The 72,089-nt window shown below is 38.7% G+C and overlaps 1 protein-coding gene across 3 annotated transcripts; it reads left to right on the forward strand.

Moving 5' to 3' along the window:
• The first annotated feature begins 17,651 nt into the window (after positions 1 to 17,651).
• On the forward strand, positions 17,652 to 53,236 carry LOC141548898 (E3 ubiquitin-protein ligase RNF166-like). Of its 3 annotated transcripts, none has more exons than XM_074278172.1 (3): positions 17,652 to 19,495; positions 49,574 to 49,659; positions 51,014 to 53,236. In XM_074278172.1, exons 2-3 carry the CDS (start codon positions 49,596 to 49,598, stop codon positions 51,862 to 51,864), a joined length of 915 nt encoding a protein of 304 aa, XP_074134273.1. In that variant the 5' UTR covers positions 17,652 to 19,495; positions 49,574 to 49,595; the 3' UTR covers positions 51,865 to 53,236. The 3 variants fall into 3 exon arrangements, with proteins under 3 accessions (XP_074134273.1, XP_074134274.1, XP_074134275.1); XM_074278173.1 differs by lacking the exon at positions 17,652 to 19,495 and adding an exon at positions 19,568 to 19,795; XM_074278174.1 differs by lacking the exon at positions 17,652 to 19,495 and adding an exon at positions 19,568 to 19,769.
• The last annotated feature ends 18,853 nt before the right edge of the window (positions 53,237 to 72,089 follow it).

The raw sequence follows: 72,089 nt of genomic DNA on the forward strand, positions 1-72,089 counted from the left end.
AAGCTTGGAGAATGGTTGGGTAAACTATGGTATATGAATGTTATGGAATATTATTGTTCTATAAGAAATGACCAACAAGAGAAATACAGAGAGGCTTGGAGAGACTTACATCAACTGATGCTGAGTGAAACGAGCAGAACCAGAAGATCATTATACACTTCAACAATGATACTGTACGAGGATGTATGCTGATGGAAGTGGATTTCTTCAACATAGAGAAGAACTAATCCAATTCCAATTGATTAATGATGGACAGAACCAGCTACATCCAGAAAAGGAACACTGGGAAATGAATGTAAACTGTTATTTTTACCTTCTGAATCCAATTCTTCCTGTGCAACAAAAAATTCGGTTCTACACACATATATTGTATCTAGAATATACTGTAATATATTTAACATATATAAGACTGCTTGCCATCTGGGGGAGGGGGTTGGGGGAGGAAGGGAAAAAATCTGAATAGAAGTAAGTGCAAGGGATAATGTTGTAAAAAATTACCCATGCATATGTACTGTCAAAAAATGTTATAATTATAAAATAAAATAAAAAATTTAAAAAAAAATTTAGTTTTCTTCTTTCATTTCATCAAATTAATTGGTGGTTTATCTATTGCAAATTAAAAATATAATCAGCTCATAATTTCATTTAATAATTCAATTTTTTCTTCCAAATTTATGAATTTCTACTTTAATTTCAGAATTTCAATGTGCTAATTTTTTTAATCTTTCTTTTTTTAAATTATGTGCCCAATTCATTGATCTGTTCTTTTTTCTCTTTTATTGCTGTTTTAAGAGATTTAACTATTCTTCTTAAGTATAACTGACTGTATTCCACAAATTTTGGTATGTTGTCTTGTTGTTATTATCTTTAGTGAAATTATTGTTTCTATGAGTTGTCTTTTGACCTATTCATTCTTTTTTTTTAAATGATTTTATTTTATTATTTTTTCATTAAAGTAAATACAAAATATGAAAAAATAGAAAAAGAAATACAAAAAAGAAAAATTAAAACAAAACAAAACAAAATATTGTCATGTGACCAGCAGAACATCAGGGAGGATTCAAAGTATATAACAATGAATTTCCACTTCAAGAAAGAATATATACAGAACAGAAGTGAATGCAAGGGGTAATGTTGTAAAAAATTACCATGCATATGTACTGCCAAAAAAACAGTTATAATTATAAAAATAAAATTAAAAAAAGAAAGAATATATAATGATAGAAGAGATTATCTTCATACCCATCCACAGGCTTACACACATACATATATGTATATACATACACAGCTACATACATACACACATATGCATTCATATATATGTAAATATGCATCTAAAACAACATTAATATGGCTGACAATTTAGATTTCTCTCTGGATTTAATCGTTATATTTTATTTTGTCTAAGATCAGTTCTTTTTTTTCCTAATAAATTTCTACTCCTTGTTCTTGTAATATTTGTGTATGTTTTATTTCCTATCCTTTCTAATTCTTCTACTTTAATTATTCCCCTTAATTTGGCTTTTACTTGCCTTAAGCTATTACTTAATCTCCCCCCACCCATGGATCCCTTCTTTATCTTCTCCCATCTTTTCCTTCCCTCTATTCCATTCCCATTAATCTACACACCTTTTCCCACAGCCATAAATTTTAAATAAATAAAAATGTATTTTCTACATAGGATCTCTTTGAGGTGGTGAATGGTGGATTTTTTCTATTTCTACTTTCCCCTCATGTTACATCATCCAGTATAATTTTCTTTAATTATTTCTTGCATTATTGTGTCAAGGTTCTTTTTTTGGTCACAACTTTCAGGTAGTCCAATTATTCTTATATTTTCTCTTCTTAATCTGTTCTCCAGATCTGGCATTTTTCTTAAAAGATGCTTCACATTCTGTTTTTTTTTTATTTTTTATATTCTGTTTTGTTATTTCTTTGTCTTTTATAACTTCACCGACTTCCCCTTGCCCAATTCTAATTTTCAAAGAATTATTTTCTTTTTTAAGTCTTTTCTAGTTGGTTAATTTTTTTCATAATCTTGTTTTTCTTGGATAGTTTTTTTTAGTTTTAGCTTTTCCTCAGTCTTTCTCATTTGATTTTTTTATCTTTATTTTTTTAATAAATAATAGCCTTTTTACTTTCAAAATACATGCAAAGACATCCCTCAACATCCACCCTTGCAAAACCCCATGTCCCCAATTTTTCTCCCTCCATTCTCCCCACCGAATCCCCCAGGCAGCAAGCAATCCAATATATGCCAAACATGTGCAGTTCCTCCACACATATTTCTACATTTATCATGATGCACAAAAAAAAAAAAAAAAGAAAAAAAAAATCAAAAAGGGGGAGGGGAAAATAAAGCAAGCAAACAACAGCAAAAATGTTGTGATCCACATTCAGTCTCCACAACCCTCTTTCTGAGTGCAGATGGCTCTCTCCATCACTAGTCCATTGGAATTGACCTGAATCACTGCATTCTTGAAGAAAACCATGTCCATCAGACTTAATCATCGAATAGTTTTGTTGTTGCTGTGTACAATGATCTCCTGGTTCTACTCATTTCACTCGGCATCAGTTCATATAAGTCTCTCCAGGTCTTTCTGACATCACCCTACTGGTCATTTCTTACAGAACAATAATATTCCATAATATTCATATACTACAATTTATTCAGCCCTTCTCCAATTGATGGGCATCCACTCAGTTTCCAGTTTCTGGCCACTACAAAGAGGGCTGCCACAAACATTCTTGCACATACATGGAACCCCTTCCCTCCTTTAAGATCTCTCTGGGATATAAGCCCAGTAGTAACACTGCCGGATCAAATGGTATTCAGTTTGGTAGCCCATTAGGCATAGTTCTATATTGCTGTCCAGAATGATTGAATCAGTTTACAACTCCACCAATAATGTATTAGTGTCCCAGCTTTCCCATATCACCTCCAACTTTCGTCATTATCTTTTCCTGTCATCTTAGTCAAGAACTTCTAAAGAAGTTCTAAAGAAGCTTTTTAAAAAATTTTCACTGTTCTTTTCTGAAGATGAACCCCAGTATTCTCTATTCTCCTAGTAAGTTTCTATGACTGGATTCTTTCTTCTTTGGTAATTGAAAAAAATAATGAGAATGATTACTGTATGCACCTTGGTGCCTTTAGTTTCACTTCAGCTCTTCCCTCTGACCTGGAATCCCATACCAAAAACTTCCCCTCCTTGTAAGTGCTTGCAGTTAGCAGTTTCCCCACTGCTTCTGCACTCCCCATGTGTGCTGGTTCCTTCTCATCCAAGGCTAAGTCTCTGCTGATAGACCTGGAATTCCTAATCAGCCAAGGTTCCCTCAGTCTTCCCAGATTCAGATCCCCAACTTTCCATGCTGTCTAGGATGTGAAAGTTTCTGTGGTTTGGGCTGATGCTCCAGCAAAACTTAGCTAATTTCAGGGCTCCCTGTTTGCTGCTTCTGTGGAGCTAGCCTGGATGTGTTTACACTTCATACAGGTCAAATATCTTTCCTGGGTCTTTCTTTAGATATTCCCCAATCATCCCAGGAGGGCCCCTGTTTTGCCCCAATTCTTTATTTTTCACTGGTCCATGTTCTTTGTGAGGTGCAAATTTGTTCTGTTTATGGGAGAAATCTGGAAAACTTGAAATTTTCTGACCTACTCCACCATCTTCCCAGAATCCTCTCCTAACCTATTCATTCTTTAGAGTTAATTATTTAATTTTCAGTTATTAATCAACTAATTTTTCATCTATTTTCCCAAGTCCCTTTATTTATCATCATTTTAAAAAAATATGGTCTGGTGTATTTAATATTTTGCTATCTGCATTTGCTTGTAAGGTTTTATGCCCTAATACATGATTAATTTTTAATAGCTTTTTCTTTTATGCTGAGGCAATTGGGGTTAAGTGACTTGCCCAAGGATCACACAGCTAGGAAGTGTTAAGTGTCTGAGATCACATTTGAACACAGGTCCTTCTGATTTCAGGGCTAGTACTCTATCTACTGTGGCCACCTAGCTGCCCTTAGCTTTTTTTTTTTTCAAAATACATAGAAGGATAGTTTTCAACATTCACTGTTGCAAAACCTCATATTCCATATTTTTCTTCCTCCCCTAGAGAGCAAGTAATCCAATACAAATTAAACATGTGCAATTCTTCTAAATATATTTCCACATTTATCATTCGGCACAAGAAAACTAAGATTAAAAAGGGGGAAAATGGGAGAAAAAAAACAAGCAAGAAAACGACAAAAACAACAACAAAATATGAAAATACAATGTTGTGATCCACATTTAATTCCCATAGTCTTTTCTCTGTATTCAGATGGCTTTCTTTAATACGATTAATTTTTGTGATGTTGCCATGCACATTTGAGAAAATCATATACTCCTTTCTATTCCCATTCAGTTTTCTCCACATCTTACATATCCAATATTTCTAAAATTTTATTTATCTCCTTAATGTCTTTTTCATTTATTTTTAGATATATCTTGTTCTGAGAAAGGTAAATTTAGTTTCCCCCCTGATATAGTTTTATTATCTCTTTTTCCCAATAATACATTTTTTTCCTTTCAGAATTTATATTCTCTCTTATTTGGAGTACATATATTTAGTATAGTATTACTTCAGTGTCTATGATACCTTTTAGCAAAATGTAGTTTCCTTCCTTATCTCTTTTAATTAGGTCTATTTTTCCTTTTGCTTTATCTGAGATAGATTGCTACCCCTGCCATTTTAATTTCATTTGAAAAGAATATATTCTGCTCCAATTCTTTATGTTAACTTGGTGAGTGTGTTTCTGCTTCAATTGTGTCTTTTGTAAAAACACAATGTGGGATTCTGATTTCTGATACAGTCTGTTAGGTAGCACAGTGGATAGAGTGCAGGGATTGCAGTCAGGAAGACCTAAGTTCAAATCTGGCATCAGATGCTTACATTTTTATAGATGGATTTTTATAACCAACTAATCGACTCTGTGCATATATACACATATGCATACATATGTTCATGTATATACATATATTTTTTCTTTTTCCTCTCTTTTCCGGTTCAGATGACAGCGTTAAGCATTGGCCACTCCCTCATTCATTTTTTGCTTCATTATTAAAACTTTCTTACATGTCTCTTTTACGTGACATAATTTCTCCTATGAAGAAATCATCCCTCTTTTCCTTTCAATTAGAATTTCTCTTTTTCAGTCTTCCAAATTTCTTTTGAGATCCTCCCAACATAATAGATTACAATGCCAGCTGACTAAGCCTAAATGCCCTAATAATAAATTTCTTGTATCCTCTTTCCATATAGGAATGTAAACAGTTTAAGTTCCTCATATTTTCTCACTCATGTTTGCCTTTTTATGATTCTCTCGAGTCTTGTGTTTGAATGTCAAATTTATATTCTCTAGCCTTTTTATCAGAAACACCTGGAGGTTCTCTATTTCGTTAAGTATTTTTTTCTCCTGTAGGATTATATTAGTTTTGCTCAATTCATGGATGTAACCCTAACTTCTTTGCTTTCCAAAATATCATATTCCAAGCCCTCTGCTCTTTTATAATGAAAGATGCTAAATCTTATGTCATATTGCCTGTGAGTCCAGGACATTTGAATTGTTTCTTTCTGCCTGCTTGGGTAATTTCTCTTTGACTTAGGAACTCTGAAACTTGGCTATAATATTCCTTGAAGTTTTCATTTCAGGAACTCTTTCAAGAGGTGATTTGTAGATTTTTTTCAATTCTATTTTGCCCTCTGGTTCTATCATAACTGCGTAGTTTTATTTTTAAATTTCTAATTTTGCATATCCTTTGACCTAACAATATACTACTTGGCAATGTTTGGGACAAAAAGCCCTATCCAAATTGACTACTCAGAGATCACTCATAGAAAGCAGAATTATTTATTAGAATCTCGAGGAGCGGACCCCATCCTGGTCTGTGAACCAAATTTCACAGCAGAATAGGGCCAGAGCCTTGAAAATGCTTACAGCTTTTAGACATTTCAGACAAAGAACCTCCAAAGTCCCGCCCTCTGTATGTTGTGATTGGTCACATAAGTCTACTGTTCCCCCAGTTGATCAGTGGAATTCAGTAGACAAGGTGATATGCCGCTTCTTTGGCCACTTTGGACAATGGAATGTAGTCCAGGCCTTATCTAAAATCATGTGACTCCAGAGAAGCTGAAACTGAGGCCCATAGGCTTGAGTCTCGGATCAATATGTGCTGGAAGTTCTTCACCTTTTCCCATACAGCATAAAAACCAAAAAGAAATTTTTTCAAAAAGGAAAAAGACCTATAGGTACAAAAATGTAACAGTTCTCTTCTCCAGGGCAAAAAGAATTGGAAATTGAGAAGCTGCCCATCAACTTGGGAATGGCTGAATAAATTGTGGTAAGTGATTGTCGTGGAATCTTATTGTTCTATGGGAACTGATGAGCAAGATACTCTTAGAAAGCTCTCCATGAACTCAAGCAATACTATATACAAAGTAATAGCAACGTTCTGGGCTGACCAGCTATAAATAAGTTTGCTATTCTCAGGAGTACAATGACCCATGACTCCTCTGAAGGGCTTATGATGAAAAGTCCTATCCATACCCGGAGAAAAAACTGATTGTGTCTAAATACAGATTGAAGCATTCTTTCTTTCTTTCTTTCTTTCTTTCTTTCTTTCTTTCTTTCTTTCTTTCTTTCTTTCTTTCTTTCTTTCTTTCTTTCTTTCTTTCTTTCTTTCTTTCTTTCTCTCTCTCTCTCTCTCTCTCTCTCTCTCTCTCTCTCTCTCTCTCTCTCTCTCTCTTCTCTCTCTCTCTCTCTCAACATTATTGTTCTTGAGGGCTTATTTTTTTATTAGGGAGGGAAATCAATGTTTTCTTTCACAACATGACTTTTATGGAAATATTTTACATAACTTCACATGTGGTTTCTTAATTGGGAGTGGGGATAGGGGACAGAACAAGGAACTCAGGAGTTTTAAAAACAAATATAAAAAATGTTTTGAATGTAATTGGGGAAAAATATTAAATAAATGTATCTAATAATTACAAAATTATGTCTCTTCAATCTATTTTCAAGAAAGAGGTGAATAGAGAAGGCTAAAACTTCCAAGATAAATTTTGCTTACTTTTCTGTTCTTTTGAAAGAAAGTTCATATGGGAAGTGCTAGTGTCCCATGCATGTCCTTTGTGAGCTAAGAAACTTCTAAATATCTCAACTACTGTTTTTCCTTCATTGTAGCTACTCTCTGTCAGATGTAGTTCAGGGAATATCTATAGGCAATTTTATTTCTCCCTTATTCTTTTCAGTTCCAAATTCTCTCCATCCCTTCACTTCTCTCCCATAAAGTCAAGCGACAGAGGCTAGATTTGGACCTAGCTCTTTTGACTTGCTTTGGCTGCTGGGAACTCTAGGAAGTTTTAAAACGCATCTGTGGTCTTAAGAACCAAGTTGGCTCAGCAAAGTGATCCTTGGAGGGGTGAGAAGACGATGATATGAACATACAGCATACACACACACACACACACACACACACACACATACACACACACACACCCAACAAAAAAACTATATAGAGTTAGTCTTAGTTGTACATAGGTTTAGGATGGAGGGATAAAAGACAGTCAAGGGTCCAGCATGACTCTTCCGTTGCAAGACTGAGGGACTGACAGGATCGTATTGGCCTCTATGGCAATAGTGAGGAAAGTTTAGGGGGAAGGTTATGAATTCCATTTTAGACATATCAGGTTTAAGATGTCTGCTAGATATTTAGTTCAAGATGTCTGAAGGGCAGATAAAAATGTGACACTACGGGGCAGCAGAAAGGTGAAGGCAGAAACGCTAGACCTGAAAATCATCAGCCTAGGAACGGTCGGTAAATCCAAGGGAACTGTTGAAATCATCAAGGACAGTGTATAGAGGGAGAAGTGAAAGGAAGCCCAGGACGGAACTCTGAGGGCTACCTGTAGTCAGAGGCAATGAGCTGGAAGAGGTTTCTGCAAAAGGAAAGAGTGGTGACATAGGTAGCAAGAGAACCCGGAGACGGGCGGCCCCAAAACCTAGAGAGCAGAGAGTCTCAAAGAGGAGAGGGGGATCAACAGTGTTAAAAACCTCAAAGAGGTGGAAAATGAGGCTTGAGGGAAAAAATGTATATGACAACTAAGAGAGCATTAGTAACTTTGGAGAGAGCTCTTAGCTTGCAATAAGCCTCTGGTACTTCAAGTGAGGAAAAGCAGTGAAGATAGCAGTTGCTTGCAAAGTGATACAAAAAGCATGCTCATTTCTATCTTTTGGGTAAAAAGACATTTTTAAAAGAAAGAATGGGACAGCTAAGTAGTGAGTGCAGTGGATAGGGAGCTGGACCTAGAGTCAAGAAGACCTTTTCTTCAAGAGGCCAGATCTGGCCTCAGACACTTACTAGCCATGTGACCCTGGGCAAGTCACTTCACCCTGTTTGCCTCAGTTTCCTCATCTGTAAAATGATCTAGAGAACAAAGTGGCAGATCTGCCAAGAAAACTCCAAATGGGGTCATGGAGAATTGGACACAACTGAAAAATGACTTAACAATAACAAAAAGATAGTAGGAAGAGAAAGAGTCTAATTGAAATAATAGAAGGAAAGAGAGAAGGGAAGAAAGAAGTTCTGATAAATAACAGCCATACCAAAAGGCTTTCTCTTCTATTTCTTCCTTCTGTCCCATTTTTCACTTTATTGCTTCTTTTAACATTAGGTTTTTATTTTACTTTTCTCAATTACATGTAAACAAAAAAGTTTAACATTCGATTTTTCAAATCTTGAATTCCAAATGCTTTCCTTTTTCCCTCCCCTCCATAGTCCGTTAGCTATCTCTCGGACACATTGGCCCAATGTGGATATAATGACACTTAGGATGAGCGTTAGGAAAGGTGATTGTAGAACTAGCTTCCCCAAGTCCAGCCTGGACCTCGGTAGCCAATCCTATAGCTCTGTATCTGCTACACTTTATGGAGCAGGTGGTCTGTTTCCCAAACTTCTCCATCAGTATTTCCCCCAAAACAACAGGAGATATTGTCTAGACTACAAGTCACTCAGGAAAATTCAGCTTTCCAACCAGCGAAAGTTTCTTTCCTGGTCATCTGTGACCTTATCGGTTGCATCAGCTACAAGTGCCATGATAAGTTGTGCATTGTGCCCATTTTCTAGGTAGGTAGACACTGACAAATCTGTGGAAGCTGAGGTGTCTGATATCCTCTCCAAGACTGCCCTTATACACCCCACGTAGGCCAAAGTAGCTAGGATTTGGGGGGCTTTTGGTACAGTCGGTGGCGCGGCCATCCTGTCTAGGATGCAATCCCCATTAGTGTCTAGTGTGGGGGTGGTTATGCTGTCACAGAGGTGCATGATTCCACTGGGCACTTGCCAAGATAGAGAACTCGAATGGATGTGATCTACGATGTGGGGTCTGTCACCAAATGATGGCAGACACCCAAAGTTGGGGTTCTGCCATGTGAAGAATTCACACTGGCCATTCTCTTTGGCAAAGGGCAAATTTATTTAGGGGAATAGGTTATGGACAAAATGAAGGGAGACACTAAATCCTGGGAATGGTAGATATGAAATAGAGTGGAAGAGCATATGAAAAACAAGTTCTTCAGTGGAACTCACAATTACCCAGCAGAAGGGGAGCCCCCCATGAGGTTGGGACATGTCCTAGCTGGCAGGGTAAATCCTGAAAGGGACCGAGCACCCCAAAAGCGTGAGTTACCTGTAAGGAGAAGTGGTGCTGGGAAGCCAAATGGAGTTAGGAGATATGGAGCATGGAGCACAGGGCATGGAGGAGGGGGAAAGACACCAGCAGGCAGAGTGCTGTGGAAGACTGACCCACAGGAGGACAACGGCCAGCGGAGGGTCCCTAACTAGGTTGTATAGGGAAAATTTAACATCAGCGGCATGACAGAGCGGGTCTCAGGAGTTTGACATAACTTGCATCTCCGACTGGAGGACCTCCTCAGAGAAGGGACTGTGGGGCTAAAGCGACCTCTCCCTGAGCCTCCTCCCTGCCTGCCTCAGGGATCAGTTCTTGTTTCTCTTGGTCCAAAACCACATCCAGGACCTCATCATTCCCCAATTTATTAACAAAATCTTTTGAAGAGTGGCTTGGGGTCCCTAAACAGAAGGGGGTCTATTAGGCCAAAGCTAAGTTTGAGGGGCCAAATCCTGGGACACTTGTGTCAAAAACTGGGAGTGAATTACAGGGGTCTGTGGGGTTGGAGTGTTACGGAGAGGAACTGAAGCAAAGCGTGGTGACATCACGAGGGTACAAAGTTAGTTGCCAGGGCACAGTAGCAGGGACGAGCACAGGGTCAGTTTGCCCCTTACTGGGGGCCCACTCAGACACTGGATGGTATTTTGCAGGGGTCAGTTTCCCTCCAAACAAATGGGGCCCAAAGTCCTTTGGGATTTGGGGCAGCAATCTCATGTGCTGGGAATGGAGGTGGAGCTCATTTGGAGGAGTAGGCTAGAAGCTGACTGAGGTGAGTAACCCAGTGAATTGAGCCAGGTCCCTGAAGCTGGTCCATACAGCTGTCAGCTGCTGGTCATTTGAAGGTGACCAAAGGCTAAAACAAACCTAAGGAGCTGTGGTTAGTAGCGTCGAAAAAGCAAAGGGGTCCCCGGGTGGCCAGGGACACCTGGGCCAAGGTGTTCCCAAGGACTTTGGCTTAGGGTAGAGGGATAACAGACTGAGATGGGGCTTTGTCCTAGTGTGACCAGAAGTTCTCTCCAGAACTGTCAGGAGCCCCCGGGGGAGGGGCAGGGCTAGCTTGAGAGAGCCCCAAGAGCAGGGTGCTCCTCCCTGGGAGAAGGGTTGAAAGGGAACAGAATCTTCTCCACCTTCTCTGAAGACAGAGAGTCTGCCAGAGTGAAGATAAGAATCAATTTTCAAGCCTTAGCCACATTTGGGTGACCCTGCAGAGACTGGGCAGGCCTAAGCAGAGTGGGATCTCCGAGTAGAGCTTTGGCTGTTCTTGTGCTGGCCTGGCCGTTCCTCCTGAGGAATTTTCTCTGCATCAGAATAGAAGCAGGCTTAACTGGGGGCAGAGAACCCCAGCAGAGAAAGAGCCTTAGGCTTGGCCACCATCACATGGCCTTCGGTTTGGATGCAGTAAAGGTGGGGTTTCCCATCTCCCCGCTTGGGAAGGGACTCTAATCAAAAGTCCATTGCTTTCAAACCAGAAAAAGCACCAAATACCAAGTGAAAATGCAGCTTGTGTCGAAGTCGGTAAAAGAGGGAAAACTACGATCAGTGCTTAGATCTTCAAAGCACAAGCAAACCTGAGAACAGCCCATTGCCTGGAGAACTGGGGGAGTAAGAAGGCCCAAATCACAGCGGTCTCTTTTGTGGCTGCATCAACAAACCAATTTCCTATGCCTTGGTCTGCGCATAGCAAGTAAGTTCTAAACATAAAACCATCCTTGTGTCACAGACGCACCGGACAAACAGATGTTACTCCCCATTAACTAAAATAGAATGGACTTTTTGCATGGATGTAACAAAAACTCAAGCTACATTAAAAAACTGCAATAGAATTCTCTAAAGTCACACTGCATGAGAATAGCAGCTGGAGTGTTTCCACTGGGGCTTACATCCCAAAGAGATCTTAAAGGAGGGAAAGGGACCCACATGTGCCAAATGTTTGTGGCAGCCCTCTTTGTGGTGGCCAGAAACTGGAAAGTGAGGAAATGGCCATCCATTGGAGAATGGCTGAGTAAATTATGGTACATGAAGGTTATGGAACATTACTGCTCTGTAAACAATGACCAGCAGGATGATTTCAGAGAGGCCTGGAGAGACTTCCAGGAACTGATGCTGAGTGAAGTGCATAGAACCAGGAGATCATTGTGTAGGGCAACAGGAAGCTTATATTATGATCAATTCTGATGGACACGGCTCCCTTCAACTATGAGATGACTCAGGCCAGCTCCAATTGTTTAGTGATGAAGAGAGGACCATGGGAGCTGAGTGTGGACCACAACATAGCATTTTCACTCTTTCTGTTGTTTGCTTGCATTTTGTTTTCTTTCCCAGTTTTTTTTTTTCTTCTTGGTCTGATTTTTCTTGTGCAGCAAGATAACTGTATACATATATACATATATGTATTTAACATATACTTTAACATATTTACCATGTATTGGACTACCTGCCATCTAGGGGCAGGGGTGGGGGGAAGGAGGAGAAAACTTAGAACAGAAGGTTTTGCAAGGGTCAATGTTGAAAAATTACCCCTGCATATGTTTTGTCAATAAAAAGCTTTAAAAAAAAGAGAATATCAGCTGTAAAACAAACAATTGCATCAGTAGAAAAATGTCCTTACATTTGAAAGGCTTAGAGACCTTATACAAACATATTTCGAGTAAGATATATTTCTTGTAACAGGAAGATGGCTGGGCCAAATATTCACCTATTCAATGATGGAAAGCCGTCGTTCACCAAATGACTACACATTTTCAGATAGAAAATGGGAAGGTTTCCTATTTGCCTTTGCTTATAGCTTTTAATGGCCATGGTAAGCTTCAAGCTTAAAGTTCACTTGCTCTGAATACAGAGATTTGCCAGAAGAGAAAAAGCAGGGACAGGACAAAGCATCCTTAGCTGTTTGACTTCAGGTATGAGGACCACACATGAATTCCACCTGCAGCCAGACTCAGAAAGAGGTGGGAATCATTCCAATAAAAAGGAACGGGATTTGGGGGATCAGGTCAGAAGGGGCTGACCTCCAGCAGAGCTCAAAAAGTCGCCCTTCACACTCCTTTTACCCAGAGAAACAATCTTCCGCCTTCTGACGTTCTGTGGCATTTCTCCGGGGTGGCAGGCTTTCTGACTTCTTGGTCCTCATCCATACCTGGATTCAAACTCCAGAAATAATGTGAGTTATAGTTCCTGTAAATTTTCTCGGAAATAGCCCAACCCCACGTCAGGGGCTCTAAAAGAAGGCCTCAATGAGGTATTGTCATGGCATTCTTTCTTTTCACATGCAGATGAACTTGCAGACAGGAGATTTCCTTTCCCCAGCACTGTGCAGAGAGCAGAGAACTGCAGTGTTCTGTAGATCAGAAAGCTGTAGATCACTTTGGTTAAACAAGACCATGATACCCTAAGTGAATGCTAAATGATTTGCTGAATGGGTTTTGAAATAACCATTTTCAGAGAATTTGTGGTTAACCAGAAACCTACCAAACTTCTCTTAGACGGAACTTGTATTACCAAGCAGTAGAACTTTGATACAGCATCTTCTCTAAGCCCTCTTGAGCATTAAAGAAATGATTTTGCTCTGAAAACAACCACTACAGACTTGAAGCATAAAAACAAATATTCAGTTATTAACACCTTGTAAACATAGGCTGAAGAGGCGTTTTAAGAGTGTTCCAAGGCCTCCTTTTCCCCGGTGGGTAGCTTGGTGGAAAGCTAGTGCTAACTTCCACAAAATGGATTGAGGAATGAGCAGCCGTCCTGTTGGGGAAATGTTTAAAGTTAAAAAAATTTCATTTAACCAGCGAGAGACCTACAGAAGGGTTGAGCAGAGGGGGATTCTTTCCACCTCCCCCCAAAATTAGCAAAGTGGGGGAAGGGCGCAGGCCAGGCTAGGAGCAGCCATACCCTGTGAGAGAAGGGTGGACTATGCCTTCATATATAACTATGCCAACTGATCTAAAATAAAATTTACAATACAATTTTCAGTCCTAAATCTGAGATTACACCAGTATTTTCTTTCTTCTATGGGAATTGTACATTCCATATCAAGCTCATCTCCAATGGCTTATGAACTTGCTAGTTGCTAGAAAGAATGGGCTTACAGATGCAAGAATAAAATGCAGCTAAAGTCTTCACTATATCAATTAACACAAGATAATAATTTATCCTAGTACTACAATCTCAGAAAGAAGCCATGAGTGCAGTTAATATCACCTGAGAAGATTCAGCTAATAGTTTATTGTTTAAAAAAAAAAGGCAATTCTAAAATTCAAAACAAAAGTGATAACTAAATAATTTTGAGCAAAAGCTTCACAAAGTAAATACGTGTCCAGTAGGGCTGATGGAATTTTAAAATGTAGCTTCATAACATTTTACATTTGTACAATATACAATTCAGAAAGCAACCAAACACCCTAAACACAGTTCATTCAATTAGGAAATGCAAACATGTGACTCAGTTTTTGCTTATAATCAAATCAAATACAGATTTAAAAATTTCTAGTAGTAATATTTCAATACTTGCTTATGGGTTTCTAAGATCTTACACTGGAAAAAACAAATTCACAGTTTTAGCACACGCTAGTTAATAGTACATCTCATACAGTTTCAGAATCAGAATTCCAATTTAAATGCACACAGCCCCAAATTTAAGATGGGAAAAAACTGCCCTTTCAAGTCCATCTATCAGATGCAACCCTTCTGCAGTTCGGGTTGAAGGGAAAGAGGGTGCAGGATGGCTGAGCTGAGAAGCCATACCCATTTACCCACAGACACACCCAGATCCCACAAGCCTAAGGGAGAGAGTCAGGGAACATCACACAGAGAGGGCGTTGAGGTTCATAAGGTTGGGGGAACAGACCAGTGTCACAAAATATCTCAAAAGAATTTGATGCCATCTCCTAGTCAAGGGGGCAACGTTTACTGTAATTGTAACGCCAAGCGGTCCAAGTTCCAAAAGGATTGAGCAAAGAATCAGGAGCAAGGAGCCAAATTTTTCCAGTGCTTCCAGTCACAGATAGGCTAATTTTATGGCTCCCAAGTAGAACTGAGGAGGGTCTTGGTTATCACTGCCTAGTCAGCAATGTTTATAGGACTATGCTGTAGTATTCCTAAGGCCAGGAGACTTTAGAACCATTGACAGATAGAATTTAGAACAAAAGCCCTCTAAGGTGGGGGGGGGGGGCCCTCAGGATTACTGCTCTATTTCCCCTGGAAGCTGTACCCTTTTTCTACAAGCCTTTCAGGACCATAGAAGGCTTTTAGTTACAAGCCAAATTTCAGTTCTGTAACTCCAGAAATAACCATTACTTATCAATTAATTTATTAAGTTTCAAAGCAGATGCACAAATCAATTAGTGCCAAACAACTTAAAGATTAGTCTCAAAGACCCTGGACTCTACTAAAATGTTTAGCAGTTCCATAATTTTATAACTATTTCTATAGCCTCAAAGTGGCCAGGTTTAGGTTTCCAGAAATATGTCAGGTTTTTCTTTTTGACATAAGTTAAAAACTTTATCTCAGAACAAGTACTTAAGGCTAAAGAGCTAGCTAAAAGCTGTCGGCACAAGTCATTTTAAAGAGAATCCAGGTCTAAAAAGGGGACCTCCAGGGACAGACTCTCTTAGCTTCGAGCCTTTCTCAGGTACAAGGTGTTCTCCTGGACAAATGGCAACTTTGAGGGAAAAGTCCCAGTCCCAGTCGTCCTAGCTGACTCCCAAAGTCGCAGCATCTCAGAAAAAGTGAAATACACACCAGAAATGGCAAGATGACTTGAATTACAGGGTTCCCATGAATGTCCCTGTTTTGCTAAGTGGTCAATGAACCTTGGAGGAGAAAAAAAACTGGGTCTCCGCTTACTCTGCTACTTGGAAGAATGGGACTTAAAATTGGGGGAGGATCCCTTACCTTTTGACAAAGGAGAAGGCCAGAGGGTTTCAGGCTATACTCGGGAGACCTAGCAAATTAGCACTTTGCTGAGCTAGCAATTCTAATAGCCCACCAAGAGGTGCGACATAAGGAAGATAAGTTAAGGTGGGGGGTTTCTTGGAGAAAAATAAGGAGCAAAAAGGTTGTAATTGTTCCACAATCCTAGGGTAGGCAGTAGACCCTGGGCTGGGGACCCATCACTTCCTTCTTTTCTGTGTTTTGGGGAGCAGACATACTGGGGACAAGGTCTGGAGGTCTCTGTCTACCATTTGAACCGAGGCTGCTTTCAGCTGTGGATAAAGTTTCTGACATAAAAGAGGAAGTTCCCTTTCTGGCCACGTGCCAAGAACTTGTCCTGAAAATGTAGGACTCAGTAACTTGATTATTTTTCATTATCATTACTAATTCAGCCATTAAAATCCCGTCAACAATCCTCTCGATTAACAGGAATAGTTGCTGTGATTTCTTAGGAATGAATTAGTAATGCTAATTTAAGAAAGTCAATATTGAAACATCCAAAAAATGGCAAGTTTCTAAGGACAACAGCTACAATAAAAGCTGGCATGTCTGTGCATTTGCTGTTTTACTAGAAGTCCTAATTTCAATTGGATACCGTTCCATCAAGGCTCAGCACAGATTACAGAACACATGAGAATATTGGAGCTTCATTTGTGCAGTCATTCCCTGAGAATGCATATGAAAGAGCATCACGGTTTTCCATGGAAAACCATGGCAGAGGAGAAAGAGCCATTCAAAGCTAAAATGATGAGCTGATAACCTATAGTTGACTTTCCATCAAGGATCTCCAATCCACAGCTTACTTGGGGTTCGTTCTAAATAATTTAAGCAGAATGATTGAAAATCAATTTGAAACATTCACTCTGACTGGAATGAGAACTTTTTCAGAATTAATCCGAAAGGAAATAGCTATGATGTTTCTATGGCACAGATGTTTATCAGTGGCAAAACACTTATAAAATCTACAAAAGAGTTTTTCTATCTTTCCTCATTCAACGTAAACTGCTTGAGTTGCAAAAGTTTATGCAAGAACCACCAGTTTTTCAGCGATGGAACAGATTATTTGTTGGATACGATTTTGTCTCAATTTCCTCAATTTAAGGAATCTCCTATTCCATGGCCTCTTCATTTGGAGGGAAAGGGGAAAGACCTTAAGGTCCAAGATTCCCAGATTGCTCCAAGCCACCTGGAGGAAGTCTGTGTAGAGAGAGGGTGGGGAAATGGGGAAATATCCGTTGAGGAGAAGCTGAAAGAGCCACACCCTTCTATATACTCGGGATCCCCAGATTGACTCCAGGATATGGGGAGAGGGTTTGGGGGAACCTAAGGTGCATCAGAGAGGCTGGACCTAATCACAAATTGCAGAGGTCAAGGCCTTTATCTTTTCAGACAAGGCCAGGTCTTGGACCTCTACTCTCTCCTCCAAGGAGGGAAGCTTAACTCAGGGTCATTTGTATGGCAAAGACGCACGTCTGGGACAGCAAAAAAATGCAAGCCAAGAGATAGGAGTGTGCTAGAGAGAAAAGTGTGCTTTTTCAATCTTAGATGGACAGATACTACTAGTTCCCTCTGCAATGTTGGGGATGCAAACGGCTCTAAAACCTCAAAATCCTCCCCTTAAGCATGGACAAGGAGATATGCATTTTACCCCTCTCTTCTCAGGTTCATCACTCGCTATCCAGTGAGCACATTGGTTCCCAGCCGTGACGCCCCTTCTTTAGCTGAGAAATAAGAAAATATTCGGGTTCACATGTCTTAGTTGTCAAAAAGGCCAAGGGTTTTGAGCACCAAGTGCTGATGAAGAGGGTGCTGCACTAGGCAGGGGAGGGTCTGGAGCTTCGTCCGTCTCTCTGTCTCCAGAGCGCTGAGGGCAGTCTGCGGCGAAAGAGTTCGCCTACCGAAAGCTGTGGGTGACAGAGAAGGCTTTCGTGATTAGGAAAGAACACCGAGATGTCTTGGCGGGCAATATCAGCTTCAAGACAGAAGCCATATTGCGAGAAGCACAGCGTGGCAGCTTTATTTTAGACACAACAGGATAGTAGAATAGGATTGGTGGCGGAGGAGACTTTCTGCTTCCAGAGGATACGGAGAAGTTGCTCTAACAAACGGGTTTCTCGGGAGCCTAAGTGCTCTGGTCTGTCCAAGAAAGGCACTTTTGTGCGCAGGATGTAAGGTTTTTTACATTCCCACCCTGGGCTCAGGCCCGCTTTTGTCCCTCATCCACGAGACTTTTGGCGTGGGTTTGGACAGGCACCGAAGTTCAGTCATGCGAAGAATCCACACTGGCCGTTCTCCTGGGAAAAGGTGGATTCCTGTAGGGGAAGAGGCTCCAGCTGACGGGAAGGCCCCTTAGACAGCAAGAACGAGAAACATGGAATAGAGGGCCAGAGCACAGGAAACACAAGTTCCAGTGAGGAATTCACAATTCCCCAGGAGCTTGGGGCCCACAGGGACCTAGCACCCTAAAAGATTTACTTAGCTGTGGGGACAAGTGGGGTTGGGAGCCTAGTAGAGTTAGGGGAAGGGCATGGGGGGAGGGCATGGGGGAAGGGCACGGGGAAGGGCACGGGGGAAGGGCATGGGGGGAGGGCATGGGGGGAAGGCATGGGGGGAGGGCAAGGAGAGTTCCGGCCCAAAGGAAGGCCAGCCAGGGGATGGCTCCTAAGTAGGTTTTCCAGGGAACATTTAACCCCGGGGGCACGACAGAGGGTGGGTCTCTGGGTCCGACCTAACTTGGATTGCTCAGCGGACTGGGCCATGTGGCCCAGAGCCTTGTCCCTTGTCCCTGGGGAACAATTCTTTCTCAATCCCTTTGCTAAGTACACCTCGCATTTCTTCGGGATGGGATGGAATTCCGTGTTCAGGAAGGAGAAGTTGTTCCGTGTTCAGGAAGGTGGAGAAGTTCCAGTCGGGAGGGTAGGGTTGAGCCGCCAGAAGGCCAGTGCTTAATTCTGAGCCTGACTCCCCTCCCAGGCCTGGGACATCGGGGTTCATTCTTTTTGGTTCCCCCCCCTCACCCCCATCCCCCGAGGCTGGGGTCAAGTGACCTGCCCAGGGTCACACAGCTAGGAAGCGTTAAGCGTCTGGGGCCGAATTCGAACTCAGACCTCCTGACTCCGGGGCTGCCTAGCTCCCGGATGACGTTTCCGTTTTTACCCTCGGGATTCCTTCGCCCGCGTCCCCAAACCTGGTAGCCTCATTTCTGTCATTGGTTGGAGGAAACGCTCGCGTTTCTAGGATTGGCCCTCGTTGCTTTACCTACGCCGCGGACCTCCCCCCACCCCTGGGAAGCGCCTCGGCTCCCTCCGCCCCACGACTCTCCGGCGGGGGGCCCCGTCGGCCTGGAAGGAAAGGAGGCGGAGGAAGAGGAATACGCCCGGGACGCAAGGAGGGGGAGACTCCGGTTCATTTACGGCTAGATCCTGTTCCGGAGTCTACCACCTCCCAGCAGTTTCGGGCAGGGGCCGGGGGCGGGCCTTCCAGGGGCCGAGGCCCCGCCTTCCGTGACGGCTCCCGGTTCCTCCCCTCGGCGTCCGGCCCGGCCCGGCCATTGCTCCAGGTCAGCGCCCCCCTCCAGATACAACTTCCGGCTCTTCGCTGAGGTCACCGGGTTCTAGTTCCGGGGCTTCCTGACATTCGCAGGGGCCGGGGCTGCAGCCGTCCAGGCCTTCTCCTCCTCGTCTTCGTTCCACTCCGGGCTGAGTAGGGGGAAGCCGTCCCCCGGGGCTGAGGCCTAAAGGGTTGTCGTCTCCCACCCCTCATCGCTTGACGTCATAGGCCCCTGCCCCCGACCCCTCCTCCGTCGTCACCGCCTGCGGTCCCTTTACGGACGGAAGGAGGTAAGCCCCACCTCCCTGTGTGACGTCACACAAGGCCTCGGTTAACTTGCATTTTCTTAATATCTGCTATACGTTGATATAAAATTGCATGTCGGCTCTCGCAGGGCTCCTTTAAGGCTACAGACCGTCGTTGTGGTCTCGGCGTCCCCTCCTTAGCTCGAGCTTCGTAAGCGCTTTGAGCATTTATAATTATGTCACGGCCCTTCGGCGCCATCTAGCGTCTAGAGTGAGAACGGACGAGGAGGGCAGCAGCCCAGCCTTTTGGCCTACCCAGGTAACGGATTTTCTGTCCGGATCCAGGTACTGTCGCCGAGCCGCTTCAAACCCACATTTCCCGGACAGTGGGAGACGCGGCGGAGCGCGCGGGCTCCCGGGGGCGCGCTCGTCGGTGTCCGCGCGGGAGGGGAGGGCCGCCCCTCCGGGGGGAAATGGCCGGCGGGCCGTCGTCTTCCTTTTGATTACCCAAGGGAAGGGAGACCGAGCTCGGCCCGGCCGCAGCCGAACTCGGGGTCTTGCCCCCAGCCCCCCCAGCGTCCCCGGGAACCGGGCCTCCCCCGCCCCGCCGCGGCCCCCTCCCTCCCAGCTTCCCTGGATGCTTGCCCTTCCCCCACTAGAGGCCGGGGCTGCCCCGCCCTACTCGGTGCTCTTTACAGGTCCCCCCCCCCCCTTCTCTGTGTCTCCCGTCTCTGTCTTAGTGTCTGCCTGTCTCGTTTCTCCCTCCCCGTCTGTCTCTCCCTCATCTCCCCCCCCCCCCCCCCCCCCGTCTCATTTCTCCCTCCCTGTCTGTCTCTCCCCCCCCATCTCTCTCTCTCTTATTTCTCCCTCCCTCTCTGTCTCTCCCTCATCTGCCCCCCCCCCCCGTCTGTCTCTCTCTCATTTCTCCCTCCCTCTCTGTCTCTCCCCCCCCGTCTGTCTCTCTCTCATTTCTCCCTCCCTCCCTGTCTGTCTCCCCCCCCCCCCCCCCCGTCTGTCTCTCTCTCATTTCTCCCTCCCTCCCTGTCTGTCTCCCCCCCCCCCCCGTCTGTCTCTCTCTCATTTCTCCCTCCCTCTCTGTCTCTCCCTCATCTGCCCCCCTCCCCGTCTGTCTCTCTCTCATTTCTCCCTCCCTCCCTGTCTGTCTCCCCCCCCCCCCCCCCCGTCTGTCTCTCTCTCATTTCTCCCTCCCTCTCTGTCTCCCCCCCCCCTGTCTGTCTCTCTCTCATTTCTCCCTCCCTCTCTGTCTCGCCCCCCTCTGTCTCATTTCTCGGCTCTGTTTCTTTGTCTGTCTGTCCGTTTCTCACCCCCCTTTCCCTGTTTCTCTCCCTCCCTGTCTTACTTCCTCCCCTCCCCTCCCCCCCCTTGTCCTGCTCCATTTCACTCCCCCCCCTCAGCCCCCACATTCAGTCAGGTGTCAGGCCCCGTCATCGCCGTCCACACAACGGCTCTGGCATCTCCGCTGCTCTCCGGTCACCCCGGGGATGTGCAAGGGCCTCCTGGTGGGTCTCCCCGCCCCCAGGCTGCACCCGGGATAGGGGAACAGCAGTGGATCTCCCGGACTTTCCTCTCCAGTCCGTCTTCTTCCCAGGAAAAAGGCTACAAAAGTTGGAGGGGACTGTGAGTGGCCATCCCAGGAAGGGGGATGTTGACCCAGGGGCAGTAGGGAGCCACGGCAGTTTATTGAAGGGGGGCAGCGCTGTGCTCAGAGCCGCATTTTAGGAAAATCACTGGTACTTGTGCAAGAGATAGATGAGAGAGGGGAGAGAACGAGGCTGAACGTTCTAAGCCAGGCCGGTTCCTTGGAAGTTAGTGCTGGGACAAAACGGGACATCGAGGGGTGGTTCGGCATCGAAGGAGAGGGGATTTAATTATCCGGAAAAGAGAAATGGCGTTCGGGACAGAAGTGAGTGCGAGGGATGATGTTGTAAAAGATTACCCATGCAGATGTTCTGTCAGTAAAAAGTTATTTAAAAAAAGAGAACTGACCTGAAAGAACGGCTTACGTTGGATAAACTGCACACTGATCGCCTGGTAAAGCTCTCTTGCTTTACTAATTGCCCATGGAGTTCTGCCAACCAAGCCCCAGAGAGAGGTTATTTCCTACCTAGTTCATCAGAAAGTAATGGCCACAGTCAGAGCCTTTAATTTCCTGAAGGTGATTCATGTCTCTCTTAGTTTTGAAAAAACCATTGAAAAAACCTTGAAAAAAACCATTTATTGAAAAATGATCCTTTTCACATCCCCATGATTTTCCAATGTCCAAAGAGCCACGTCACATAACACTTCTAAAAGATTAAAAAGCAGAAGAAGACCAAAGTCTGAACAGGTGACAATGTGCGCCATTTGTAGACTTCTGACATCCACAAACAAGTGTGCTGGGGCGCCTTCTCAGTGTTTTATTCAAGCGGGGCTTGTTCTGTATCATATTCTGTGTGTGTGTCATCTTTGTATCTTGTTTTCTTGGCTGTTTTTGCTTCAGTCTTCACAGTCAGTTCATGTAAAGATTTCCACGGCTGTCGCTATTTATAACACACATCGTTTTTTGTTGTTTTTTTCAGTATAAGTAATCATATTCCATTACATTCATGGACCGCAGTGTTTGCCCAGTCCCCAAAGCATGGGCAGCCACTTTGTTTCCAAGTCTTTGCCATCATGAAAAATGGTGCTATAAGATTTTGGCCTATGGAGAGACTTTCCTGTTATCAGGTACCTTTTTGAGGCATTAGACTTCTAAAACAAAGCTTCTTAACTGTGGGCTGTGACCCCACAACTCATTGTGGAGGTCACCAAAAACTTGGCAACAGCAGAAGGTATCGAATGTTGCAAGGTTTAATTGTTTAGGTAAAACGAAGCCGGCACATCTATTTCATGACTATCCAAATTTTCTTGATCTTGACTAGTAAAATTACATATGTGCCAAGGAATTGTTTTAAAATAAATTTCTTTATGATTTATTTTCTGTAAATTTTTTTATACTTATGTACCCAGGGTCACATAAAAATTTCTTGACAAACAGGGGTCACGAATGGAAAAAGTTTAAGAAGGCTTCTTCTAAGAGACTCTCAGGGCTAGAGGCTATAAACATTTTTTCTCTCGGTATACTTCCAAATTGCTTTCCAGAATGGATATTGCAACTCCCAGTTCTACCAAGAGTGCATTACGCTTACAATTTGACTATTGTCATCTTTGCTAGTTTGCGGAGTGTGAGGTGAAAATTCAGGGTGGTTTTGCTTTGCGTTTTTCTTCCTGTTAGTGATGTGGGTAGCAGAGAAAATAGAAGCTTCTTTTCTTTCTGTAGTTCTGTCTTGCCTCCGAACCTGTTAGTATTGTTGCCCTACCCGCTCCAACCCCATCTTGCTACCGAGACAGCAGGCACAGTCCTGTCTATTAGGATGGGGTTACGGGAGATAGTAAGCTGAGGAGCCTTTGTTACCAGCCTCACCGTAGTCCCCATGAAGAGATACTGTATTCCTACCCTGCTAGCCCCTATCAATAAGCTTTGTCCAGTCCTGAGATACCCTATCCCCGATTCGCCTTCTGCCCAAATTGAAACCTGTGCCAGTACACGGAAGGTTCCCTTGCCAGCAAAATCAGGAAAGCCTCCTTGATGTGGAAGCGTCTGGTTCTTGTTCTAGTTTGTTTCTGCCACGGTTTTACCCACAGTGATTTGTAATATTATTGGAGTGGTTAAGAATGTACAATTCTTTGGAAAACATTTCGTTTCTCATATCCTTTGACTACTCATCTTTTGGGGAATAGCTTCTGGTGTCGACTATGGTATTGCCATATGTAAAATGTATTCGTATTTATGCATTTATGCATATATGTATATGTAGAGGTGTTAATTGATTATATAGCTTAAATACCAAATTCTTTTTTTGTGCACTGAAGCAATTGGAGTTAGGTGACTTGCCCAGGGTCATATTAGTGTCTGAGGCCAGATTTGAACTCAGGGCTGCCTTGATACCACATTCTTTTCAAAGAAATTTGATACCAAAATTCTCTTCTGTTTCAACTGCCTGCCTCCTTTCTCATTCACTATGAATTAATTTTTTGTTAGAGAAGTTTTTCAGTTTCACTTAATCAAGGTGATTGGTTATATCTTTTGTAATCGCCCCTCTCCCTGCTTTTGTTAATAATCCACCGCCTATCCAGAGTTATGTGAGGTACATGATCCATTTCTCTTCTTTTTTTTAATTTAATTTTATTTTTAATAGTATGATCTATAACACATCTGTTTATTGTGGATTGCCTAATTTCTGTCAGATTGTCTTGCAGTTTTCCCAGAAATTTATAATCAAATAGGGAGTTCTTTCCTAATTAGTTGATGTTTTCTGATTTACCCAGCACTGGTTTATTGAGTTCCTTTGCTTCTGACTCTGACTTGTCCAATCTGTTCCATTGATCTACCTAATTTTTAGCCAATGCCAGACAGTTTTGAGGACTTCTCCTTCATAATACGGTTTAAGGTGTAGAATTGTTATTCCCTCTGTTTCTCTCCCCTTTCTCTAACTTCTCTTGATATTCTACATCTTCACTTTTCCCAAATGAATTCTATTATTTTTTTCAAGTTTTATGATATATATTTTTTGATCTCTTGATCAGAATAGCATTAAAAGTGTAAATTAATTTGGTAGTACAACTAGGGCTCCATTAGTGTGAGTAAATCTTTTGAAATGATTTTTTTGGTTGTTGTTATTCAGTCTTTTTTGGCCATCTTGGGTTCTTTGTGATTCCATTTGAGGTTTTCTTGGCAAAGATACTGGAGTGATCTGTTATTTCTTCTCCAGCTCATTTTATAGGTCAGGGCTTCTTAAACTTTTCCCACTTGTGACCCCTTTTCTCCCAAGAAATTATGTGACCCCAGGTATATAAAATAGCTACACAGATCAAACATTTACTAATAATAAATTATAATTTCACAACTCCCACATTCACTTAGAAGATCCCCACTATGGGGTCATGGCCATGTTGCAGATGAGGACACTGAAGCAAACAAGAATAAGTGACTTGCCTAGGATCAGACAGTAAGTATCTGAGGCAAGATTTGAACTCTCAAAGAAGACTCTTCCTGATTCCAGGCCTGGTACTCCATGCACTGTGCCGCCACTGCCACACTTCCTTATAAAAACTGTCCCCTCTTCCATTTTCATTGAAGAAAATACCACTGTAGGGTGAAACCTACACAATACTGTGTCCCCCCGGTCCCTAGTCTTAACCTTCATCCTGTCTCTTGGGAAGTGATTAAGAGTGTATACAGGTCATTTGGGGGAGTATTTAGTCTGAATTCCTATTTACATGGAAGGAATTCATTACTTGCTTCACTTCATAAACCAAAGATTAATTTGACTCTCTTCTTCCTCCTTTAATGGGGAATAAGTTGTCACAGGTGCTCAATTCCAATAAAAACAGGTTTGGGAATGAGCTGGCATACGATACTAGGATTTGGACACATGATGGGATCCTAAAACCATATCCTAAGACTATCTGCTGTATTGGCCAGCAGCGGGGAGAACACGCCTCAGATTTCTCAATGAGCTGCGACTTCATTTCAGACACCAGAAGTCACCAAAGTACCATGGTATTTCCCTGGGAAATAAATGTTCAGTAAGCAGTTCTTCAGCACCTACTGCATATCAGGGCTGGAGAGACTGAGATAAAAGCTCCTGCCATCTTACTGCAGAGAGCTCGTTCTTTAAAAGAGAAGTAGAGAAAAGGGGGTGAACAACAGCGAGGCTTTAATGTTTTATGTTATTGGGACACACCTTGGGAACTAATTAGATTTTGGAGCTGAGAAATGCTGAGGATCATAGCTAGCTAGCTAGCCAGATAGGCAGGCAACAGTCAAAAAGAATTTATTAATCCTCTGCTCTGTACCAGGCAGTGAGTAAGTACTGGGAGTACACAGAAGTTAGTAAAAGACAGTTTCAGGTCTCAGGAAGCTTATAATCTAATCTTGTAAGCAACATCTTCACTGTGTACAGACAGAGAATTAGGCAAGAAAAATTGGAGATAATTAGCAAAGAAGTAGTACTAGCATTTGGGGGCATCAGCAAAGGCTTATAGAAAAAAGTAGAACTTTACAGCAGTCATCAAAACCATTTGGCACTGGCTAAGAAATGGAATAATGGATCAATGGGAGAGGCTAGGTTCACAAGACATGATAGTCAATGTTTATGGCAATCTAGTGTTTGATAGACTTAAAGACTCTAGCTTCTGGGAGAAGAACTCACTTTTTGACAAAAATTGCTGGAACAATTGGAAAACAACATGAGAGAAACTAGGCACTGAATAACACCTAATATCCTATTCCGAGATAAGCTTGAAATGGGTTCATGATTTCGATATAAAGGGTGGTATTTATAAGCTAATTGGGAGAACAAGGGATAGTCTACCTCCCAGATCAGTGGAGACTGAAGGAATTTGTGGCCATAAAAGAACTAGAGAACATTATGAAATGCAAAATGGATACTTTTGATTATATTAAATTAAAAAGTTTTGGTACAAATGAAACCCCAGTCCAACCAAGATTAGAAGAGAAGCAGAAAGCTGGGGAAAATGTTTACAACTAAGGGTTCTGATAAAGGTGTCATTTTAAAAATATATAGAGAATTGACTCAAACTTATGAATGCAAGCCATTCTCCAAACAGTTTTCAGACGAAGAAATGAAAGCCATCTCTGGTCATATGAAAAAGTGTTCTAAATCACTGTGGATCAGAGAAATGCAAATTAAGACAACTCTGAGATACCACTACACACCTGTCAGATTGGCTAGAATGACAGGGAAAGGTAATGCAGCATGTTGGAGGGGATGTGGGAAAACTGGGACACTGATGCATTGTTGGTGGAGTTGTGAAAGAATCCAACCATTCTGGAGAGCAATCTGGAACTATGCCCCAAAAGTTATCAAACTGTGCATACCCTTTGACCCAGCAGTGCTACTACTGGGCTTATATCCCAAGGAAATACTAAAGAAGGGAAAGGGACCTGTATGGGCCAAAATGTTTGTGGCAGCCCTTTTCATAGTGGCTAGAAACTGGAAAATGAACGGGTGCCCATCAATTGGAGAATGGTTGGATAAGTGATGGAATATCAATGTTATGGAATATTATTGTTCTATAAGAAACAATCAGGAGGATGATTTTAGAGAGGCTGGAGTGACTTACATGAACTGTAAGTGAAGTGAGAAGAACCAGGAGTTCATTGTACATGACAATAACAAGATTATACGATGATCAATTCTGAGGGATGTGGCTCTTTCCCCCAGTGAGATTTTTCAGACCAACTCAAACGGCTTGTGATAGAAAAAGCCATCTACATGCAGAGAGAGGATTATGGGGACTGAATGTGGATCAAATCCTAGTATTTTCACTTGTGGTTGTTCTTTATTTGCTCGTCTTTTTCTTTCACCTTTCTGGTTTTTTCTTCTGCAGTATGATGAATATGGAAATATGTTTAGAATTTGATATGTTTAACCTATATTAGATTGCTTGCTATCTTTAGAGGGGATGAGGGAAGAAGGGTGGGAGAAAAATTTGGAACACAAGTTTTGCAGAGATGAATGTTGAAACCTATATGTGTATTTGGAAACATAAAAAACTCTTTTAAAAAAAGAAAGTAGGATTTTAGTTGGGATTTGAAAGAAGTTAAGAAATCTAAGAGATAGACAATTCCAGCAGTTGGGAGATAGGATATGAAAATGCTCAGAATTGAGAGAGATAGTCTGAGGAAGATCAAGGTTTCATTGTATCTGATTGCCCTTTGGGAGAGAGGGAATGAATGGTATAAGGAATAAAGAGACTTGAGAGAGAGAGAAAGACGTGAATGACATCTGGTTAATAGGTGATGGATAGATGATTGATGGATAAAGAGTTAGGAAAATGGATAGAAGATTTATTAAGCATATTTATTAAGTGCCAGGTATCGAATTTAGGACTGAGCCTAAAAATATTAGTGAGCAAGACATTGCCTGCATGTAATGGGAGCTGGAAAGGATGGGGGAAGAACATGGTTTAGAGCTGGTAGCTCTCTAAGCCACAGAGTATATGCTTGGATTCGATTAAAAAATGCTCTTAAAGAAACAAAAAAAAATCTTTACTACTTGGAGGACTATTGATTGTTTATGATTGGGCCATAGTGAGGTAATCACAATGACATTACTCCCAGGGTTAATTAGCTTTTGATCGCTGTAGCAGTGACACAAGTAAAGGGATGCTTTATAGAACTTATTAAAACAGTAAGGAAATTCATTTGTAAAAACAAATAGATATAGGCTATCAAAGGAAATAAGGAAAAATGTTTAAAATGAAGGGGAAATTGGATGGTCAAAACTTAAACTATTATAAAGCAGAAGTTATCAAAAAATATTTGGTATTGGCTGAAAAAAAAAGAGTAGACTAGAAAAATGAGAACTAAAAACAATGGAACTTTATAACTCTGTGCTTGATAAACATCAAAATATAAAACACTTAGGAATGAATGCCTTTCTTGTTAAAAAATAAATAAATGAAACCCTGCCAGGATAACTAGAAAATAATTAAGTCGAAATTAGGCTTAGACTAACAGGTTACACCATGTTTCCCAATAAGTTCTAAATTGATATATGAAGATGTAGATCCCAGTTGGAGGACAGCTTCTTGTCATGTTTTTTTTTTTTTTTGGCAGACACTGGCGTGTCTATGGCACTAGGGTGCTGCCCCTCATTCAGAACATGATTCTAATTATGTGAAGTCTTAACTAACGGTCATTAAAATATGTTCTCCTGAATCAGCCTCTTTCCATATTCAGTACCCAATGCGATCTTGGCTCAGAACCTGTACTAGTGTAACCCTCAAGGCAAAACTTTGGTAGGAGTGAATGGGTCCCAACATAGGTTTCTTACATCAGCTAGAGTGTCATAGTTTGGGGCTAGTTTATGTAAAATTGTGGGGAAAGTGATGCTAGGTCTTTAAAATACTTCTTCCTGGAGTTAATGTTTTGTACTTTGCATTCTTTTGGGCACCTTTGTGTCTATTTCCTCCCTTCCCTTCCCTTCCCTTCTTCCCTTCCCTATACCTTTTTATTGACAGAACATATGCATGGGTTAGTTTTTACATTTTCCCTTGCACTCACTTCTGTTCCAACTTTTCCCTTCCCTCCCTCCACCCTAGATGGCAGGCAGTCTTAGACATGTTAAAAATGTTATAGTATATCCTAGATACAGTATTTGTGTGCAGATCCGTACAGTTCTCTTTTTGCACAAGAAAAAATGGATTCAGAAGGTAAAAATAACCTGGGAAGAACAACAAAAATGCAAGTAGTGCACATTCATTTCCCAGTGTTCCTTTCCTGGGTGTAGCTGATTTTGTCCATCATTGATCAATTCCTCCTGCATTTTCTTCAAAAATTCAGATATTCTTCTCTGAAAGTTTACTCTGTTTCTCTAGTTATTTAAATATACAATCCATTTTCTTTTGCAGTCCTATTTAGAAAACTCCAGAAGTCTTTTAACTCTAGTTTCTCTAGCATTTTGTTCAGCTTATTTTTCCATTTATGTTTCTGCTAGACTTATCCAAAACTTAGAAAAGAATATTGAAATCTCCGGTCATTGTTACGTTATTCTCTATATCTCTGTGTAGCAGCTCCATGATATTTGTTTTATAAATTTGGCCCCTAAGGCATTTGGAGCATAAATGTTTGCTAATCACATTGGTTTGTTGTCTATGATGTAGTTTCACTAAGACATAGTGTACTTGTTTATACATTTTCAGCTTTCAGATGTTTGTTTTTGCTTTGCCATGTGCCATGATTGTGACTACAACTTTTTTAGATTCACTTTAAGAATGGGGAATTTTTTCCAGCCCCTATTTTTATTTTGTTTATGTCTTCATTTTTAATGGATTTCTTGTGAGAAACAGATTGTAGGGGTTTTCTAAAATTCAGTGTCACTTTTTCATTTTGCTGATTTTAAAAATTTATTCCCTTATAGTTATGAGAAGTTAGATTTATCTCTTTGAGTGTTTTAGAAACGAGTTTTATTTTCCCTTGTCTGTTTTTAAATATAGTATTGTGTTCTTTATGTTAACTTTAGCTTAGTCTTTTTTTAAAGGTGATCATACTGCCATTGTTTCTCTTAACTATATCCCTAATTTCCCCTGCCCTCATTTGGTCATTTCTGTATTTGTAATATAGACCTTCATTCTTTGGTTCATGATCCCCATAATTATCTAATGTCTGTCTACCTGCCTCTTTCTCTCTCTGTCTCTCTCCTCCTTTCCTTCTCCTCTCCTCTGTTTTTTGTGTTTCTCAAGCTGTCAGAACTTTGTGGGTTTTTTTTCTTTTTCTTTTCTTTTTTTTTTTTTTTTTAAGCTTATTTTTCAAAACATATGCATGGACAATTCTTCAACATAAACCCTTGCAAAACCTTGTGTTCCAATTTTCCTTCCCTTTCCATATGCCCTCCCCTAGATGGCAATTAGTCCAAAATATGTTAAACATGGTAGAAATATATATATTAAATTTAATGCATGAATACATGTTTATACAAGTATTGTGCTGTACAAGAAAAATCAAATCAAACCAGTAAAAAAAAAAAAAAAAGAAAAGAAAAAATCAAGCAATAATAAAAAGTGAAAATGCAATGTTGTGAACCACACTCAGTTCCCACAGTGCTGTCTCCGGGTGTAGATGGCTTTCTAACAGTTAAAAATGGCCTGAATCGTCTCATTGTTGAGGAGAGCCACGTCCGTGTAAGTCTCTCCAGGCCTCTCTGAAATCATCTGCAGTCAGAACTTTGAAGATGTCTGTTCTGACCTCTGGGGAATTTCGGTCTCCACCTTGTTTGTAGAGACTCATTCCTGGATTCTCCTTTAGCACTATCCCTCAGAACAATGTCAATTTCTGCCTCATGATATCCATGATTATGCATCTCATCCTATATCTATACCTTTCCCCTATTTGCTTTTTCCCATTTGCCTCAAAATCTTGGATTCATGCCATCCCACTGCTAGTTGACCCTAAAAGCTCCAACTCCCTTCTTCCAAAATAGGACGTGTGTCCTTTGCAAGTGCCAGTTCCCCCAGACCGCACCCAATGCAAGGGCTCTATTTTCCTTCACAGAATATCTCTTTACCCATAGGAGCATTTATTCATTGAACTCCCTCCCACCAGCAAAGCAAGGTCTCTTTCTTTCCCCACCCTTTCAGTCCTTTTCCCCTTTCTCACCCACTCCTCTTCAAACTCTTCTTGAGGACACAGAGGTCACTTTCTCTCACAGCTGGTTTTCAATGTGACCTAGATATACCATGTTCTCTTCTATTCCCTAATAATTCCCCCTTCATACACCTTCCCATTTTGTAATATAGTCTCATAAAAAAACTTTGATTCAATTATTGTTCTGTAAGAAATGACCAGCAGGATGATTTCAGAAAGGCCTGGAGAGACTTACATGAACGGATGCTGAGTGAAATGAGCAGGAGCAGGAGAACATTGTACACGGCAATAAGACTATATGATGATCAGTGCTGATGGACGTGGCCCTCTTCAAACAATGAGATGATTCAAACCAGTTCCAATTGTTCAGTGACGAAGAGAGCATACACCCAGATAGAAGACTATAGGAACTGAGTGTGGACCACAAAATAGCATTTTCACTCTTTTTTGTTGTTTGCTTGCATTTTATTCTGCCCCTCTCTCTCTCTGTTTGTTTTTTTTTTTTTAATTTTACTGGTTTTATTTGATTTTTCTTGTACAGCATGATAATTGTATAAATATGTGTGCATATATTGGATTTAACATTTCTACCATGTTTAAAAAAAAACCCCAATAACTTTGATTCACTGCTCCCTCCACCAAATTTTGATCTTCATCTGTGTCTCTTTGTGTACATTTAGAAAGAAACCTTTCTTCTTACAGCAGAGACCACTCTACTGGCCCTCTGTTGTTTTGTGCTGCCCTTATATTCACCCTTCCTGTATTTCTCTTGTCTGAGGTATTCTCATCACTTGAGGTCTGATTTTCAGTCTAAGAACGCTTCAAACACTTTTTTGTTATTGGACATCCATCTTTTGTATTTACGGCCAAGCTCAGATTTTCAGGTTAGGTCTGCATCCTGAGTTCCATCAATTTTTTGAGAACACATTATGCCATTGCCTCATGTAAGTTGTGATAAGTGCATAATAACCTTGTGTTGTTCAATTTTCCTTTCCTCTGTATTTGAAAGTATTTCACCTTATCACTTGCAGAACTTGGATTTTTTCGATAGTATTGGTTTTTTGGGTTTTTTTTTTTTTGTTTTTTTTTTTTTTTGCTGAGGCAGTTTGGGGTTAAGTGACTTGCCTAGGGTTACATAGCTAGGAAGTATTAAGTGTCTGAGGCAGGATTTGAACTCAGGTTCTCCTGACTTCAGGGTCAGCACTGTATCCACTGAGCCATCTAGCTGCCCCTGAAGTCAGTTTTTTTTCCCCTGAGGCAATTGGGGTTAAGTGACTTGCCCAGGGTCACCCAGCCAGGAAGTGTTAAGTATCTGAACTCAGGTCCTCCTGACTTTAGGGCTTTAGGGCTATCCACTGTGCCACCTAGCTGCCCCCCTGAAGTCAATTTTTAAAGTTAATGATTACATGTTTTAGAATTTGCAGCCTTGAGTTTTTGGGGCTTTTTCCCCCTTTTCCTGGAGGTGATACATGAATTCTTCCAATTGGTATTTCCTTTTTGTGTCCAGAAGTTCTGGGTAATTCTCTTATATTACTTCTTACATTACGGTTTTCATGTTTTTTGTCTTGTCCTAGTCTTTTTGGAGATTTGTGATTCATATACTGTCTCTACACATCCTATCTTGGGAATCAGTATATTTTGCTTGCATAGTGAGATTAGTTATTGCTTTTGCCTCTGTTCTTGTTCTACCTCGGCTTTCCCCTTTGCGCATTTGTAGTCCCCATTAACTAATCACTTAACTGGTCAGGCATTGTACTGGGCTCTGGGAATAGAAATAGAATAAATGAAATAAAATGACCTCTGTTCACAAAATCCAATACATACTGTTTGTGGACCTGAGGAAGTTTGATAGCAGGGCCTGGGATGCAAGTGGGAGTGGCTCAGTGCAGCCCATTTCTGCAGGTTTCCACAAGGCAGAGCCCGTGGACTCTTCCTGCACCAGCAGCCTGCCATATATTCTCGGGCCTGGTTCCCACCGGCTGGTTGGGGGTGGAGTCCATTGATGAGCTGTTGATTTCTTAAGAAACTAAGTACTTTGCCACTGGAGGGATCCTGACATAGAAATCCGTGAAACGTGTCCAAAGACCAGACATTTGATGTAGGCGGACTAGCTGTCTGTTTAGAAAGGACAATTTTAGGGACACATGAAGTGCTCACTTTGTCATCCCTAAGTCTCTCTACCACTGATGTGTAATTTCCTCTTGTTCACTATAACAGAGTTGGAGCCAGCAAGCCTGGCTTACTGCCTGCCCAGTTCCTTTCTTGGATCTCCTTTCTTTGTCTTAGCTAAGTAAGCATCAAACATTTGTTGCAGTGTGAGAAGAAGCTGAAGAAGGTAACCTGGGCAGTCTCTACATATTTGGGAATCCCTAATCAAGGACTGACCTCAGGCAGAATGCAATATACTTTGAATACCTTTCAGCCCTACTCCCTTTTTTCTAAAATAACTGGTTTATGTCTGAGGCTTATTGAAGGGAGCCGCCATGCAACAAAATTTACCAAGCAGGAGGGAATCGCAATATGGACTGCAGTAAAGAATTCACAGACCAGTTCCTGCAGCCTTAGTGGGAATATGGAGGCTGGTTTGGGAGGAGTTCTGAGTGAGGGCATTAAGAAATATTGGCGACTCTAATATTATGTTGTTTACAAGAAACACATTTAAAAATGAGAGCTACACACAGAGTTAAAAGGCTGAAGCAGAATTTATTATACTTGAGTTGATGCAAAAAAAAAAAAAAAAACAAACCAGTTGTAACAATCATGATCCCAGACAAAGTTAAAGCTAAAGTAGATTTAATTAAGAGAGAGAAACAGAGAAACTATTATAATAAAAGGTACCATAGAAAATGAAGCAATAGCAATATTAAACTAGCAGCTCATTTTTTGCTACTGGTCATTTTAAGGAAAACTCCATTTTAAGTCCTACATTCTCTAGTGTTTTTAATAGGAATAGGTGTTAGATTTGATCAAATGCCTTTTCTGCATCTATTGAGGTAATCATATGATTTCTGTTAGTGTAGTTATTGATAGTCAATTATGCTAAATTTTCCTAATTGTGAGCCAGCCCTGCATTCCTGGTATAAATCCTACTTGGTCACCATGGGGATGACTTACTGTAATCTCTTTGCTAATATTTTATTTAAGATTTTTGCATCAATATTCATTAATTGGTCTGTAATTTTCTTTCTGTGTTCTGACCCTTTAGGTATCAGGAATTTGGTAGGACTCCTTCTTTACCTAGTTTTCCAAATACTTTGCGTAGTATTGGAATTAATTGTTCTTTAAATGTTTGGTAGAATTCGCATGCAAATCCATCTGGTCCTGGGGATTTATTCTTAGGGAGTTGATTAATAGCTTATTCACTTTCTTTTTCTAAAATGGGATTATTTAAATAGTTATTTCCTCCTCTGTTAATCTAGGTGATCTATATTTTTGTAGGTATTCTTCCATTTCACTAGGATTATCAGATTTATTGACCTACAGTTGGGCAAAATAACTCCTAATTTATTACTCTAATTTCCTCTTCATTGGTGGAGTTCACCCTTTTCATTTTTGATAATAACAGTTGATTTTCTTATCTTTTTCTAATCAAATTAACTAAAGAATTATTTATTTTATTGTTTGTTTGTTTGTTTGTTTTTCCATAAAACCAATGTAATGCCAGAGAAACTGAGACAAGACAGAGTGGTTTTTAATCATTTTAGTTGTGGAGTGTTTAGACTACCAGTCAAATGGGATTCTTGTCCAAAAAATCATTGGACTCTGAGCAATTGAGGCAGAGACCTTTTATAGGTTTTTTTTTTTTTTTTTTTTTTTTAAGCTACCCAGGATATATGACCTGAGTAAGTCAGATAAGGGGGGGGGGGGGAGGGACGAGGTCGCTGGGTGGGCAGAAAGGATCATAACTTAGTCCTGACAGGATGGGGTCACGATAAGAAGTTTGAGGGCAGGAGACATCAAAGTGAGAGGCAATACTCCAAAAGGAGGGGGAATTATCCCAGCAAGCATTTGAGATAAGGTACCTGGAGTTTTATGACTCAATAGTATTTCAGGGCTTCCAGTCTTAATGGCAAGGAAGAAAGGAATGGGGCTCTAATAATTTTATTCAGGGCATAATAATTCAAAGAAACTAAGGCATAACACCAACTATTAGTTTTCTTTATTAGTTCAATAGTTTTCTTACTTTCAGTTTTATTAATCTCCCTTTTCATTTTCAGAATTTCAAATTTGGTATTTAATTGCACGTGGTTTTTAATTTTTTAAATAGCTCTTTTAGTCATGTGCTCAATTCATTGATCTTCTCTTTCTCTATTTTATGCAAGTAAACATCTAGAGATATAAAACTTCCCCTAAGAACTGCTTTGGCTGTATCCCATAAATTTTGGTATGCTGTCTCATAATTGCCATTATTGATTGTGTCTTTGATTTGTTGTTTTACCATTCATTCTTTAGGATTAGATTATTTAGCTGATGAAGGTGGCCCAGCTGTGCCAGATCTTAAAGCTATATTATAAAGCAGCAGTCATCAAAATCATTTGATTTTGCTAAGAAATAGATCAGTGGAATAGGTTAGGATCACAAGACAAAATAGGCAATAACTATAGCAATCTAGTGTTTGACAAAACCAAAGACTCCAGCTTTTGGGATAAGAACTCACTTCTGGACAAAAACTGCTGGGAAAATTAGTATGGAAGAAATTAGGGCTCAATCCACACCTAACACTGCATTCCAAGATGAGATCTAAATGGGTTCATAATTTAGACATAAAGAATGATATTATAAGCAAATTAGAAGAACATAGGACAGTTTACCTCTCAGATCTGTGGAGAAGGAAGGAATTTGTGTCTGAAGAAGAACTGGAACTCATAATTGGACACCAGATAGATAATTCTGATTATATTGTTTAAAAGTTTTAGTACAAACAAAACTAATGCAGACAAGATCAGAAGGGAAGCAATAACATACATTTAAGTGTCCTGATAAAGGCCTCAAATTTATAAGAATTCAAGCCATTCTCCAATTGATAGTTAAAGAATATGAACAGACAATTTTCAGATGAAGAAACTGATACTATTTCTAATCATATGAGGTGCTCCAAATCATTACTGATCAGAGAAATGCAAACTAAGACAACTCTGAGATACTACTGCACACCTCTCAGATAATGACAAATGTTAGAGGGGATGTGGGAAAACTGTGACACTGATACATTATTGGTGGAACTGTGAATGGATTTGGAACTATGCTCAAAAAGTCATCAAACTGTGCATACCCTTTGATCCAGCAGTGCTGCTACTGGGCTTATATCCCAAAGAGATCTTAAAGAAGGGAAAGAGACCTGAATGTGCAAAAATGTTTGTGGCAGCCCTTTTTGTAGTGGCCAGAAACTGGAAGCTGAGTGGATGTCCATCAATTGGAGAATGGCTGAGTAAATTATGGTACATGAATGTAATGGAATATTATTGTTCTATAAGAAACAACCAGCAGGATGATTTCAGAGAGGCCTGGAGAGACTTACATGAATTGATGCTAAGTGAAATGAGCAGAACCAGGGGATCATTGTACACAACAGCATCAGTATTATATGATGATCAATTCTGATGAATGTGACTCTTTCCAACAATGAGATGATTAATGCCAGTTCCAATGATCTTTTGATGAAGAGAGCCATCTACACCCAGAGAGAGCACTGTGGGAACTGAATATGGATCACAACATAACATTCTCACTCTTTTTGTTGTTGTTCACTTGCATTTTGTTTTTTTACTCATTTACTTTCTTTTTTTGATCTGATTTTCCTTGTACAGCAAAAGAATTGTATAAATATGTTTATACATATTGGATTTAGCCTATATTTTAACATGTTTAACATATATTGAATTGCTTGCCATCTAGGGGAGGGAGTGGGAGGAAGGAGGAGAAAATCTGAGACACAAAGCTATGCAAGAGTCAATGTTGTCAAATTACCATGCATGTGTTTTGAAAATAAAAAAGACATATAAAAAAAGGATAAGATTATTTAGTTTTCAATTAATTTTTGGCCTTTTTTTCCCTGGCCCTTTATTGCATGTAATTTTTATTGCATTGTTATCTGAAAATATGCATTTATTATTTCTGCCTTTCTGCATTTGATTTTGAAGTTTTTATGCCCTATACAGGGTCAGTTTTTGTGTAGGTTCCATGTATCACCAAGAAAAAGATTTATTCCTTTCTGTATCCATTCATTCTTCTTCAAAGGTCTATCATGTCTAACTTTTCTAAAATTCTGTTTACCTTCTTAACTTCTTTCGTATTTGTTTTGTGGTTTGATTTATCTAGTTCTGAGAGAGCAAGGTTGAGATCCCCCACTATTATAGTTTTACTGTCTAATTCTTGCAGCTTTCATAACTTCTCTAGGAATTTGGATAGCATCTAATTTTTTTTTTTTAAAGGAAAAGCTAAATGAATCACAGGTAGAAATAGATAGTAGTATTATAATAGTGGGAACTTTATTCTTCCTCTCTCAAAAGTAGATGAATCTAACTAAAAAATAAATAAGGAAGAAGTCAAAGAGGTGAATAGAGTGTTGGATAGGCCAGATGTCATAGTTATCTGGAGAGAATTGGATGGGAATAGAAAAGAATACACTTTTTCCCTCAGCAGCAGATAGTAACTTTACAAAGATCAATCATATATTATGAAATAAAAATTTTATAGTTAAGTAAGCAGAAAAGCAGAAATAGTAAATGCATCCTTTTCAGATCACAGTGCAATAAAATTTTAATAAGAGACCATGGAAACTAATAAAAACTAATTGGAGACTATAAGTAACCTAATTTTAAAGAATAAATGAGTTAAAGAAAAAATTATAGAAATAGTAAGTTTATGATAATGCTATGGGATATAGCAAAAGCAGTAATCAGAGAAAAATTTATCACTTTAAATATTTATATTAATAAATTAGAGAATGGTCAGACCAGTGGACTGAATATGCCATAAAAACAAAACAAAACAAAACAAAAACTAGAAAAAGAACAAATTAATAACTCCAATTATATACTGAATTGGAATTCTTGAAAACCAAAGGTGAAATTAATAAAATTGAAAGTAAGAAAGGTATTGAATTAATAAACAAAACTAGGAGTTGGTTTTATGGAAAAACAGTAAAGTAGATAAATAATTAGTCAATGTGATTTTAAAAAGAGAAGAAAACTAAATATTAACATAATAAGTATTAAAAATGCAAAGAGTGAATATACCACTAATGAAGATGAAATCAAAGCAATATAAAGATGATTTTGCCCAATTAATTATATGCTAATAAATCCAACTGTTTGAGTGAAATGGAAAAATATTTACACAGATGCAAATTGCTTACATTTGGCAGAAGACACAGTCAAATAAACCTATTTTGGAAAGAAAAAGTCAAATGCCATAAATGAGCTTTCCGAGGGAAAAAAAAAGCATCATATCCACACAGATTTACATTCTACTAAACATTTAAAGACCAACTAATTCCAATATTAAGTAAACTCTTTGGAATAATAGGCAAAAAATAGGTCCTATCAAACTACTTTTATGAAATAAATATGGTATGATATCCAAACCAGGAAGAGCCAAAACAGAAAAAAATATAGACTCTTTTTCATTAATGACTATGGATACGCAAATATAACAAAGATTGTGCATTGTGATCAGGTGGGAGTTATACCAGGAACACAGAAATAGTTTAGCTTAAGGAAAAGTATTAAGATAATTGATTGTATTTAAAGTAAGATTAACAAAAATCATGATTATTTCATTAGATGCAGAAAAGTCACAACACTCATTCCTACTAAAAATACTTGACAGTATAGGTATAAATGTTTGGGTTTTTTTTTTTTTTTTTTCTCTCCTTAAATTGATAAAAAGTATTTACCTAAAACCATCAACAAACATTATTTGTAATGGGGGATAAACTAAAAGCCTTCTTAGATCAGGAGTGAACCAAGGATACCCTTTGTCACCAGAATTATTCTGTTGTATTGGAAATACTAGCAAAAATAATAAGAAAAGAAAAAGAAATAGGTGTCAGAATAGGTAGTGAGGTTGTAAAACTGTTTTTGCAGACGATATGATGATATACTTGGAAAATCCTAAAGACAACTAAAAAGTTAGTTGAAACAGTAATCTTAACAAAGTAGCAGGATATAAAGCAAACCCACATAAATCATTAGCATTTCTATATATCACCAACAAAACCCTGCAAGATGAGATAGTATCCTCCATTTAAAATAGCTGGAGAGAGTAGGAAATACTTGGGAGTACAGTTGCCAAAGGAAACCCAGGAATTTTATGAATAAAATCATAAAAACTTTTTATACAAATAAAATCAAATTTAAATAATTGAATGAATATTAATAGTTCATGGGTAGGCAGGGCCAATATAATAAAAATGACCATTTTAGTTAATCTCTTTATTCAGTGCCATCCCAATTAAATTACCACAAAGTTATTTTACTGAGTTAGAAAAAAAAAATAATAACAAAAGTCATTTGGAAGAACATAAGATCGAGAATGTTAAAGAAACTAATGAAAAAGGATGTAAAGGAAAGATATTAAACTATGTTATAAAGTAGTAATTATCAAAACTATCTGGTACTAGCTAAGAAATACAGTATATAGCAGCAAATAACTATAGTACTCTTGTGTTTGATTTGTGTAAAAACTTAAGTTTTGGGGATAAGAATTCATTATTTGGTTAAAAAAAATTGTTGGAAAAGCTGGCAAGCAGGCTGGCTGGCAGAAATTAGGCATAGATCAATATTTTATAGCATTTAGTAAAATAAGGTCAGAATGGATACATGACCTAGATATGTAGGGAGACATCACAAGAAAATTAGAATATGGAAGATATTACGTATCAAACTTATGGATAGCTGAATAATTTATGAATAAACAAGAGATAAAGAGCATTGTAAAGTATAGAGTGGATAATTTCAATTACATTAAATTTAAAATTATTTGTAGAAATAAAACCAATGTAGCCATAAGTAAAGCAGAAAATTGGAAGGGGGAATTTATGAACAGTTTTTCAGATAAAAGTCTCATATCTCAAATATGCAAAAAAAACTTTGTCAAACCTATGACAAATATGACCCAATTGATAAATGGTCAAAAGATGTGAACAAGCACTTTTTCCAGTGAAGAAATCAGAACAATTTATAGACATATGAAAAGAAAATGCTCTAAATCTGTATTTATTAGTGAAGTGAAAATGAAAACAATGTTGAGATACAAATTTCCACCTTTCACAGTGGCTGAAAATGATACAAGGAGAAAGTAACAAATGTTGGAAGGAATGTGGGAAAACTGGGAGACAATCTGGAATTGTACCCAAAGAATTATATACCTTTGACCTAGCAATACTACTGTTACTACTCTCTTTCTCAAGATGTTCAGGGAAAAAGGAAAAGAAACCTGTATGTTCTAAAATATTTAGAGCACCTCTCTTTGTGGTGACAAAGAATTGGAAAATGCAGGGATGCCCATCAATTGGGGAATGGCTAAACAAATTGTGATATATGATGGTGATGGAATTCTGTTTTGCTCTAAATAATGATAAGCCCAGTGATTTTAGAGGGGGGAAAAACATGGAAAGACTTGTTGAAATATTGAAACAAGCAAAACAAGAAAATATTATATACAGTGACAGCTATATTGTTTTAAGAACAGCTCTGAGTAACTTAGTCATTTTGAGTATTATAAATACTGAAATCAGCTACAATGGACCTATAAAGGAATATGCTACTGCTTTCAAAGAAAAAACCCTGATAAATAGAAGTATATGTAGTAGGATTTTACATATATGTGAATATACATGTATAATAGAAGCCATCTCTAAGGTAGGATGGGGAGGGAGGGGAAAATATACAAAATATATTGTAGAGAATAAAAGAAAATTTAGAAGGAAATATTAGAACACAAAGTAGCTTTGAAAATAATGTGTAGTAATGAGGCAAGAGTTAAGTTAACTTTAACTGTTTGCTGATGGGCAAAAAGACCCAGGAAGTTTACTTTTTAATAGGTGTGAATATATGCTACCTGACAGTGGTGGTAATGATTATATGGTGGAAAGAATACCAGTTGGGAGACAGAAAAAACCTTGTTTCAAATTTTGCCTGTGACACTCAGTGTGTGAATGTGGATAAGTCACTACCTGTCTCTGAGACTATTTTCTCATCCATAAAATGTATTTAATATATATACATATCTATCTATCTATATCTATATCTATATATCTATATGTGTATATATATATATATATATATAATATCTAACTCAAGGTTATTGAAAGGATTAAAATAAGTTAATGTATATTTTGTATACATTATATATATAATTGCTTTATATAACACTTTGTAAATCTTGAAGTATGGTATAAATGTCAGCTATTATTAATAATTAAAATTAAGCAGTACAAGTTATTGTAAAAAAAGAGAGAAAATAATGTGTAGTACTTATACTATTACAGAAAAAGGAAACATGAAATATAAATTCATGGTTTTATAGTGAATCCTCATTTTATGTTGTGCTGTGTATAGAGAAATGTTCTCTTTTTTTGGTCTTTATGTATTTAAGTTCAAAATGAGTTTAAAAAAAAAAAAAAAAGCAACTACCATGTTCCTCTCCTTTCAAATCATGTAGTTCCTACCTTACCTGGATTCTCTCTTTTGTCTTGAAAGACGGGGTGGGGGGATTGGGCGGAATGCTGACAAAGTCTCTGAAGGAGAAGGACCCAGTATGACCTTTAGGTAGGGACCCTGCCCTTCAGACTTAGGAGTCCCTGCTGAGGGAGAATTAAGTTTCCATGAACATGGTATCAGCTAGTCTCAGTCATCAGTTACCATAGTGACTGGTTTGTTTCCAAGGAAACCTTCACTCCTGTTGGCCTTCTTGCTGGCTCCATTGAAAGTTAACTATACATAGATGCTATGTGTACACACATGTCTTAGTTTTTAAAGAAAAATCATTTAATTTTACTGCTTTTCTCAGAGTGAAGTTTATTACTCCATAAAAATGTAAAACATACATTTTTGTCACTTCACAAACTCATTAGTTGTTACTGTTATTCATTTTAAAGCACATGTATCCAACTGATACTTGGCAGTTTTGTTTTTTTTTTTTTTTAAACTATAATGACAACAATTTCTATCAAAAACGGAGTTAATTTTCCAGTGATTTAATTTTATCATCTTCTGGGTATGAATTTCACAAATTGCATTTCTTATACATCATTTCCCCCAAATCATAGTACCAGAAAAATTACAAACCTAACAATAACATGTTGTATTATGGAATTTTAAGACATAAGTAAAAATTTTTATTAGTCAGGGAACATCATCATTTTACATAGTAAATTGCTACATCCATCTTTCAGTTGGGTATTTTATACTAAGCATATTTAAAAACAGTATAAAGTAACTTTTCTTTCTTTTTTAGTCTCTGATGCCAAATGTTATATATTTTTCATTTAGGTCTGATCCACTTATAGAAGTTCAGTCATCACAATTATTTATTAAATGAGACCACACTATAATTCAGTTTTAGGACAAACTCAATGAGCATCAAGTTGAATTTTCAATCATTCACGAGATCATTCAAAACCCTAATTCCAGTTTGCACCCCAAATTATGTAAAACACTGTTTTCAGTTAGCTAGCAAGTGTCCGAGGCCATATTTAAACTCAGACCTTCCTAACTTGAAGCCTGGCCCTCTATCCACAGAGCCACCTAGCTGCCCTCTTATTATTTTACGATATTATAAATCTCTACAAACTTGGAAAAAAGTTTTTCCTTGTTGTTTCTCCGAATTATCTTTGTAACACCAACCTAGCCAGGACCGAAAGATCAGAAAACGATCTTGCAGGGTTTTTTTTCCTTTTTCCTAAAACCTTATCTCACTGAAAATCTTAAGTAGGAAGAAGTTCCTGCTTAACAGAACAGAGAGGTTAGCATCAGATTGTAGAAAACTGGTAAAACTGTTTCAAGTATGAAACTTTATTAATCTTCCCTAGCTGCAATTTTTTTTTTTTTAACATAACAAGTCTTTATGACTGGCTGTGTTTTTTTCTTTAGAAATCTTCCAAGATAACAGAAATTACACAGGCTACCAGACAGGACATAAGCAAAAAGTTCATCTGAAAAGCTCATAGGAAGGGCAGAGAAAGAGTTGGAGTACAAGTCCATGAATGCCTCAACTCTAGTCAGAAATTTTAAGTACTACATATATGAGCTTCCCTCATTAATTATCCTAAGAGATAGTTCATGAATTCTGCGTGTTGTTTGATATAACCTAATCTGTCTTACATTGGCCAGTTTCTGTTTGCTATTAGGTTGGATAAATGGGATTGTTTGCTATAAACTGCGTGTTCTTTTTGTAACTGGCATTTCCTTAAGTCTTTGACTACATAATTTGGGGCATTCCTTCACCATCAAGAGAGAGATCGAGGGAATGGTCTGAACCTAATAATTATTCCCCCTAGGCTAACAGTATCTGGGGAGGCTGATCAATATAATTTTAGCCCAGTACTCCCACTCTGAGGAGGACACATTGGCCAGTCTATGGGCCTAACCTCTTGTTTACCTCTTGGAAAGAATCAAAGTCACCCCTGGGGAATGATAGATAGCAGAAACTGTCAAGATTCATGCTCCCTTGCTTGCTCCGTCTGGACAGAACCAGGTGGATACACCAGCAACTAATATGCGTCCTCTACATGAGGATTGGGAAAGGATCATTGGATTTGACAATTAAGAAGTGACAAAGGTGACTTTGGACAGAACAGATTTAGTTGAATAGTGAGGTTGAAAGTGAGATTGCAGTGGATTTAGAATCAAGTGTGAGGAGAAGCAGCAGAAGGCATAATTTTTTTCTTCAAGGAGTATAAGTGGGAAAGGGTGGAATGTTATAGATTGTTTGGGAGAAGGGATGGGAACATTAAATGAAGGCATTTTAAGGATGAGAGAAACAGGGGCATGTTGTAGATAGCAGTAGAGAAGGAGACACTGAAGCTTAGGGAATGAGGTTGAGAGAACGGACAGTGTGCCAGAAAAGACAAGATGCGGTAGGCTCAAGGGTGTAAGGGTTTGCTTTGGAAAAGACTTTATATAACATAGAAGTGAAGTAGATAGTGAGGTTAAGAAATTTCCTCATGATGTGGCATGAGGATGAGGGGGAAAGGGTGAGAAAGAGGGCAAGGGGGAGAAGAACTCCTTTTTGGCAAGGTCCTTAAGTGAAGGATGAGATGAGGTCCTCAGCTGGAGTGGGGAGAGAAGGGAGCTGTGGACCACGGGAAGAATGATGAAAAGATGTGGAATAATTGTGGTGGGGAATGGGAGAGCAAATTGATTAGGGAAATGTGAAGTGATTGTTCTGCTATTGAAGGCCCCGTTGAGGTTTTGTGATAAATCTGTACTTGGCCCAGTGATATTATTTACTTTATCTTTTTTTCAATTTTTAAAGTGATTTTTTAAATTGACAAACTAAATTGTTTGATACTGATCACTGTGTCATAGTATTCCTTTTTCAACTCTTTCTCAGAAAACCATGTGACAACTAAGTGTTTTCTTTTTAATTTTTTATTTATTTTGAACTTAAATACAAAAAGAGGGAAAAAACCATTATTTTCATGTACACAGAACAATACAAAAAGAGGATTCAATATGAAACCATGATTCTCCATTTTACACGGTTTACTTTAAAAAAAAAAACAAACTTTAAGTACTGCACATCATTTTCAAAACTACCCTGTTTTCCTATGCTTCCTTTTGAGCTTTCTTCTTGTTTTCTATGCACTGATTTTAGACACACACACGTGTGTGTGTGTGTGTGTGTGTGTGTGTGTGTGTGTGTGTGTGTAAAATCATACTATACATCCTAATATTTATCCATTCTTTATCTGAAGGTGGATAGCATCTTCATTCTTAAGACCTTTGTAGTTGATTTGAATGTTTATAATTCTCAAAATAAGTTAGTCACTCACAGTTGTTCTACAAACAATATTACCGTTACTGTATACAACATACTCTTGGTTCTGCTCATTTAACTCTTCATTATTTTCATTCAAGTGTTCCATGTTTTTTTCTAAAATCAGCCTGCACATCATTTCTTATAGCACAATAGTATTCCATCACAATTATATACCACAACTTGCTTTAGTCATGATGTAGACTATTTCCTGGACTGTATCTTTTCATGCCTTTCCATGCTTTCCTTTATTCATCATCCTCAACATTTCTTACATTGCAATAACGGTCTTTTATATTCATGAGCCATAATTTGTTTAGCTATTCCCCAATCCATGAGGACTCACTTTCTCTCCATGTCTTTATTACCACAAAACATGCTGGTATAAGTGGAAGGGAAGCTAAGAATGAAAGGAAGTTTGGCAGATTTGGAACTAACCTGTTGGAGGTCCCAGAAGAAATTTGCTCAGGCAAGAAAGGGGCTAGAATTACCCAGGGATGTTCCTTGATGAGGAAGCCCCAGGTGCTAAGAGAGGAGGAGAGAAGAGACTAAAACTATGATATGTTATTGAAGCCCAAGAAGTCATAAATACAGGTGGGAAGAGAATCCAACTGGCTAGCCTGGGTCCTTGCTAAAATCTGGGCCCCCGAAGGAATTCACCAGTGGTATAAAATCTGCAGGCATGTCAGAGCGATGTTGCTGTGTTGGAAGGCAGATGTACATTCCAGGACAAGAAGGGCCCTAGAGTAGAAGGTTGTTCCTGAATGAAACGATTTTCATAAATACTAAGGGTTATGTATGTGCCAGGAAAATCTCTGAAGCAAATATTAGTGACTTTGAAAACAGCATGTTAGAGGATGTCCCAGGATGACAAGTTTACAGGGAAACGTGGGTATTGCATACTGAGAAGCTTCTAAGCTCTGAGGCACATTGGATGTGGACACTGCATCTGAAGCATGGTCATGACATCCAAAGAATCGAGGGGAAGAGAGGCGTGTTGACGAGCCTTGCCCACAAATGGAGGTCCCAGAACACTCTTAACAATTGGAGGAGGGGGCAGGTATCGGGGGAGTGAAGTTCCAGAATACAGAACAGCGATTCATGAATGTTCATAGTTTAAGAGACTGTAGCCCAAAGGAAAGTTCCAGGGTGATAGGACACCTGAGGTATGATTTTGAAGGGAGAAGAGTCAGAAGCATCCCTGAGAGTGGAAGGAAGGTTAACACCCTCTGTGGAGCTCTAACAATGAAAGTTCTTAGCATATCTCATGATGGAATAAAGGCCTGGCTTAGAGGAAAGGTGGTCCAGGGTGAAAAGAAGTCAGGGAATCATTTATGTCCCAGAATGAATAAGGGTGAGGGTAGTTTTAAGTTGAGTCTGCAGCTGAAGCATGAAGTCAAAGTCCAGAAAGTTAGAAACACAGCTGGAAGAAGACTGGAATTGGGTTGGCTTGTGTCTAAAAACAAAATGGCAGACCTGGAAGGAATTTGGTCAAGGCTGAAGAGCCATATTTCAGGGAAAGAGGTCTCGGGAGAAGACTGATAACGCAGAAGGAAGAGAACACAAATGCTGGGGGACTTTTCAGGCTAAAACTACAAAAAGCAACATAAAGTATTGACTATGGCACAGATGCATCCTCTAGCAAATAAACTAGTCAATGCCAGGAAGTGAATATTTCTTTCCTGGGTATGTGTGACTTTATTGGTTTCACTGTTTATCAATGTTTTGATAGCCCATAATGTATTCTACCTCATATGCCCTTATCCGTGATAGAAAAACCCTGACGATTCCATGGAATCAAGTTTCTCAAACCACCTACTACCCCTCTTGAAAGTTTTCCCTTACACTTACATGCTGTGTGAGTGAGTGTTTTTGCTCTTCAAGGGCTCCTTGTGTATATCAAATGGCCTATCAACCCTATGAGGGGAGAAATCCTTGTTAGGGACAAATGGGAGCGGTCTATGACAACCTGGAGATGGATTTTTATCAGATCCTTGCCAGGATAGAAACCTTGCATTCCAACTAATGTCAAAGGGAAAAGCATGTCTACAGTGTTAGGGGAATCCCTCCCATTCAGGAGGTTTGGGATTGAGCAGATACCGATTTGGGAGAGCTTGGTTGCATAGACACCAAAATATCATTTTAAGTTCTCAGCATAATTTAGTTTTACTTTACAGGAGGAAGCACGAGTAGGGAGTGTGGATCACCCTTGGCCTCTGACATTGTACATCCTAATTTATAAAAGAGGCATCCATAGAAATTATGTACTAATCATATCCAAAACTCCTTTCTCCAATGCAAGGGAGTCAGTTCTTTTGGCAACTATTAGGCTGTAGCACTGACTTCACAATGAATTTGTTTTAAATTCTCATTCAGGAATCATAACCTAAAAGGGTTTTGGGAGTTGATTTTTAGATTTTTTTTTTTCTTTTTAAATTTTAGAATCAAAGGATGTGGCCTTTAAATCCAGCCTGCTATTTCCTGTGAGTTTGATTTGGGGCACACTCCAATCCCTCCCTCCCTCCCCTTTTGAATTCACTGTTCTCCTCTGAGCAGTTTTCATTAGATTACATCTTGTTACCTTTGATAATGTCAGTGAGGAATATAATTTTTTCTTTAAGATTTCTAAAAAGTTATATTTATTTCCATACTAACCAAAACTAAACATTGCCTTTAAGTAGTTGAAGAACCTTCATAAAGAAGTGGTTTTCTATTTTATCTTTTTTAATAATAGCCTTTTATTTTCAAAATACATGAAAAGATAGTTTTCAGCATTCACCCTTGTAAAACCTTGTGTTCCAGATTTTTCTCCTTCCCTTTCCCCACTCCATCCCCTGGACAGCAAGTAATCCAATATAGGTTAAACATGAGCAGTTCTTCTAAACATATTTTCATATTTATCATGCCGCACAAGAAAAAACAGATCAAATAGGGGGAAAAGATGAGAAAGGGAAAAAAAAAACCAAGCAAACCACAAAAAGGTGAAAATGCTAGATTGTGATCCATATTCAGCCCCCATAGTTCTCTTTTTGTATGCAAATGGCTCTCTCCATCACAAGTCTGATGGAATTGGCCTGAATCACCTCATTGTTGAGAACAGCCACTTCCATTAGAATTGATCATCATATATATAATGATCCTGGTTCTATTCATTACCTTAGCATCAGTTCACGTAAGTTTCTCCAGGCTTCTCTAAAATCATCCTACTGGTCGTTTCTTATAGAATAATAATCTTCCATAAGATTCATATATCATAACTTATTCAGCCATTCTTCAACTGATGGGGATCTATTCCGTTTCCAGTTTCTTGCCACTAGGGAAAGGGCTGCCACAAACATTTTTGCACATGTGAGTTCTTTTCCTTTTTTTATGATCTCTTTGGGTTATAAGCCCAGTAGAAACACTGCTGGGTCAAAGGATATGCACAGTTTAGTCCAAATTGCTCTCCAGAATGGCTGGATCCGTTCACAACTCCACCAACAATGTATCAGTGTCCCAGTTTTCCCATATCCTCTCCAACATTCATCATTATCTTTTTCCATCATCTTAGCCAATCTGAGAGGTGTGTAGGGGTACCTCAGAGTTGTCTTAATTTGCGTTTCTCTGACCAGTTGTAATTTAGAGCACCTTTTCATATGGCTAAAAATGGTTTCAATTTCTTCATCTGAAAATTGATCAATGTTTTTGAAAAACCACAAAGTAGTTGTGCTACCATGTGCCATGTCTCTCTGATGCATGTGTATGTGACTGTGACTGGATTAGATGGTTTATTGAGAGATCACTTGCTTTCCATTGTCTTTGGTGCTGAAATGATAGTTTGTTTGTTTGTTTGTTTGTTTGTTTTTAATATCTGGATATTTCATACAAACTGAACTGTTATGTAAATAATTGAAAACTCAAAAGGTAAAATTACAATAAGAATTTCCCATCAGAAGGAAATGGAGGGGGGGGTGTTCCCAAATCCTCAATGCAAGGAAGTCTTAGAGTCCCCTCCCCTACCTCTCTCCTACAACCCTATTCCCTCTACTCTAGGAGGCCAATTAACTCTTGGTGGTCTCTGAATCTTACCCTAACCCAATTCCTGACTCCCATTGGTTGAAATCAGCCCTACCCTCTGCTTTGACATTACCATACCCCAGCCTCCTGCCAAGATCAATCTTCCCTGTCTCTAGAGGAAGAAGCTTTGAGTTTCAGTGTTCTAAGCCTAGAAAGAAGGGCAGGGGAAGCTCAAGGTCCTCCTACCCTTCCCCCTTCCCCCCACAGTACATAACTCCCATCCTTTATCCCCCTCCCATCAGCTGACTGACCCCCAGAGTTTCTGTTTGTATTTTGTTAATATGTGGTGTAAGGTCTTCATCTCTTATCAGACTTCTTCCTAACTGCTTTTTTCTTATTCCATCTGTTTTTGTTTTTGTTTTTGTTTTTTTTTAATCCAAAACATGTTTTCCCTGTCCTTGCCTAAATGCATTCTTTGGATTTATTAAACACCAAGTTAGTGTTTGCTTGCTTCTGTGATTTTTTTTTTTTTTTTAAATCATTGGGGGTGGGTTGTTTGTTTTTCAAGGCAATTGAGTTTAAGTGACTTACCTAAGGTCACACAGCTAGTAAGTGTTTAAGTGTCCTGAGTCTGGAATTGAACTCTGATACTCCTGACTTCATGGCCGGTGTTCTATCCATTGCATTGATCAACCTGTATTTTTAACAAGTACCACCTGTTTTCATAATCATAGGTTTGTAATATAGTTTGAGATCTGATGCTTCTAAACACCAACGCAAACCTCTTTCTTCCCTCCTCCATTGTTACTCTTAATATTCTTGATTTCTTTTAAAAAGCTTTTTATTGAAGTTTTCTGTTTCTTCCCATGTAACCCTCTCCTTTCCCTTTCTAGAGAGTCATCTCGTTATAAAGAATATTTTTTTTCTTTTAGGGAGGAAAGAAAAGCGCAACTGATGGATGCATTTGGAAAACGTGTTCCCTGTGCAACGCCCGGGAACCTCTCACCTCCGGAAAGGGGTAGGTTGAAGGTGTCTTCTGCCGTCTGCTTTTGAGGTCCACTTGCTCTTTAACATCTTGTTCCATGTACTCTTAAGTTTTGGGTGCTTTGTTCTTTCCATTTAAATTGTTATAATTACCATTTCTACATTTTTCTTGACTCTGTTTACTTCCCTTTGCATCAGTAAACACCGATCTTTCTATACTTCTCTGTATCCATCACACCCATCGTTTCTTACAGGATAAAAGTAGTATTCTATTCCATTCCCGTGCCATGTATTTCTGAAATATGGAGTTTCTGAGTAAATAAAGATGTAAATAATAAAGGTGAACAGGTTATCTCTAAGTCAGTAATTAGTGATGGACGAGTGATTTACAGAGCTTCACTTTATAACAGAAAAGAGGGATAAAAATTACAGGAATAGGAAAAGATAAGAAGAACAGGAAAATAGGCCAGTTTGCAATATCGAGCTGCTGGGTGTTTGGGGGGCATAAGGTGGGGGGGAGTTTCTAGGCTGAAACACCCATTACATCTGATATCCTAGCGGGTGACGGCCTGCGTCTAGCAGCCTTTCTGGCAAAGTGAGATTGCCTGTGGGATCTCAGAGGATAAAGCGAGGCTGATGACCGCACTGAAATCCCACTCACCTGTAAGTCGTGGCATCACTTTTGATGTCATGGTCCTCTTCGAGAATGAAGTACAGACAGAACTGCATTTGTAACATTTGAAAAAAGCAATTGGAAAGCTACCTTTCAAGGGGTTTGTAATTTGAACTTGACTAGGAAAGAGGAACTTGTGGTTTATAGTTGGTAAATGAGTAGTTGCCCCCAGTCATCCTCCTGCCAGCAAGGGAAACCCAGCCTTAGATTATCCTACTCGATCTGTACTTACTCTCTAGCTCACGGCAAAAGAGGAACTTATCCATTAAGACTAGAAAGAAGAACTTAACCTTTCCTCTACCCCTCTTTCCCCAGCTGCCTGCCCTTTAAAAAGTTATAATCCTATGATTATTTTATTTTTATTCTAAACTATCTGCTACTAAATGATGGTCTTTTAAATCTCTCCATTCATTTCCCGGACGTGACCTAGAGAGGGGCTTAACCCTATAGTCAAACTAAAAATAAATCAAAGTAATCAGAACTACCTGAGTTAAAGGTTATTCTTTTTCCGTTTGCCGTCTCCTCTTCCAGCTCATTTATAGATGAGGAACAAAAGCAAGCAACATTAAGTGATTTGCTCAGGGTCACGTAGCTTTATCCGAGGCCAAATTTGAAGTTGGGAAGATGAGTCTGAGTCCAAGCCCGATGCTCTAGCTGCTGTGCCAATTAACTTCTGATTTATGTTTTCATGGACCTTTTTTAAATATAATTTTAGGCCAGAGACCCGGACTAGGACCTAGACGGAGCCCGAGTACAAGCCCTGGACTGGGAGCAAGCGGAGCCAGTGTGCCGGGGCCAGCAGGCCCGGCGATGGCAATGTTCCGGAGTCTGGTGTCCTCCACACAGCAGCGGCAGCAACCACCAACAGCCGGGCCCCCTGCCAGTGCCCCACAGCCCCCGGCCGAGCCCAGTGCCAGCAGTGAGAGTGACCTGGAGACCCAGTACAGCTGCCCCATCTGCCTGGAGGTCTACCACCGGCCCGTGGCCATCGGCAACTGTGGACACGTATTCTGTGGAGAGTGTTTGCAGCCGTGTCTCCAGGTGCCATCTCCACTTTGCCCGCTCTGCCGAGTGCCTTTCGATTCTAAGAAAGTGGACAGAGCTTCCAGCATGGAAAAGCAGCTGTCATCCTACAAGGCTCCATGCCGGGGCTGCAGCAAGAAGGTGACTCTTGCAAAGATGAGGTCACACATTTCTTCCTGCCTGAAGATCCAGGAGCAGATGGCCAGCTGTCCCAAGTTTGTCCCAGTAGTGCCAACGTCCCAACCCATTCCCAGAAATATCCCAAACAGATCCACCTTTGCTTGTCCATACTGTGGAGTCCGTAATCTGGATCAGCAGGAGCTGGTGAAGCACTGCATGGAGAATCACCGCAATGACCCCAACCGCGTGGTCTGCCCCATCTGTTCGGCCATGCCCTGGGGTGACCCCAGCTACAAGAGTGCCAACTTCCTGCAGCACCTCCTCCATCGCCATAAATTCTCCTATGACACCTTTGTGGACTACAACATCGTTGAAGAAGCTGCGTTTCAGGCCGCCCTGGAGCTATCCCTCTCAGAGAACTGAAGGCAGCCCCGGCTGGGCCCAAACCCCGATCTGTGGTCAGAAGTCACCTTTTCCATAGAGAGGGGCAAGAGGCTTGCTCACTCGTCAGCATTCCCTAGTAGTTACGCTTCTGTGTCACCTTTATTTGAATTGTACCTCTTAAAGTAAAGAACTCCCTGCACTCGGAGAGCTGGCCAACCCCAAGGGCCAGTTCTCAGAGCCCTTCTGTGAGTGAGAAAAGATCGGTGAATCTTTTACCAGTTCAAAGAGGACTTTTACCTCTCTTTTGGGTAAAGTTGATTTGTTTGGTGTTGGGAGATCCATATGCCAGTCCCTAGGGGGCAGCTGAGTGGAGGGAGAATGTTTGGCTCTGGAAAATCAGAGCATCGAGTTGTCTTTTTCTTTTTTTTCCTTCTTCTCAGTAGTAATTTGGCTTCATGCTTCTGAAACCAGTTTGAAGAGCCCTGACTCCATTCTTGTTGATCCAGACATGTTAGACTTGAGGGGAGTGGAGAGGTGAGAGAGGCTGAAAGAGAAATTTAGCTGAAGACCTGAAAGGGAAGAATGTTTTCCTAAAACCCCCTCCTAACATCTGGCATTCAGCAAAGTGTCCATCTTGCTCATTTGGTACCAGCTTTTGTGATACTTAGAGATTCTGGCATTTTTCTCTGTTAACTAGTGTGATAATCTTTTCACATTTTATAGTGTGAGAAAAAAAGTAGTTCTTCATGTTGCAATATCTGTGTTTGACTAATAACAATGGTATTTTTATGGAACATTTAAAAATATATTGAAAAAAAAAATCAACCTAGTATAGGATCAGCATAGGGGGAGCGATAGGGAGCCTGGGAAAGTCAGAACGGAAACTGGAGTTAAAAGAGGGGTTTTCTCACTTGTGCTTGTGTGATTTTGAGGTGGCTATGTTCATTGGATTATTTCTATGTTTTTAAGGTTTTCATTGTGTCTGTTTACCTTTTCCTAATAAAAAGAGACTCTTGCTCCCTTGTGCAAGCAGTGATGCTGCTAGTGTGGCAGAGGTACTAGGTCCCAGATGGATCTTTACATAATAGAAACAGACTTGCTCCCAGGCTTAGGAGAAGATTAGACCAGAAAGGAGGATGGAAAAGAGGTGGCTCCCTACTCTTTTTTACCTCTTCTGGAAAGAGATGACTGGAACTCACTCCTCAGGCAGAGGCTTCTAAGCAGCTTCATTGAATGATGGGGTCTGTAACATCCCCCAAGCCAGGTGAGGGCAGTGGTTTGGAGCCATGGACCATCTTTTCAGCTAATCCCCGAGCTCAGCTTTGGGGTTTGGGAAGAAGTTCGGAAGCTTTCTGGTTTGTGTAATGATATAAATTATTGTTGTCTTTAAAAATAAAATAAAATAAAATAAGCTTCAGTGCATCTAAAATATAATTTTATTGTGTTGTAATCTAAAAAGGATGTATTTAATGTTTCTGCATTTAGTGGTGAGTTTTTTTATGCCCTAATTTGTGGTCGATTTTTGTGACGGTATCATGTACATCTCAGAAAAAGTTAGTCTTCATCCTATTTCCGTTCAGTGTTCTCTCTGTCATATCTGCCTTTTTTTCAATCTCTATTCATCTCCTTAACTTCTTTTTTGTTTATTTTGTGGTTATATTCATCTAGTTCTGAGAGGCAGTGTATTTTTCTAACTACTAACTCATTTCCAACAGCACATCAATACTCCAACTCTATGTTATGCAGGTGTTTTAAATAGTCTAAAACATATTGGTTAACATTGTTGGCATATAGTGTAGTTTTCCTGTTTTTCTCCTTGGATTAAATTTGTTTTAGCTTTAACTTTGTCTGAGATCATGATTACTATCCCTGCCGTTTTTATATAAAATGTTCTGATCTTTATTTTGCTTGCATGTATCTTTTGTTTCCTGTCTCTCCTGACTCCTCTACTTTAGTTTTACCCATAACCTTGCTCTCCTATTACTTAACCTACGAGCCCCCTTACAAGGATCCCTCCCTTATCCTCTCCCTCCACTCTTTCCCCTTGACCTCTTGAACTTATCTGAATTTAGAAAATTTTCCTAACCTTCCAAGTCTTCCCTCTTTATGCCATTCTCCTTAATCTAAACACCATTCTATATACCGCCTTATCCTATTCCTTCACCCTCCTTAATAAATTTAGAAGACTTTCAAATGTACGTGTTGTTCTCTCTTTAACCTGGATCTGATGTGAGTAGAGTTCCCTCTAAAAATCCCTCCCTTTATCCTCTCCCCCCTCCCTATTCTCTTACCCTCTTATTTCTTTCTGAATTTAGAAGGCTTATAACCTTCTAGGTATAAATATATATATGTAATATTCGAAGACTTATACCCATATTTTGTGTGTGTGTGTGTGTGTGTGTGTATTTTGTTGCCTCTTTAACCCATTCCCAGTGAGAGTATGGTTCCATATCTTTCAGGCCTACTCTCCCAGTTATGTCCTCTGTGTTACTTCTTCTTGTGCCTCATTTGTCTCATTATTTTTTATCTTTTCCTACATAGTTTTGCCTTTTAAAATCACACTATATTCAGCTCTACCCAAATCTTTTTTTTCTAACTACTCAATTACTAATGACAGTCTTAGACATATAGTTTGCATTTCTATGTATAAACAAGTTTGTCCTTATTGAGTACCTTATAACTAGTCTTATATTTCTCTTGGAACTCATATGTCAAATCTTTTATTAATTTCAAATCTTTTTGCAATCAAATCCTGGAAGTCTGGCAGTTTGTTGAATGTCGGGGTTTTTTTGTTGTTTTAAGATTATGCTTCATTTTGTTGGATATGATATTTTCAGCTGCAGCTCCAGTTCTTTTACTCTTCCATAGTGTTCCAAGACCTGTGGTCTTTTAATATAGTCATTGGTAGATCTTGGGTGATGCTAACTGTGACTGCTGTGTTTGATTTTTTTTTTCTTGTTGATTATAATATTTTCTCCTTGACCTAGGGGTTTTGGAATATGACTATGATATTCTTGTAAGTTTTCCTTGTAGGACCTCTTTCAGATGGTGATAGTTTTGTTTTGTTTTGTTTTGTTTTAATTTCTACTTTCCCCACTTGTTCTAAAACTTCAGGGCAATTTTCTTTAATTATTTCTTGTATCATATCAGGATTCTTGCTTGATCATAGCTTTCGGGTAGTCTGATTATTCTTATATTTTCTCTCTCTTTTTTTTTTTTTTTTCTCTCTTACTTTCTGTTCTCCAGACCAGCTGTTTCTCTTATGAGAAGTTTCACATTCTCTTCATTTTTTTTTCCTTCTTTGTATTTTGTTTTATTATTTCTTGGTCTCTTATAACTTTACAGGCTTCTTCTTGCCCAGTTCTGATTTTTAAGGAATCATTTTCTTAAGATTCTGGATCTCCTTTTCCAATTGGTTGGATTTCTTTTCATTATCTTCTTGGTTTTTCTTGAATTGTTCTTATTAAAAAAAAAAAATTGTTTCCCCTGAAATCTCTTTCATTTGATTTTTAAAGTATTTTTTGAGTTTTTCTATGAATTCTTTTTGGGCAGTTGACCTTTTGATATTATTCGTTGGGGTAGAAGTTTGTCACTTCAGTAAATTCCTTTGAAGATAAACACCCATCTTCTCTATTTCCATAGTAACTTTCAGTTACTGCCCTTTTAAAAATTTATTTATAGCAAGCTTTTCAGTCCTGGAGTATGCGGGATGGCACCTCTGACCTTAGATTCTCCTTCAGTTCTCACTTTTGGCCTGGAACCAAAAACCAAGAACTCTGCCCTCTTGTAAATGCCCATAGCCAGCAGCATCCTTACCCCACTGCCTCTGTATTCACTGGGCATGTGCTGGTCCCTTTTCATTCAGGGCCATATTTCAGAGCACAGCTGGGCCTGGTGTTCCTTATCAACAGAGATTCCTTCAGAGAGTCCTCCCCGACTTAGACACTCAACTCCCCACACTGCCTGGGAGGTGAAAAGGCTAGTGGCCAGGCCTGCCACAAGGCTCTCTGTTTGCTGTTTCTGTAGAGCTAGCCTGGAAATGTTTACATTTCACACCAGCCAAAACTCGATCCTGGCATCTTTTTTTTGGAGCTCCAGTTGTCTCAGGAGTCACTGTATTGTCCCAACTCTTGATCATATTTTACTGCTCTCTGTTTGCCCTAAAGTGCTATTTTGTTTTGTTTGTGGGGGAGATCTAGAGAACTTGGAAGTTTCAGATCTACTTCCCCATCTTCCCCAATTAGATTATTCTTGATTTTTAAATTTTTGCTCCTTTGTTTTCCAGAATATCATATTCCAAGCCTTTAAATCCTTTAATGTGGAAGCTGCTACGTCTTGTGTGATATTGACTCTGACTCCATGATATATATACATTTCTTTTTTTTTTAAGTTTTGACTTCCAAAATCTATCCCTCCTGTCCTCATGAGATAGTAAGCAATCTGATGTGGGTTATACATGTGCAATCATGTAAAACATTTCCATATTAGTAGTTTTGTCCCAGAAGACCAAGGGATGGAGGAAGGAAGAAAGGAAAGAAAGAAGGAAGGAAAAAAAGGACAAAAAAGAGCTACTGTATATGTATATATGTATGTGTGTGTGTGTATATATATATATATATATATATATGTATATATGTATATACATATACACACACACGTACAAATAGGTTTTGTTCTAAAAGCTTTGATCTCTGGGTTTATCAAACAATAATTACCATGGTCCTTTACTATAATGTATTGATTTTGCACTTTATTTTTTAACCAGTACCAGATTGTTTTGATAATTACTGCTTTATAATACAGTTTGATATCTGGTATGTCAAGGCTACCTTACTTTATCTTTTTATTATTATTATTACTATTATTATTGATTCCCTTGATATTCTTGCCCTTTAGTTCTTCCAGAGTAATATTATTTTTTTCCTAGCTCTAAAGAATAATAATAAGTTTGTATAGCACTGAATAAGTAGATTAATTTACACAGAACTGTTATTTTTATTATATTGGCTTGGCAATATTGTCTACTGTTACTATAAATGGAATTGCTGCTGGGCTTTATTGGGAATATATAAAAATGCTGATGATTTATGTAGGCTTATTTTATATTTTATAACTGTTAAAGTTGTTAATTATTTCAAGTAGTTTTTTAATTGATTCTTTAGGATTCTCTGAGTATTCCAACATATCTACAAAGAGTGATAGTTTTATTTCCTCACTGCCTATTCTAATTCCTTTTAATTTCTTTTTCTTCCCTTATTGCTATAGCTAGCATTTCTAATGCAATATTTAATAATAGTGATAATTGGCATCCTTGATCCATCCCTTATATTATTGGGAAGGCTTCTAACTTCTATAATAGAGATTACCGATAATGATTGCTGATGATTTTAGATAAATATTATTTATCATTTTAAAGTAGGCTCTACTCTTCCTATGCTCTTTAGTGTTTTTTACTAGGAATGCGTGTTGTATTTTGTCAAAAACCTTTCCTGCCTCTGTTGAAATAATATGTTTCAATTGGTTTTATTGATATGGTCTATTAGACTGATAGTTTTCCTAATATTGAATCAGCCCTGCATTTCTGATATAAATCTAATCTGGAAGCCAAGATAGCAGAAGAAGCAAGAAATCCTCTTTTCAAATTCACCTCCAAACAATGCTAAAATAACACCCCAAAACAAATTCTGCAATGGCAGGGCCAACAAAAAGATGGGATGAAACAATAATCTAGCCCAAGAAACTTGGAAGCTTGGCAGGAAAGGTTTTTCTCACCAGAATAAAAGGGGAGCACAGTTCAGGACAGGAAGCATCCCAACAAGCAAGCAGCCAAGTCCTATCTCAGCAGACAGTGGAAGTCTCTGAATACCATTGAAACACTAGATGATCAAGTAAACACTTATACTCCCTCCCCCTACATGCCTCATCAGAGTACCAGATAAACAGGCAGAGCATTACTGGGATTCCCCTTGTGCTTCAGTGCAGCTCCACAAGAATGAGCAGACACCAATGAGGACTTCTCTATGAATCCCAGCACTATTCCTTCCAAATGGGCAGACACTAGCACTGAAACGCCCATGTGTCTCAACACAGCATCAGTTGAGCTATCAGATCCCTGTGGAACTGAGCAGCAACAGCCACCCCGATCTCCTCACTTGGTGCCAAGTGAGCAACTGGACCTCCACAGTCCCTTAGCATGAAGGCTCCCCTGAGATCTCAGGGCAGCACCAGTGCAGCACCAGGCTAACAGCCAAGCCTTGCAGCTGCCAGCACAAGAAGCTTGAAACAATGTTCCCTTTTGATCCAGTAGCAGAGCTCACATTTTAAAATGAGAAATGATGACCAAAACACATCCAAAAATTCTTTTCATAAAAAGTTATGGTGAAAAGGAAGACCAAGACATAAATTCAAAAGAAAAATATTAAAACACCTATTGGCTAAGTCCCAGAGAAAAAATAGCAATTGGACTTCAGCCCATAAATAATTCATGAAAAAGCTCAGAAAGGAGTTAAAAATCAAATAAGGGATAGAAGGAAAAAAATGGAAAAAATAAAAGTGATATGAAAGAATCATGAAAAAATTAAGAGTTTGAAGAAAAAAAATTCCTTAAAATTGGTCAGTTTGAAAAAGAAGTACAAAAAAAAAAGCATTGGTCAGTTTGAAAAAGAAGTACAAAAATCCACTAAAGAAAACAACTTAAAAGTACAATTGTTTAAATGGGAAGGATACAAAAGCTAACTGAAGAAAATAATTCCTTAAAAAATTAGAATTTGACAAGTTAAAATTAATGACTGTGAGATAGTCAATCAAAATCAATTTAAAAAAAAGATGAAAAACTAGAAGAAAAAGCAAAAAACAAAAAAACCCCAAAAAACTGGAAAATAGATACAGCAGAGGTCATTTCATAAGAATCATTGGACTACCTGAAAGCTGTTAGGTTCTAACTAGGTGGTAAGTCGGTACTTGGCAATTCTCTAGCTCAGAGTTCACACCTTTAGTTCAAACCTTTAAAAGGAGAAGGATTACAATTGAGAGACAATAGGACACTACAGAAAGCCATGATCCAAAGGCATACCTGGACATCATAGTTCAAGAAATTATCAAGGAAAACTTCCCTGATGTCCTAGAAGCATAGGATGAAGTGGACATTGAAAATATCTATCAATTACTTCCAGAAAGAGATCCCCAGAAGAATATTGTAGCCACATTCCAAAAGTCCCAGGTGAAGAAAAAAATACTTCAAGTAGCCAGGAAACAATAGTCAGGATTACACAGGACTTAGTAACTACAACCTTAAAGGGTTAAAGGATCAAAGATCATGAAATATGATTTTATGCAAGGCAAAGGAGCTAGGACTACAACCAAAGATCACCTGTCCAGTGAAATAGCATAATCATTCAAGGGGAAAAATAGTCATTCAGTAAAATAGAATAGTATCCTTAGAAGGAATACACATAGACAGAGCATGTGAGTATGAGGTAACTTTAAGAGGATGATATAAAAAAGGTGTACAGTGGGAGCAGAAGGTAGAGAGGTAGAACAGGATAAAATATCTCACAGGAAGAGGTGCAATAGGCAGGAAAAATGGGAGGGTGGGCAGTGGAATTACTTGAATCTTACTCTCATTGGGATTGACTCAAAGAAGGAATATAAACAATCAGCTAGGTAGGGAAATCTGTCTTATCCTTCAGGAAAATATTAGGGAAGGGATTTAAGTAAAAGAGAATAGACTGACAGGAAGGAAAGTAGATTGGGGAAGGAAGTCTGAAGTAAAGCACTGGTGAGGAGAGAGAAGGATTTATAGCATCTTAAGTACACAGTAATCATGACAATGTAAGTGGAATGAACTCTCAAATAAAATAGGAAATAGCTGATTGTATTAAGAACAAAAATCCTGCAACATGTTTACAAGAAACACTCCTGAAGCAGAGAGACACATCCATACAGAACAAAAGTAATGGGGTGTAAAGCAGAATCTATTAGGCTTCAGTTGAAGTTTAAAAAAAAAACCAGGGAAAACAATTATGATCTCAGACTCCAAAAAAGGAAAAGTAGATCTGTAAAAATGGAAACCACATTTTGCTAAAAGGTAATTTAGACAATAAAGCAATATCAATTACATAGGTGCGTGCACACACACACACACACACACACACACACACACACACACACACACACACACACAATTAGTATAGCTTCCAAATTCTTAGAGAATTAAGTGAGTTACAGGAAGAAACTTTCCCCTCTCAGAACTAGATAAATCCAACGACAAAATAAAGAAGAAAGAAGTTAAGGGAGCGAATAGAATTTTAGAAAAGTCAAAACAACATATTTGGAGAAAATGGAATGGAAATAGAAAATAATATACCTTTTTTCCCCAGCACTATGTGGCACCTACATAAAAAGTGACCATGTAGTAGGTCATAAACATTTTAAAATCAAATATAGCAGGGCTGAAGTATTAAATGCATTATTTTCAGATCATAATGCAATAAAATTATATCTAATAAAAGGACAATCTTTTCCCCTTTTTGTCTATTTCCTCTCTTGTAACATGACTAATATTGAAATATGTTGTATATAATTGTACATGGATAACCTACATTAAATTGTTCACCATTTTAGGAAGAAGGGAGAGGATGGGGAGAGAAAAATTTGGAACTCAAAATTTTGTAAAAATGTATGTTAAGAATTGTGTCTTTACATGTAATTGGAAAAAGTGAAATGCTATTAAATAAAATGAAATCCTACCTAGTCATAGTATATGATCCTTGTGCTATGTTGCTGTAATTTCCTTTCTAATATTTTATTTACATTTTTTACATCAATATTCTTTAGAGAATTTGGTCTATAGTTTTCTTTTTTCTGTTTTGACTCTTCCTTGTTTTAGGTATCAACACCATTTTTGTGACATAAAAAAAAAGGTGGGTTTCTTTTTTAGTGAGATTAATTATTAGTAACCAGTTACTAATATGGGGTGGAGATACAAGTTTTTTCTCTTTCTATTTTCTTATTTAATTATTAGGTCAACACAGCTTCTGAAGGACAGGGCTAATGATGAGAATGGAACGGTTCAATCTTGGGTGAGACCACATCCAAACTAGAAGAGCTTAGTTCTGATTAAAGTGTGTTATCTTAGGTGAATTCTATCCCCTTATTCAATTGCTTAAGTGGTTTGGGTGGAGGATAGATCTTTTTTAAAGATTGCTGGCTGGGAATGACTTGGGTGGAGAGGAGTCTTTGATATTGACATTATCAGTCACATTTCCCTAGCCCATCATTAGAATAAGCCCTCATTCTCATTACTTGTTAACCCAGAGTTGATTTCTGCTTCTTCAGAACAATCACTATACCAAGGATATTGTACCCCAGAGCTTTGTCTTTGGTTTCTGAGAGTGCCACTCTCCTCATTTTTATAATTATTTGTGAGCCATAATTAATCAATGATCACTAATTACACAGAAATTCCTTCTCTTGGGCTTTTCATTTGTCACAGGAATCCTTCATCTATTTTTTCAAATGGTTTAGATAGTATTGCAGTTAATAGTTTTTAAATGTTTAGTAAAATGCACTTGTGAGCCCATCTGATCTTGAGGATTCTTGTGAATCATATTCCAATTCAGTTTTCTTCAGAGATCTATTATATCTAACTTTTCTAGGATTCTATTTACCTCCTTAATTTTTTTTTCTTGTTAATTTTGTGGTTAGATTCATCTAATTCTCAGAAAGGAAAATTGAAGTCCTCTAGTAATAAAGTTTTATTACCTATTTTCTTCTGTATCACAAGCTATCCTTTAAAAATATAAATGCTATATTTTTATGCATATATGTTTACTATTAATATTACATCATTGTCTGTGGTACCTTTTAGCAAGATAAAATTTCTTTTTGCATTTGCTTTTGTCTCAGACCCTAATTGCTACTTGCTTTTGAACTTCAGCTGAAGCATAATAGATTCTACTCCAGCCCTGATTCTATGTATTTTTCTGTGTTTCAAATTTACTTCTTGTAAACAGCTTATTGTAGGATTCTGTTTTTTAATCCATTCTGCTACCCTCCTCCATTTTATATATTCACATTTACAGGTATGATAACTTAACCATATTCCCCTCCATCATATTTCCCCCTTGTTCTTCTTTCCCTCTTTATCCCTTTTCCCAAGCATCTTACTTTTGATCACAATTTCCCTCACTCTGCTCTCTCTTCTACTGACAATCTCCTCTTATCGCTGTACCTTTTTACTTCAGTGATGTTGGGTACGTGATTCTCAGCTATAATCCTAATTCCTTTACCGTCTAGAATATCACATTCCAAGCCTTCTAGTTCTTCAGTGTGAAAGCTGCTAAATCTGACTGGCTCCAAAAGATTTCAATTGTTTCTTTCTTGCTGTTTTTAGTTTTTTTTACTTGAACTGGGGATTTTGATGACATTCTTAGCAGTTTTCATTTTGGATCTCTTTCATGTGGTTGATGAATTCTTTCAATTTCTATTTTACCTTCTCTTTCTATAATATCAGAGCAATTTTCCTAGATAATTTATTGAAAGATGATGTTCTAGGCTCTTTTTTGATCCTGATTTTCAGATAGTTCAATTCTTAAATTATCCCTCATGATTTATTTTCCAGGTCAGTGGTTTTTGTTGTTGTTGTTGTTGTTTTGTTTTGTTTTGTTTTTTTTCTTTTTTCCCAATGGGATATTTCATTTCTTCTTCCATTTTTTTCTTAATTGTGTGTAATCATTTCTTGAAGTCTCATGGAGTCCTTAGTTTCCACTTACCCAATCCTAATTTTTCAGGAATTATTTTCTTCATTGAACGTTTTACCTCATTTTCCATTTCATCAATTCTGTCTTTTAATAATTTTTTTGTATGTTTTTTTCTCAATTTTTGTTTTGTTTTGTTTTTGCTGTGTTCTTGATGCTTTTTTTCATGATTCTCTTGCATTATTCTCCTTTCTTTCCCTAATTTTTCTTCTGCTTTCTTTTCCTTTTTAAAATCTTTTAAAATTTTTCCAAAAGTTCTTTTTGGGCCTAAGATCAATTTGCATATTTCTTTGTTGATTTGAACTTAGTGATTTTGACATTGTTGTCTTCTAAGTTTGTGCCTTGATCCTTCCTTTCATCATAGTAATTATCATCAAGTTCTTTTTTTGTTTGATTGTTGCTCATTTTTCTACCTCTTTTGTAACTGTGCTTTGGGGCTCTGCTCCTGTGCTGTGCCAAACTTCTTGTGGTGGGCTCAAACCTTTGCTGCTGGCACTCGTCCTCAAGGCCTAGCTGCTAGCTTGCATTGGAGGTGGGCCTCCCTGCTGGTTTGTATTCAGGTTCAGGCATCCTTGTTGGCTTGCCCTCAGGGTAAGGCCTTGCTTCTGACCCACCCTACAGCCTGGGCCTTGCTCCTAGATTCCTATAGAAGTAGGGCTTCATACTGGAATGGCTTGCACTAGAGGAGGGTTTCCCTGAGGGTTTGCCCTGGAGCCAGGGCTTTGCTGCTAAGTGGTCCCAGAGACAGGTCAGACTGTTGGCTCTTTCTAGGGTCAGGGCCTTATTATTGGTCAGCAGTGGAGCTGGGGCTTCACTGGTGCTGGTAGTGTAAGGACTACTGGTGGGAACAGGGGTGGGGCCTTGCTGGTAGATTGATTTGGAGCTTGGAACCTACTTGCAGGCCCCTTGTGGGATTATTTGCTGCTGATGATTGTTTACTGTGTTCTCTTCTTACCCCCTTGACACACATCTTTTCTGCTGAACTAGTAAATTGCTCCTAAATCATAAATTGGTTCTGAAACATTTTTCAGGATTGATTAGAGGGAAATTTGAGAAAGCTCATGAGTGTTCACCTAGCACTAACAAATGGTCCCTTTCAATCTCCTTTGGACTAATTGGATGACTTATTACAATACATAAACTAGAGCTTCTGAAACTTGTGTTGCCTTAAATGTAGCTGTCCCAACAGTGCAGCCTGTGCTACCATCCTGGGCAAACAGACTTGCCAATCTTCTAATTTGTCTGCCAGCTGGAAAATAGTTTCATGCTACTTTATGCATGTTTTGATGATTCAGAATATCAATTTGAGGTGTTATTTTAGAGTTGTTTGGAAGGAATTTTGGGATAGCCTGACTGAGTGCTTCTCTGCTACACCATTTTGGCTCTGCCTCTGTTCTGTGGATTTTTTCTTGGGAGAACTCATCATTTCTTTTTCTAAGACAGGGTTATTTAAGTATTCTATTTTTTCTGCTAACCTGGGCAATTTACATTTTTTAAAATATTCGTCCATTTTGCTTAGATTGTCATTTTTACTGGCATATAATTGGGCAAAATACTAATAATTGCTTTAATTTCATCTTTAATGATTTGTGCATTCATCCTTTTATCAAAACTGGTAATTTGGATTTTTTAAAAATCAAATTAACCAATAATTTATTTTCCCAGTTAAACCACCCCCTAGTTTTATTAATTTGATTTCTTTTACTTTCAATTTTACTAATCTTTTGATTTTCTGGATTTTTGTTTTGATAGTTAATTGTAGATTTTAATTTTGTTCTTTTTCTGGTTTCTTAATTGCATGCCCAATTCACTGATATCCTCTCTTTCTATTTTATTGATATATGTATTTAGAGGTAGAAATTTTTTAGGTGAAGCTGCTATCAGCTTGATCAGTATTCCTTAGCATGCTAATACATTTCTTTGCATTCAATTTGGTAACTCCAATATTTACCTCCCATTCATCAGATTCCCAAATGACAATTATGGCTTTCCAAAGTGATCCTTTCCCCCTTCTTTGAGAGAATTCCTTGATAATTCTTTACAATTTCTTTAAGTGTTCCTCTAGACAGGAACTAAAGTTTGATGTCTCTTGGAGGAGGTAGGGTGGAGTCAAAAGCCCCCTTGGAGGAAGAATTGAAGAGTGGAGTGAACCTTGGTTACTCTGAAGTCAAGAGTATTCAGCTGAAATCCTTGTTCTGATGGTCCCTGTCAACTTAGTCAGTTTCCTTATCAATAGAATGAAGGGAGTGAACTAGACAGCCTCTCCCATCATTGACAGCTATAGAACTAAGGTCTTCTGAACATCCTAGCTAAATTCACCCAGGGATAAATTCTTTTGCTGGCATTACCTGAAAAAACTACCTGTGACATTTGATGGGCTTCCATAGTTAGAAGTGGTAGCCATCTTTGAGTCTTGAATTATAACAATATTTAACAGTTTGCCAGGAAACATGGTCTTTCCAACTCTAGAAAGAGGTGGGCTACAGTAGTGCTACAGATGCGAATTTTTGTCATTTTGGATACTGCACTCATTGTATGTTCATTTTGAATAACTTATTTTCTTGGTTACATTTGACAGTTCTATTGGGGAGTGTCAAGATGTTAGGAAACAGCCTCTTTTCTAAAATTGAGGACCAGCAAATAAGCTGTGACCTTAGGTTGACATAACAGTCCTTTGTGCTCATCTGCTTGGAACTACCTTTGACATTAGCTATGCTTCTGTGGGTACATCATTTAAACTTTCTGAGCCTCAGATTCTCACCAACAAAATAGGGATAATACTGCCTCCTAGGGAGTTATGAGGATCAATTGAGATCATGAATGCCTAGTGGACTATGGAGCTACTCTTACTTGCCAGGTGCCCATAGGATAACTGCCCCATTTCTGCTCTGACGCCTAGAAGAAGTCTTGAGGGATTGGGGCAAGAGATCTCAGTTCACAATTCCCCAATATTGTGGCTGCACAATAATAAAGTTATGATAATGATGTCAATTAGTCCATAAATCTGAATTGTGGGTATTTGCTACAAAAACAGAGTTGGGTTATAAAAAATGAAAAGGGTGAACTTACTACCAATGAAAAGGAAATTAAGGCAATAATTAGGAACTATTTTGTCCTTACTGTGTGCCAATAGATCTGATAATTTAAGTGAAATGGATGAATGTCTACAAAAAATAAAAGTTGCCCAGATTAACAGTAGAGGAGATAAATTACTTAAATAATCCCATTTTAGAAAAAAAGAAATTGAACAAGTTATTGATGAACTCCCTAAGAAAAAAATCTCCAGAGCCAATGAATTTACATGTGAACTTTAACAAATATTTAAAGAGCAATTAATTCCAATACTATACAAACTATTTGGAAAAATAGGAGAAGAAGGATTCTTACCAAATTCTTTTTATAACACAGATATGGTGCTGATACCAAAACCAGGAAAAGCCAAAACAGAGAGAGGCAATTATAGACCAATCTCCCTAGTGAATATTGAGGCAATAGTCTTAAATATTAGCAAAGATATTACAACAAGTTATCATCAGGATATTAGGATTTCTACTAGAAATGCAGGACTGTTGCAATATAAGGAAAATTATTAACATAATTGACTCCTATCAGTAATCAAACTAACAGAAATCTTTTGATTATATCAATAGATGCAGAAAAAGCATTTGACAAAATATTACACCCATTCCTATTAAAAACACTAAAGAGCATAGGAATAAATGAAGTTTTCCTTTAAATTATAGGTAAGCATCTATCTAAAACCATCAGCAAACATATGTAATGGGGATAAATTGCAGCCATTCCCAATAAGATCAGGGGTGAAACAAGATTGTTTGCTATCATTAGAAATGTTAGCTTTAAAAATAAGGGAAGAAAAATAAGTTGAAGGAATTAGAGTAGGTAATGAGGAAATAAAATTATTATTCTTTGCAGATGATATGATGGTATTCTTAGAGAATCCTAAAGAATCAACTAAAAAACTACTAAAAATCATAACTTTAGCAAAGTTGCAGAATATAAAATAAATCCACATAAATCATCAACATTTTTATATGTTACCAACAAAGTCCAGCAGCAAGAAATAGAAAGAGAAATCCCATTTTAAAAAACTGTAGATAATATAAAAAATTTTGAAAGTCTATTGGCCAAGATACAATTACAAAGCACTTTACACACAAATAAACTCAGATCTAGACAATTGGAAGAATATTAAGTGCTCACGGGTAGGCTGAACTAATATAATAAAAATGATAATTCTATGAAAATTAATCTACTTATTCAGTGCCATACCAATCAGACTTCTAAAAAATTACAAAATTCATCTAAAAAAACAAAAGGTCGAGAATTTCAAGAAAATTAATGAGAAAAATACAAACGAAGGCTGTACCAGACTTCAAACTATATTATAAAGCAGCGGTCATCAAAACTATTTGGTACTGACTAAGAAATGGAGTAGTGGATCAGTGCAATGGGTTAGGTTCACAAGACAAAATAATCAATGATTATAGTAATCTAGTGTTTGATAAACCTAAAGACTCCAGCTTCTGGGATAAGAACTTACTTTTTGACCAAAATTGCTGGAAAAATTGGAAAATAGTATGGCAAAAATTAGGCGTTGAATAATACCTACCACTCTATCCCAGGATAAGATCAAAATGAGTTCATGATTTAGACATAAAGAGTGATAGATATTATAAGCAAATTAGAAGATCAAAGGATAGTCTTTCAGATCTGTAAAAAAGGAAGGAATTTGTGGCTAAAAAAGAACTAGAGAATATTAAAAATGCCAAATGGATAATTTTGATTATATTAAATTAAAAAGGTTTTATAACACAAAACCCCAATTGCAGCCAAGATTAGAAGGGAAGCAGAAAGCTGGGGAAAATGTTTACATGTAAAGGTGATAAAGACTTCATTTATAAAATATATAGAGAATTGACTCAAATTTATAAGAATTCAAGCCATTCTCCAATTTGATAAATGGTCAAAAGATATGAACAGACAATTTTCAGATGAAAAAATGAAAGCCATTTCTAGTCATATGAAAACATACTCTAAATCATTATGAATTAGAGAAATGCAAATTAAGACAACTGAGATACCATTACACACCTCTCAGATTGGCTAAAATGACAAGAAAAGATCATGATGAATGTTGGAGGGGATGTGGGAAAACTGAGATACTAATACATTGTTGTGGAGTTGTGAACTGATCCAACCATTCTGGAGAGCAATCTGGAATTATGCTCAAAAAGTTATCAAACTGTGCATACCCTTTAACCCAGCAGTGTTACTACTGAGCTTATATCCCAAAGAGATCTTAAAGGAGGGAAAGGGACCTGTGCACAAATGTTTGTGGCAGCCCTCTTTGTAGTGGCAAGAAACTGGAAACTGAGTGGATGCCCATCCATTGGAGAATGGCCGAATAAATTATGTATATGAACGTTATGGAATGTTATGTTCTGTAAGAAACAATAACCAGGAGGATTTTAGAGAGGCCTGAAGAGACTTACATGAATTGATGCAAAGTGAAGTGAGCAGAACCAGGAGATCATTGTACATGGCAACATGGATATTATACAACGATCAGTTATGATGAATGTGACTCTTTGACAATGAGGACCAGGATTCAGACCAGTTCCAATGGTGTGGTGATGAAGAGAGCCGTCTTCACCCAGAGAGAAGACTGAGAACTGAGTGTGGATCACAACATAGTGTTTTCCCCCTTTTTTGTTGTTTGCTTGTTGTTTTTTTTTTATTCTCATTCCCTCCCCCCTTCCTCCTTTCCTTCCCTCCCCCCCCCCCCGCCCACCATTTGGTCTGATTTTTCTTGTGCAGCATGATAAATGTGAAATTATGTTTAGAATAATTGCTCATGTTTAACCTATATTGGATTACTTGATGTCTAGGGGAGGAGGTAGGGAGAAAAAATTAGAACACAAGGTTTTTTAAAGGGTGAATGTTGAATATTATCTTTGCATGTATTTTGAAAAATAAAAAGCTATTAAAAAGAAAAAAAAAGAACAGAGTTGGAACCATTTTTTCCCCTCCCCCAAGTCAGTGACACAGTCTTTTTGAGGTCTTCAGTGTTAGATGTAGTTAGTAGAGGAATTGATCCCTGAGGCAGGCAAGAAAGAGGCTCTGGTAGAGATCTTGGTAGAAATCAGTTTAGCTCCATGCTGCCTCACTTTGGGGAGGTGATCCAGTCTGAGATCCAAGTATTTAAAACACCAGAGACCTACCCCCTGCAGATGTCTGGAGAAGAATCATCTTGTCATGTCCTGTCAGAAATACCAGTCATGTCCCTGAGGTAAAAATTTGCCCCGTGGTATCTCTCAATTCCACTGTTTCCCAATCCCACTTCTCCTCCTTATAGCTAGCTCTTTTGGGGTGTTATGTCCCTTTCAGGATTTAGTTTGCCAGCTCAGGGTATGCCCCAATTTCATGGGGGTGTTTTCTTTCTCCCGGTAAATGGCAAGTTCCACTAGGGAATTTGCCCTTTCCATCATTAATTATTAAAACCCCTTTCTATGCTCTCCCAATATTTACCATTTCTGGTGTCTGTTGTAGCCCTTCCTTTTGTCTCTTCCCTAGATAAATCTACCTTTTGCCAAAGAGAATGGCCATCATAAATTCTTCACATGACCAACTACTTTTGGTGCCCAAACCACACATCATAAACCACATCATTCTCTCTCCAGGATATACACAGCCCAGGGGAAAGTGGACGCCAGCATAGGAAGCACCTGTGGCAAAGAAATAACCCCCACCTCTTGGCTGTACTTTTCCTGGAGTCTTCAGGTTGAGCTCCTTATTTATGATGTAGCTTTTCTGGTGGGCTCTTTGACGAGCTTTGAATTGCCTTTCCTCCTTGTGTCCCACTTCTCTGGCTCCTGTAAGAAACAAAAGATTTTACCGAGAAGTCCATTGACTCACTGATGAATGCAGGAAAGATTTATTTTACATTCTTTCAAGGATGACTGCCTGGGTGAGATGACCCAACTCCAAGAGCAGCATTTTATTCCCTATCTTGAAGCACAAGTCCCTCCCCTCATTCCACATTAATTGGGTATTACAAAAATTATACAAGAGATCATTCTCCACTCCTCATTACATAGCCAGTCCCTGCCTTAAAGGAGCTTCTATTTTAGAAGGGGAAAGTAACAGGAAAAGACTAAGGACAGAAAACAAAAGATTCTTTTCAAATCTCAGGCCACTACCCCTGAATACAAAAGTCAATTGTTGTCCCCAAGGAGGTTACATTCAACTGTATTACAGTTTTCTAATTTAAGTTTCATTTTTCTAATTTAATTTTCCTAACTGTGGAAACCAAAGAGATGCCCACCCATTTGTCACAATTTCCCACTTTTTTTCTTTTTAAAAATAATTTAGTTTCCGCATCCTTTTCTAACCCTCAAATTTGGCTAATTTTTTTTACATCCCATTTCATCAAAGTCTCTTTAACCCCTGCACTGATCTCCTTATACAGGATGGATAATTAATCCCTGAATTCTCTGCCAATTCTTTTGACAGGGCTGTACTAGGAGTGAAACTACTCCTAATAACTGTAACACATGTTCCTCCTCTTCCTGCCCATAACCTTTCTAGAGTCATCCTATTTTCCCATGCCACTCTGCTGGTGGCATCTCATTATTCTGTTATTCACGTCACTGCTTCTCTGGTGTAACTTATCCAATAATATTTACTCACCAGAGTAGGAACTACCCAAATCCAGAACAAGATTCCTAGCCTTAAGTTCATCAGTTTCTATCCTTGACTTAATTCTTCCTGATTCAGTTTTACTTCTTTGAATACCAGGGTAAAAGGAATAGCCAATTGGACAGGCAGTTCCATAAAATCTTCTTTTTCTATGAGGACACAAATACTTACGGTACCTACTTATCTATGGCTAGTCTATAATGCTAGCATTTGACAAGCATCAAGCTGAATTGTTTGTGGGGCATCTTTCCCAATAATATTAATCCAATCTTAACCCGATGTCCCCATCCTAAACCCCAAATACTATTGTAGCACAGCAGTAGCATTAATAACCTCTCCCCTTTCACTGAATCAATGAACTCCTTACAGGGAACCCACTCAGACACTGGGTAGTTTGGGGTCCCTTCACCAATCAGTTCCAGTTCCTTCTTAAACAAATGGGGCCCAAAGTCCTCTGGGGTATGGAGCGATGATCTCATCTTCTGAAACTACTTCCTGCTGAGAATGGACGTTGAGCCGGGTCATCCTACATCGTCTCACTTGAAAGGGCTTGAGCTGATTGAAGATCCAGTGGTCGATTCATATCCTTATAGCTGGTCAATACAGCTGTCTAGTGCTGGTTATTTGAAGGTGAATTGCATAAAGCCTAGAGGAAAACAAATCTAAGAGAACTAGAGAGAGAGAACAAGTACAAAGAACAGAACCTTTATTCTTGGCAGGTGTGCCTTCCCTAAAGATTCTGTAAATAGTTAAGTATCATATTTTTTTATTATAGCTTTTCATTTACAAGACATATACATGGGTAATTTTTTGGCATTGACAATTGAAAAACCTTTTGTTCCAACTTTTCCCCTCCTTCCCCTCACCCCTTCCCCCAGATGGCAGGTTGACCAATACATGTTAAATATGTTAAAGTATAAGTTAAATACAATATATGTACACATGTCCAAACAGTTATTTTGTTGTACAAAAAGAATTGGACTTTGAAATAGTGTACAATTAGCCTGTGAAGGAAACCAAAAAGGGCATCATATTTTTAATAGAGACTATGTTATAGCCTAAAAGCAGTTCTCAAAAAGGAGGAATCCCATCAAAATAAGAGGTATTCACAAAATCCTTCATTAACACATCTCTTTTATCTGTCAAAAGCAGGATGGTGATAGAGATTATCCTGGACTTCTGCATGAGACATATCTATAAAGCCTCTCTGCCATTATTTGTTTTAAATAAATCCCTGCCTTGTTTGTCAAGGTCTGTTGTAGGATGGGCTGGGAAAGGCCAATATAGATTGGCCAGCAGCTTTTCAATATAAATTATTCAAAAGAAAACACTATATACACTAAACAAATAAATGTTATACCCACATTAATAGTAAACTTAAAAGTGACTTTCCCATTTATGTAACAGATCATTCCATAAGTTACATCATCCCTCTAAGAAAAATAAAATCCTCTTCTCTAACCAATACGAAGGATATTTCAGCTTCAGTTTCCTTAATCAATAAAAACAGGTCTCACAGACAATTGTATCAATTATTTTTACATTTACATAAAGGCCTTTAAGGACCTTATTTCATACAGAAATATACATCTAACAAAAGATAGATCACTAAGCCAAATTATTTGTTTACTTAATTATAAGATATAATGACTACATATTTTCAGATTGAAAACAGCTGTGTGAAATTGTGCTATGGCTTCTACTGACCACTTATTCTGATTATAGAAATTTGATATAGGAGGAAAAAGCAGGGGCATGATTCTAATAGCTAGCAATCCTATCTTACAG

The sequence above is a fragment of the Sminthopsis crassicaudata genome, chromosome X (assembly GCF_048593235.1).
Source record: "Sminthopsis crassicaudata isolate SCR6 chromosome X, ASM4859323v1, whole genome shotgun sequence".
Classification (NCBI taxonomy): domain Eukaryota; kingdom Metazoa; phylum Chordata; class Mammalia; order Dasyuromorphia; family Dasyuridae; genus Sminthopsis; species Sminthopsis crassicaudata.

Bases quoted from the DNA above. Each gene is read 5' to 3' on its own strand.
- LOC141548898 (XM_074278172.1), top strand. From the start codon at position 49,596: ATGGATGCATTTGGAAAACGTGTTCCCTGTGCAACGCCCGGGAACCTC. The intron at 49,660-51,013 runs GTAGGTTGAAGG...ATATAATTTTAG, and splicing joins CCTCTCACCTCCGGAAAGGG to GCCAGAGACCCGGACTAGGA.